This window comes from Euleptes europaea, chromosome 8, assembly GCF_029931775.1.
Source record: "Euleptes europaea isolate rEulEur1 chromosome 8, rEulEur1.hap1, whole genome shotgun sequence".
NCBI lineage: Eukaryota > Metazoa > Chordata > Lepidosauria > Squamata > Sphaerodactylidae > Euleptes > Euleptes europaea.
Window position 1 is genome coordinate 38,802,622 of NC_079319.1, and position 72,089 is coordinate 38,874,710.

Consider the following 72,089-nt stretch of genomic DNA (forward strand, 5'->3'; position numbering starts at 1 on the left):
AAGTTTTATTTTTGTATCTGTAATGCCTGACCCACTTCATATCAGAGACAATGAAATGACAAGCTAGAAAGTCCATTTAGCACACTGTTTTAGCAAGGTAAAAAATCTCCATTGATTGGATCTACTAATAAGTAAAAGCATGATGAGAACTTATCGGATTGTCCCCAGAAATAAGCACAAGAGATTTTAAAAAACAACAACTCTGAATAGTGGGGTTGCATTCATTATCACATCCTCATTTCTTCTGAGTTTTCCATCACCCCAGAATGGGCAACAAAGTAAACTTTAGAGGTTATTGAAAAATATTCAATATTTAAAGCTAATACAGTTTCATGGAAGCTTCAAACAAGGCAGATAATTCTTCTTCAGTTTGGGGACGAGGAGACAACTTAGTCACTCTTTCCTTAAAAAGAAAAGTAGAAGATTAATATAAATGTTTTGGCAAATACTAATAGCTAAGTTTCTTACACAATGGTAAGTAGTACTAAAAGGTTCTCTATTTGTTAGTAATTTACTAAGCTGCAATATGCTCCTCAGTGAGGCGGCCAGTAACCAGCCAGCCTTTTTGTAGTCATCAGTGGTTTAAAACAATTTATAGCTGTCCCTTTCAAGGCTATAGGACAAGGAAAGGAATTAGCTAGCTCTCGGACTTGAATACTTCCCACAGGGCAAACCTGTACAAACATAATTTCTTCTTCAGTCAGACTTCCTTGTGAGCTAACAGATATGACATAGATTTTAAAAGGTAAAGGTAGTCCCCCTGTGCAAGGACTGGGTCATTACTGACCCATGGGGTGACGTCACAACACAACATTTACTAGGCAGACTATGTTTATGAAGTGGTTTGCCATTGCCTTCTCCAGTTGTCTACACTTTACCCTCAACAAGCTGGGGAATGGATTAGAAGGGTAAAAATTTGTTTCACAATATTTCAAATCACCCAAAGCCTTTGAATTCATATATGCTCATTTTATCTCCTTTCCTGATGGTAGTACATTCCTGCAGTTAGAGTTGTGATCTTAAATTTGCACTGAGGTATTTTGTATTGATCCTTATAAGCTGATTCCATTCCAATGTCTCTCCCCTGCCCAATTCAAACCCAAGATAGCAGTAGGGAACCATTCCACAAGTAACCTTGCTTGAAGCCCTCCTATTTAGCTTATTTGTATATTTCATAGTGAAGGAGACTTTGAAATCAATAAACTCATATACTACTTAATGCTACAGTGAATTCTAAATATTAAAAAATCAATACTCATTAATTCAGCAAGATTTCCTTCACAGCCGCCCTAGAAAAATTCTTGGAATGTTGTGCTTCTAACAATCATCAACCAGTTTTGAATGTGTTGATGGACCACTTGTATGACTGGACTTGTCTATCCAATCACACAAGTGATAAAGCATGACAAATTAAACAAGAGAGCTGAATTCTGCCCTGTGATAATTGTGGAGTGACCTTGCTTTTTCCATTCTCCAAACTTCAACAAGAGATGTCACCTCTTTGTACACAAAGAGCCAGCATGATATAGTGGTTAGAGAGTTGGACTAGGATCGGGGAGACCCAGCTTTGAATTCCCACTCTGCCACGGAAACTCACTGGGTGACTGTAGATCAGCCTAATCTACCTCTCAGGATAAAAAGGAGAAGAGGATGATGTTCACCTCTTTGGGTCCCCATCGGGAAGAAACATGGAGTATAAAGTGAAATAAAAATAATAAAAACAATGGAGATAGTTATACTAGTATTTTTGAAATAGAGGTTTCAGAACCAAGAATTTATAAATCAGAGATAATATCTTGGCTTCAGCAAGATATTGCATATTTATCTCATAATTCTACTTTATAGGCAGTAAATTTTTTGTCTGACAAATGGAGTTGTATTAATCAACCTATATTGATGGATTTTTTTTTCTGGTTTCCGATTCAGATGTCAGACAGAATGAATCAATAAAGGTTGATTCACACAACTGGTTTTGACATGGGAGATTCACTTTGAAGTGATATTTCTCTTGAAATTTCTCTCAGTAAGATGTTCCTATGAAAGCTCCCTTATATGGTAAGATTGCAATGTACAGAATATATCTCCAATATGATATTTACAGGGTGTATTGAGTTGTCAATTTAACATGTAAATTCTTATCCTAAGGCCACTTTATAAAAGTAAACCAGATGGAAAATCCCACCTTGTACAGAGTCATCTACTTCAAAAACAGAATCACTCTTAACTTCTCACAGAAAAGTCATATTAACTTTCGCAATTCCTATTCTCTAGACTCAAATGTAATTAATAGCTCAGGTGTTTGAATTCCAAATTAGAATATGGAAAACTAAAGATATCCGAAGAAATATTGATATTCCAAAATAGGAGGCTTAAGCACAATGGGTTTCACCATTCCAAGGCAGCAAACATAAATAAAACCTGGATTCAAAGAACAAAGTGGTACAGATGCAAATTTCATGTTATGTTACTGATACATTACTGGTTAAGAAGCAGGCATGGGGCCCTGGTGTGGACCATTTTTCAGAGTGAAATTGCCTGCACTGCACTGGGTACACCCAAGCCTTTTGCAATATTTCAAGCTGCTATTAGAAGCTCGATATTATTTGTTATTAGCCATTCTTTCAGAACTAAACACATGATATGGGAGAAAGAAATTTCTTAATAGGAAATTTATTTTGCATAAAAAAAGATTACTGATTTTATCAAATATTTACTTTTACTTCTTGTTTGCTATCAACAGAACAACAAAGCTGACAAAGCAAAATATCTGAGTGAAAGTTTATTTAAAAGAAAATGTCTATGCCATCTGTCCTACCTGAGGCAGGGTACCTTTGACTAAGGATGGGATATCTGCTTTAGAATAACCCAGAGCAGCTAAGCCATTGTCAACATTCAGATCAAATAAGACTTTCCGGAGAGTATCTGCCAAAATAAGCCCAGCATCTTTCCTTCTGGCAGTGCTGATATTCGCTCCTAAAAGAAGAGAGAGGCTTTGAGCAAAATAAGAGGACATCTCTTCTCAATTATTGTAGCATCTACTGAATGTACCACTTATGCACACCAACCATTTCTGTAAAAATATCAAGTGAACTTATTTTATTTATGTACAAAATATTTAACTAACAGAAACATACCCATTATCTGGGCGGCCTCCAAGTGACGCTCAGGGCACATGGGTGCTGTGAAAGTGAACACTGCTGGAGATGTGAGCACTACAGAGAGACCGTGTGGCTAAAGGAAAGAAAAGGATAATGCATGTTAATCATAATAATGATACATCAGTAGGAGGATTTGGGGTGGTACCATGACTCAGTGGTCGAGCTCTCTAGACCCTGGAGAGCAGCTGCCAGTCAGAGTAGACAATACTGACTTGGACAGACCAATGGTCTGACTCCCAATAAGGTGGCTTTATGATGCACTTGAAGGTACCTTTAGCAATAAGTATACAAATAAATAACAGATGTATGTAAATTATTACCACTAGAGAATGGTCCACATGATAATCCTTTGCTTTATAATTCTTCACCAAGCCAGAAATGGGATAAGACATGCCATGGCTAGAGGAAAAAAACTATTTTATTATTAAAATATTAGAATTTTGTATAGATAAATTCAGTAAGCAACTAAAAAGTGTAACAATATAATAAATGATCAGAGAAGGTGCAGGCAGCTCTCAGAGGATCTATGAATATTTTGGCTCTGCTCTGCTTGTGTTTTGATTAGGTCAATGGTTAAATTGGTGCTCTGGCTATGATGAAATAATAGCAATGAATAATAATTTGAATACAAGTAAAATGGGGTGCCTCATCCAGAAATGTCTGTGTGCCATAAAATTGTCTGTATTTGAAGGGGAATGAGGCTGATAACCCTTTGAACCTGAATGTAGAAGGAAATGCCATTACTCATTCTGGGAGCAAACGGTTCAGCGGAATCGTGCCTCTTTCGCACACACGACGTCTTGCTCACTTTGAGGTAGAACACCTTCTCGAATCCATTTGGGAACTTTTGAATGTCCATATATAGTGGGGCAAGGTTATGTACATGGAAGGCAGATCTGTTAATCTGTCCTTTTTCTATGCACAAAGGTTTTGGTGTTTCTGTTTCACACGAATGCGCACACATTCACTAATGGCACACAGCCATGCATCATACGTGTAGCCATATCTCTGTTCCTCTCTCACTGACAGTGGGGCCCAAAGTGATAAACCACCAAAGTCCAGGGATACCTGAACAAATTTTTATTTTCACAGAATTATGGACTGGGAAATCAGTGGTGTTACAACTTATGTAAACACATTATATCTCAATGAAATTAGAAACAATAACATTAATTATTAAAATGTTTTCCCCTCCTTTAGCTGTACCAAGGTGTTACACAGATGCTGTTGGTACAGCATTGATCAGATTATGGAAGTATTCTATATAATACAACTCAGATAAGTATTTGATTGCATTCACAGCATCATGAGCAGGACCGTGGAGAGGCAGCATATAAATTCCTTAAATAATACAGGTTGAGTATGCCTTATCCAGACTGCTTGGGACCAGAAGTGGTCCGTATTTCGGATCTTTCCGTCTTTTGGAATATTTGCATATACATAATGAGATATCTTGGGGATGGTGCCCAAGTCTAAACACGAAATTCATTTATGTTTTATATATGTTTTATATACGCTTTATACACATAGCTTGAATGTAATTTTAAAGAATATTTTAAATAATTTTGTGTACATAGAACCATCAGAAAGCAAATTGGTGTGCTGCTAAGGTCCTGTGAGTAATGGCTGCATGCCAGCTCATAAAGTCTGGTTTTCTGGTAAATCTAGATAAGGGATACTCAACCTGTAATAATAATCAACATTCCCCAAATTTGTCCTTTAATATTCTTCTCAAGGGAGAAAATTCCTAACCATTCTTATTGTTGAAGTCAGGAACTACAAAAAAATTAATAATTTTTATTCAAAAATAGGATTTTATCATGCAATCAGATAGTTTTAATTAGGTTATTTTAAAGAATCTATGTGCCATTTTGGATTTCTTTTGGACTCAAAAACTGCTTCTTTCAAGGGATTAGGCATAAATGTTACATGGAGTTTAGTCAGAGATGGATTTATCAACAGTGCTTGACAGAAATCAAGGATCCTATTCACAATCCATCTGGGAAATGGAGAGCCAATATTGTATAGTGGTTAGAGAATAAGATTAGGATCTGGGAGACCCAGGTTGGAATCTCTGCTCTGCCATGGAAGCTTGCTGGGTGACCTTGGGCCAGTCACACACACTCAGCCTAATTTACCTTTTAGGATTGTTGAGAGAATAAAATGGAGGAGAGGAAAATGTAAGCCCTTTGGGTCCTTATTGGGGAGATACGTGGGGTATAAATAAAGTAAATCGATAAATAATATTTCCATCTCAAGACATGCACCAACTTGCTTCTTTGAAAAAGCCAGTTTTTACATCAGAAGTTGTCCTAGAGCACTGACCATATCTTAAACAGCCAGTGCCCATTTTTAAACACTCTGGTTTGCTGTCAAAAGGGTTCTGTTAATTGACAACTGTGATTGTTTATTTTTAAGATATTGCATTTTCACTGCGTAATCACACAGAACAAAATTAGAGCAATTGAACAGCAGCAAAGCTTGTGCCCAACTCACCAAAGATGTACACCAGCGTTGCCAAAGCCAATTCCAGCAAAAGCACTTGCAAGATGCATATTAGCCCTTGCTTCTCGATCTTCTGGGTCCTTGATGGCTCTGTGCATAATGGAAATATTTTACTCAAATAAGCAAGTGTGTGTACAGGGGGGAAAACCACTATGCTGTAGCCTGTTAGAAATGAACTGGTTTATCCTGGCATCAGCTTTTATGGGCAACAAGCCACTTTAGCACATGCTTATAGAAAACAAGCTTTATTTGGGACCTTGTGTGGGATGTAATTCTTGCTTACCTGCTTACATGATGTTACAGAAACCATAGCAGAACAATGTCCAGCAACCATGCTAAGAATGCATCCAGTTTCTTTGAAAGCAGCAAAGGCCATGGTTTTGCCTTTATCATTATTCAAAATCCACTAGTGCAGGAGAAGCTGGCTCTTTGAAAATCACTGGAATTCAGTCTGTGCCAATAATGGTCACAGGAGATGGGGAGGGGCTGTGGCTCAGTGGTAGAGCATCTGCTTGGCATGCAGAAGGTCCCAGGTTCAATCCCTGGCATCTCCAGTTAAAGGGACTAGGCAAGTAGGTGATGTGAAAGACCTCTGCCTGAGACCCTGGAGAGCCGCTGCCGGTCTGAGTAGACAATACTGACTTTGATGGACCAAGGGTCTGATTCAGGATAAGGCAGCTTCATGTGTTCATAATGGCATGATTTCTAGCAAGTGGTGCCCACTGCACTTGTACCCATGAAAGGTTTGCATGTTCCTTTTTATGACTGAGACCTCAATTATGCAACTTTTATGACCTACGCATTTGAGCTTCTTAGCAAGTTTTCGTGTTCTCCTCTTTAAACTTGCACCAGGAAGCAACATCCTCTAAGAGGCACCTCCTGTTTTCTGAATTCAGAAATCCATTGTACGGATTTAACCTATCCTAACAAAATAAGACTCGTTTGAGCTTAGAATGTTTTTCTGTTGGCATAGCATGGGAACAAGTTTTACAGAGGAGATGGAAGGTCATTAGATATTTTACCTTTTAAAATATTTGGCAACAATCCGCAGTGCATGGATGGCCCAGACATCGCTGATAGGGTTACTTCCTTGATAAGCTGGTCGGTTCAATGGATTTGAAGGACAGGGACTGCGTTCATGATAGGGAAGAGCAGTATAGGATTCGAGGGCGTGGCTGGCAGGAGAATGGACAGGGAGAATCAATAAAATGGAAGAATCAATAAAATGGAATTAATTTAGTCTATCCTAGTGGATTAGGAAAACCACTATAAAGAAGGGCTGAGTGAGCGCTCCCAACCGTTCCATGCCCCAACACAAAAATATCCCTCAGTTTAGGCAACTGTTTTCAAGCATCTCAAAAAACAAGTCGAGTTATTAATGTACTATATTAAGTTGATTGACTTAAACATAATCCTCTGTGCAGTTTGTGCCTGCACTGGCCTTGTTGGGGCCGTTTGCTGCTGGCTGTTGTTTCCTGATGTGTATTGCCCTGCTAGGACAAGTCTGAACTTGTTCTACCTTCCTGGATCATACAGTGCCCTGGGGCCAGTTCACAGTCAGGTTCTCCTGTACGACCCAGTCAAGTCTGTTGTTCAATTGCCTTGGAAAACACTTGCTTCCTTCTTTCCACACTGCACTTTCTGCCAAAGAGGCCAAGATAATTCATTTTTAATTTTTCTTTACTATGGGATCTCCTGTAACCAAGTAAATTACAAACTTCAGCACAAGTTACCTAAGGCAAGCACTAAGTTAGAAAACAGAGTTGGGAATGGGAACATGGGGTGGGGGGGCACGTGACGATGGCTGTGTCGCTACATCACTTCCAGAGAAAACCTGGAAGTGACATTTGGTGGCTCTCAGAATTGCCAGAAACTCTAAGGTTATGTTTCTTAGAGCTACCCTATGTAACTTTTAGGTTTTCCCCAGAAGCGATACAGTGCCACAGCTGATGTCACTGTTTTTTTAAAAAAAGGTTTTTCCACTGCTGTTCCTAGTGGTAGTTAACTAGGGCTGCTGGTAGGAGGCCTCCCTCCATAGCAGGAAGCCTGGCAGCCCTGTCAGAAAAGCAATTTGTTTTGTATTTCTTTTACTGCTACATTATTCTTTCTGTATATTCAAGAAAAGTCCTTTGAATAACAGAGAAGGCAGAGCAATGACTTCCCTCAGCCCTCCTGAGGAACAGTGGGTTTAAAAAACCACCTTGGGAGCCTGTTTCTGAGAACCCCTCATTGTGATTCTTCTGGGCCCAACGGTCTTTCAGTACTAATTCTCTTCAGGGTTAGCTTAGTAGGACATTTCTGTTTCAAAATGGGTACTTAGCTTTATCTTGCCATGGTGAGTAATATGCCTCCTGCCAATTTTGCAAAGGATTCAGAGGAACCTCCTGGCCTCCACTTTGAATGCTCCATGAAATGGTGTGTGTGTGTATTAAGCAGAGACCCAACCATCATTGAAGAAAGCAATAAGGCCAGAGCCCCATTTCTTCTCCCCTCCAATGATTCAGGGACAGCAAACCTGTTTGTTCAGCAGTTTTATGCAGCAGTGGATGACAGATTGGCAAAGGCACTTTCACTCATTCATACACCCAGTCATCTGTTTATAGTGATCCAGGCTGAATTCAAGTACAGAGAGGAGATGGAGAGAGAATGGGATAAAGCATAACACTTTTTCTCCAAGAATTTTTGAGGCACTTCTGGCCAAGATGGCAGAGACCTGTGGCATCCTTCTTAAGACCTTGCTGGCAAAAGCTGCAGCCACTTTTCCTTCTGCTACTTCACCTAAATCCAATTTTTCCAGCATACTTTGAAGATTGTCTAAAAGGAAAGTGGGCAAATGTGTCTCATATGCAGGGATCTACAAATTGAGCCATTATCTGTGGTCACCACCAACACCTCTATATTTCTCAGGTGCAAATAAATGAGGGAAGGGTTTATGCTGTTGTTGAGTTAACTTTGTGATGTAAGAAAGTAGTGTGATGTAAGAAAATAATGTGAGACATTGTAGCAATATCTAGTAATATGGGAAAACAAATGGGGAGCATATATCTATACTACAAACTTATGCAAGTTTGATAGTATATGGGGGTTACCACACTTTGTATTCCCAGCGATGTATTAAGAGTTTGAAAATGTTGTAAAAAACATAGCTTTAAAAGGGCTTTTGGATACCACAGCTTATAAATGGTTGGAAGACATCTTCACAGCTAAAGGGGCCAAACAAAGTGCGAACAGTATTTTTTATAACGTTTTCAAACTCTTAATACATTGCTGGGAATACAAGTGCGGTAACCTCCTATAACTGCCATTACTTACACCAACAACTCCTCAGAATTTTAGATGAGGCTGTTGAGAATCCTTTGTTTCACCCCATTCCCCTCAGGTTTCCTTGGGAAGAAGGACTGACTGTTAAACCAATTTAAGTTTGTAGTGTGGATATGTTCAGACAGCAAGAACAAGGAAACTAGTGATAAATGCACAAGAATTACATCAACAAAAAACTCAAACGGTAAGTCAGATTGTCATTCTCTCTCGAAATGGTTTAATGCAAAGCCCTCATCAACATACACGTCCAAAACATTTTAAAATATTAAAAAGATAGGTTCCAATAAGTATCAAAGATACTTACCAAAGCACATCAAAGCCACTGTTGGCCATCACCCGCTCAGGCATATGCATAGTATGCGAGGGATCAATAAGGCCCAAAGAGGGCTTAATGGCTCTAGATGCAATGCCTAAACATGGACATTACATAAATGAATAATTAGAAATAGGGAAAGGATTTTGCAGCACTATAAAAAAAATGCTTAGTAAATGTTAAGCTTGTAATAGAGCTTCAAACACCTGCTCCTGAAAATAAAGGGAGAGAATGGATGAAGTGTATATGATCCCAGTAATGATTATCTAACTTTATAGAAAACAATCTTCCAAAGACCTGTTAAAGGAAAGATATTTACTCTGTAGATATACTCTGGTTATATTGTGCATGAAAAGTTTATGGCCATTTATGCAGGGCTGTTTCCCCTGGGTCACCCACGCCTACTGCTCTCGTGCTTTGTTTTGATTATGCATGCCTTTCCCGACTGTCAGAGGAGCCTTGCTCTCCCCACGCGTTCCTGCACGTTTTGCCCATATTTTCTGGATTCTCACTAAAACAGCATCCAGAAAACATGGGCAAAACACACGGAAGTGTGTGGGGAGAGCGAGGCGACCTCTGACGGTGGGGAAAGGCATGATCAAAACGAAACACCAGAGCAGTCGGCGAGTTGACCACGAGGGAAACATTCCTGCATAAATGGCCTATGAGAAACAATATATCACGGACAAGACTTTTTATTCTTCGACAAAAATGCATAGTTTTTTACAATATTCTGCTTAAACTCGTACGACACATTTTACCGTGTCTCATATATTAAAAATGCATGCAAGTCTGCTTTGTTGTATTTACAGAGATTTATCCACCCTCCCACCAAAAAAAAAATCTCATTGGCCTTATTGAAACTCTTTTGGCTTCCTTTGAAATTCTTCAGGTACCTTGTCCAAGGAAAAAAAAACCCAGCCACTCTGAATTGTATCTGGCATCCTTCTCAGAAATTTCACTAGCCTCATTAGTGATAAGCCTGTCTTATTGTATCAATATTCAATCATAATAAAACAGTCGGAAGTTGATGATTCAAAGCAGTTTGTTTTTATTGGCCAATACACAAAAAGCTTGGTGAAAATTGCCTAAAGTGCAGAGCAATTTCCACACATCAAAGGGTTGCAAGCATGGATATAGACTTCGATAATGAGTGGTTACAGAGGCGTAATACACACGTAAGACCCAACTGCCCAATACTTGGGACCTCTAAATTAGAATAGCCTATAACAGCATTGAAGGCGTTGCAGAGAAAGTTATGATCTCATGTCCACTAATGAGCAAGAAGAGTTTTCAGTGTCAGGTGCTGCTATGTTTTGATCCTAAGCTACTGAAGTTCTTATCTTGGATCCTCGCACTTGCCAAGGCTAACTAAGGGAGTGTTCCTAGCTGGCCCGAAGAGGGAAGGGGGGGCCCAGCTTATGAGAGCATACTAAGATCTTCTATAGCTTCTTTAATTAACTTCTAACAAGCAAAGCTGGGCCTCTTATACTCAAGGCCTTTAACATATGTGTGCTTGGTGTGACTTTATAATGGATGCCAACTTTTATATGCTGAGTCTGGCATATTCCAATGAGGAAATTGAAATTGTTCAAGACTTTCTATTCCTTGGCTCCACCATCAACCAAAAGGGAGACTGCAGCCAAGAAATTAGAAGGAGATTGAGACTGGGAAGGGCAGCCATGAAGGAGCTAGAAAAGATTTTGAAGTGTAAGGATGTGACTCTGGCCACCAAGACTAGATTAATTCATGCCATCATATTTCCTATTACTATATATGGGTGTGAAAGCTGGACAGTGAAGAAAGCTGATAGGAAGAAAATAGATTCCTTTGAAATGTGGTGTTGGAGGAGAGTGTTACGGATTCCGTGGACTGCCAAAAAAACAAATCAGTGGGTTATAGATCAAATCAAGCCTGAACTGACCCTAGAAGCTAAAATGACTAAACTGAGGCTGTCGTATTTTGGTCACGTCATGAGACGACAAGAGTCACTGGAAAAGACCGTCATGATAGGAAAAGTTGAGGGCAGCAGGAAAAGAGGAAGACCCAACAAGAGATGGATTGACTCAATAAAGGAAGCCACAGCCTTCAATTTGCAAGATCTGAGCAAGGCTGTCAAAGATAGGACATTTTGGAGGACTTTCATTCATAGGGTCGCCATGAGTCGGAAGCGACTTGACGGCACTTAACACACACACACTGGCATATTCATAAGTGCAGATTATACTTTATTGATTACAAAGAATATATTTCAAATCAAAGAATCCATTTCTAATACATTTCCCATAGAATATAATGATTTCAGGCATTACATTAGGAATTTCAAGGAAGACCAAAATATTTTAATATTTTCCATCTAACGTGGGTGGTAGAAAGTGAAATCAAGTCACAACTGACTTATGGCAACCCCATAGGGTTTTTAAGGCAAGAGACATTCAGAGGTGGTTTGCCATTGCCTGCCTCCGTGTCACGGCCTTGGTATTCCTTGGAGGTCTCCCTTCCAAATATTAGCCAGGGCCAACCCATGAAAGGAGAAACCTTCAAATTCACTTAGAATGTCACTTTTGGCAACAGTGTGGTGGCAACTTGTTGAAAGCTGGGAAGCCCCAACTGGTGGGATACTCCTGTATCACGTACACACAGCAACCCAGACACGTGCATATTCATAGTACATGTTACATGGTACACATGTGTTGCATGAAATTTGCTACATGGAAGTGGAATTCAAGTAGCAAATGAGTCATGTGTGAAGAAATCCTGAGTTTATCCTAAACACAAGCAAAAGACTAGGACATGCAAAGTTTTTGACAACTCAGTTTCTATTTTTGTTCTCTTTTCAACTGTAGTTTCTAACTCTCATGTGTATTTTACTGTTATAAAACATGTGGGAAGACACTTTTTTTAAAGAGAATTATTGTTGAATATGGTAGAATGGGAGAACTGAACATAAGAGAAAATAATATGCCACAACATTAAAAAAAGAAAAGAAAAAAAGAAAAAAACATCTGGGAATAGAACCAAGGTACAATAGAAAATCCTTACCAGTTTTTACTTTTAGTTCTTTGTAATCAAAAATAGCAACTCCAGTGGTTTCACTTCCAGTTCCAGCTGTTGTAGGAACTTCAAAAAAGAACGGATGGTTATAACATTGTAATAGCATAAATCAGCCTTAACATGTAGACCACATGTTTGGGCTTAATGGACTCTCTAATGGTTAGATCCTATGAATCTGGTCCACTAGAAATGGTGCTTTCTTTAGTACAAGAAACCTTTTCCAATGCAAGGCCCATTGATAGAACAGCCTCTTTTATCAGGGGAAAGCTTTTTGAATTGAGGAAAAGCACCACCACTAGTGGAATAGTTTTTTGGGATCTAACCCATAATCTCTATGCTTGAGGGCAATTTGTGTGAAACTGTTGGATTACTAAACCCACTGATGGCTCATTGAAAGCATTATGCAGAAAGCTCCACCAGTCTCCCAACTGGGCAAATTACAGGGATATACCTGCCTATGACATGACATTTGAAAATTCAAAACTACCACACAAATGTTGCCATTTTATAATCAAAATTTTAAAATGTACTTCTTTACCTGCAATCAATGGCTTGAGAGTGACTGTAACAGGCTTTCCTTTTCCAATGGGAGCATTGACATAATCTAAGAACTCAGACTCAGGGCTGGATGCGTAGAGATTGGCACATTTACAGGTGTCTATTACAGAACCTCCTCCTACAGCAATGTAGGAATCAAACTCCCCCTTCTTAGCAAACTCGATGGCATCCAAGAAGCTTGGAAAGAAAAGAACTTTTGATTTATTTGAAGCTTTACCTTCCTCCACAACTCACAGTGTCATAACATTCTCAAAAACTAAAAAATAAAAATAAAGGGGTAGTAGTTCAGACGTTACAGGACCAGCTGGAGATCACTTACACTGTAGTTTCCTCAACCTTGATATCTGTGAAAATGTATGGTCACGTGGGGACCACACAGCTAACATGGTCAGGAAAAACTCACAAACTCTTGGGTGGTTCTATATCCCTTTCTTTAACTAAAAACAGAAAACTGTACAGATAGATTTGTTCTGCTTGGCTATGGCTAGTGGTCTTAATGACAACTTTAGTACTACAGCATTTTCAGAAGACAGACAAGGAAGTCAACAACAATTAAACGATAATAGATTCGAGTTCAGTAGAACATTAGAGACCAGCAAGATATTCAGAGTATGAGCTTTTGAGAATTAAAGCTCCCTTCATCAGATACCTTTGTCAGCTGACAAAGGGAAATCTGACTTTCGAAACTCATACCCCGAAAATCTTGTTGGGCTCTAAGGTGCTACTGGACTCGAATCCAGCTCTTCTACTGCAGACCAACATGACTACCCTCCTGAAACTACAATGATAGATTGTACAGTTGTAGAAAGGCCACAAAGCAAATAGTATAGTCAAAAGGTCAGAGTAACTGGCTTAGATTCAATGGCTAACTTCTGCTAAGTGAGAAGTCATCCCCCAACAAAGAAAATCTCCTTCCACTGGAAGGAGTCTTCTCATTGTGGGAAGGGAGTCATTGGACCCACTCCCATGCAGAGTTACACCCTTGTAAGTCCACTGAAGTCAGTGGGCTTAGAGGGGTATACTTCTGCTTAGGACAGCACTGTAGAAAGGAGGAGATGGTTTGTTTCTTATAGTGGACCTCAGCTGTTTAGAATGTGTGCTAGGAAGCTTACAATGCAACCTCAAAATGTCAGTGTAGTAAACTTACCACTGAAACAAAAAAGTAGATGAAACTTTGATTTCTGGCCAATGCAAACATCAGTAGCTCATCAGAAACTAATATGCAAAGTGATAGTGTAAATGGAGATCTATTTGGCTGATTGACACCAATGTTTCAGAGCACAAGTACCTCTGGTCTGTTGGTTCCACTCTTACTTTGTCATATATCTTGAAGGCTATCCCATTTTTTGTCAGAGAATCCAGGACTGCTTTCACGGGAGGGAGCTGACAGAGGTTCTTATCTGTCATCACACAGAGGTTTCTGGCACCCATATTCTGCATGTCCTAGTGAAATTAAAAAAAAAAAAAAAAAAAAAGATAAAAAGAAGTCAAAATCCGAAACCAATCTAAAAGACCCAACTACTTCCTTAATTAAACACTAAATATCAAACTTGTAAAATTTTATTGTCGAAGGCTTGTAAAATTTTAGTCAACTAACATTTTGAGAGGGGGTAGTGAGGGTCATCCCAAAATGGCTACCGCAGAAGGCTGAGCCAAATCTCAAATGGCTGCGGCAGGATGAGGCACCACACACAATACCTCTCTCCTTGCTTTGCAAAAGAATCACAGAAGGGGAATAAAAATTAAAGAGAGCCTAAGAGGGGGTGGAGAGAGGGCGAAAGTGAAAGGGGAAATAAAAGGTAAGCTTGAAGGGGGAATATCACCACACACTAAGGAAAGCCTAGGCGCTTACCTCCTGATCCTATAGTGGCTGTGGTTGCGATTGCAGCGGAAAACCATTTAATTTGAATGAGGGCAGCCAATAACAAGCCTTCCCTTACAGTAGCCATACCTACTTTCAGAAAAGCTTGGCAGGCATCAGGGGAAGTACTGGGAGGTGCCATGGCACTCATGGGCACTTTAGGGCACCCATGGGCACTCTGGGTAATCCTGAATTAGAAAACACAGCAATGCACAAAAAACCTGCAAAGTTAACTTGTGCACGATCTCCAGATGACAAAGATCAGATTACCAATCTCCAGACTATAGAGGTCAGTTCTCCTGGGAAAAAATGGCTGCTTAGGAGAGTGGACTCTATGGCATTAAACCTTGCTGAAGTCCCTTCCCTCCCCAAATCCCACCCTCCCTAGGCTCCACCACCAAATCTCTTGGAATTTCCCAACCCAGAGCAGGTAACCCTAAGAGAACTATGAACACAGTGAAATTGGTGAAAGCAGTAATAAACAGTAATATGCATGTACCAGTTTCACTGTGTTCATGTTCTACATCATTACAAAACAGTGATGGAACAAAGAAGCCTGCAGACAGATGTGATAAGTTGCATAAAAATGGCCTCTCCCTGGTGATGTGTTCCCCCTGTCTTCTGTGGCTGGCTTTTACACATTCAGGATCTGTAGAATTTTGAATGTATGGATTATTGTCCATGGTTTGAGAAACATCTATTTGGCCATTTTTGCATGGTCAGTTTTGATGCTCACTCACAGCTCTTTTTAAAAATGCCTATTCACAGTCCCGGAGCAAAAGGAGAAATTCCACCCCCACACTTGCCTGCTCCTTCGTTCCTGTTTGCATAGCCATTAGCATGTGCATAGCTAACGCACCACTATTGTTTTGCATGGTTCCTTCAGGGGATTCTTCTCAGCTTCAGCGGAGCAAACACAAAAGGTCGCTTTAAAGGGGCTCTTAAGTAATGCGAAACAGGTAAGCATCGGCTTTGCAGTAACTTCCAAAATGACAAATGTGAAACATTCAAAAAAATATGTGGGGCAATTCAGCCTGGAATGCGCTGCTAATTACCATGCAAAAATGGCCTTTGTTTTTAAAATGACACACATTAATTTGATATATCTCTACGAAAGATGTATTTTACATAGAAAACATCCACAGAGTCATTTGTCTGCAATGCAGAACATTTGGGTTGCTAAACAGCAGAAGCACATACGGTGCATACGGCCCCATCTTGAGCCCTAACAGCAAGTTTTAAGATTTTGCAGTACAATGTATTTAAAGGTAGGTAAAAGTACCAGGTCATGACTGACCCATAGGGTGACGTCACATCACGACAATGTATCTGTGCACAAATTCACTGAAATTATTCTTTAAAAAAAATGCAAGTAACAAAACTTACAAGAAAGATGTAAAATATCAGCTTACCATTCCCACTTCTTTAGTAACTCCCTCTCCATATCTGATATTGGAAACAGCCATCTGCAAATGTTACAAAATAATACATTTCAGAAAAGTAGCTAGATGAAGCTAGCCTTACAAAAGTAACCTTTCCAAATACCTAACGTGTTTTACACTCAATAAATATAATGGGTTTAAATTAACACAATACAGTTTGTCATATGTACTAAGGATCAAACTAAATGCTTTTTAATGAGTTGGGAACTCTTGCTTTCTCCGCAGCTTCACAACAGCTACAGGGAACTGCTTTTTAAAGCACCATACGGGCCTGATTTGCCTTGGGACCACAGTGCAAGGGGAGAAGGAGCTTCTGCTTTTCCCTGGTGGTGTTTTCCTGACCCCAAACTGCTTGGAGCTGTACATGCACAGAATACCCTTACCAGACTTGTTAAAAAACATACCATGTAGTTTGGCTCTAAGCTTACCTCAAAAGCATAGTCTGTTTTCCCTAAAGCTGCACTTTCTTTACCTGGAAAAGAAATTATATACTAAATTTTGTAAGAAAAGAAGAGATGAATCTGTGTTTAAGTTAAACTGGTAACAATTTAGTGTATTTCTAGGCTATCTTTTAACCCATAACTGGTCCGCACCATACAAGTTGAAACCAAATGGCATTAAATGAAAAACAATTGAAATCATTAAAACAAATAAACCCTCATTTGTTTATTATAAAATTTACTAATGAACTGTGTATTCATTCCTTTTTTAGATCCATATCTAGCTGTTTCACCTGTTTGTTTTGTTACTGTAAATGCCAATAAAGGTTCTGTATTCTGTAAAACAAATAAATAAGAAAAGCTATCCCACCTCCGCTCATGGTGCCAATAGGGTTGCCAACCTCCAGGTAGGATAGGAATGAAAATTGTGATACTTACCTTGTATACCTGTTGGGATATGCTATAAGATTTCATTAGTTGGTCTACTATTTTTATATAGCTGCACAGTTGTTGTAAGTGATTTTGTAAGATGTTGTTGTTTAAAGTCTCTGATATTGCAATTTTGCATTCAATTGAATATGTCTGTTGTTTTTTGGTTGTAACTTACTAGTACACAGAAGTGTCTATTTTTGCTAACCTCCAGGTACTAGCTGGAGATCTCCTGCTATTACAACTTATCTCCAGCCAATAGAGACCAGTTCTCCTGGAGAAAATGGCCACTTTGGCAATTGGACCCTATGGCATTGAAGCCCCATCCCTCCCCAAACCCTGCCCTCCTCAGGCTCCATCACAACTCAGAGCTGGCAGCCCTAGGTGTGAACCATAGCAACCCCTCAGTAGGAGGTAATCTCAGTTTAAAAGGCCCTCAGGGAAGTAAATGGTTACTGCGGACTATTGAGGTTTTTAATGCCAAAATAATCCCCCAGATCTTATTTGGAGCAGGCATTTGGATAAATGGAGTCGCTGAGTCCCTGGACTATATACTTCTTCAGTTCCTGCTTAGCATGGCAGGAGTGCCTAGTTGTGAAGCAGAAACTGCTCTTAGAGCAGAGTTTGCACAGCACTCATTGGAGTCCAGGGATCTCTGCCTTTAACATGAGATTAAAGATTCTTTTTTTCAGAACCTAATGTCCAGGCAGGGCTTTTATATCTTGTGAAGGAAGACAAATTTAGAAGTTCTTGGGAGAGGTGTGTAATTAATAGAGTTGAGTCGCTTGGACTTTCTCTTGTTATGCTTAGGGATATGGATTACTAGGAAGCATTGAAGATGATCAGGATGAAGGTGATTGATCTTGATTGTGCCAGTACATTAAGCTGGGTTAGGTGTGTATCCTCCTTTTCTGCATTTTTCCTCAATTTGATCCTTCCCAGATATTTGAAATTCCTTACAACCCCCAGCCACAGACTGAATGTTTTCTTGACTGCAAATGTTTTGCTGACTGCAGAGATAAGAGGACGATTAGCTAAAATTCCATTTTTAGAACGCTTCTGTGCATGTATATCTGGTGCACTAGAGACTGTAGATCATGTCTTTGAACACACAAACACATGAAGCTTCCTTCTACTGAATCAGACCCTTGGTCCATCAAGGTCAGTATTGTCTATTCTGACTGGCAGCGGCTCTCCAGAGTCTCAGGTAGAGGTCTTTCACATCACCTATTACCTGATCCTTTTAGCTGGCGATGCTGGGGATTGAACATGGGACCTTCTGCATGCCAAGTAGATGCTCTCCAACTGAACCATGGCCTTTCCCTTCTGCACATAAGGCTGAGGTGCCCACTACTCAGCCAGAGCCCTTCCCTGCTTTGTATTTTGTTTGAAAGCAGAACACGCAAAACCCTTAAGAGCTGGGATGATTTGAATCCTGCATCAGATTTGGGCTGGGGGAAAAATAACAACTGCATCTTGCTATTTTGTGAACAATGGTCTGCCCCCAGAGCTTTCTGGATGATTTCTATTTTGTCTAGATACCAGTTCCTCTTGAGCCCTGGGTTGTATCGTTATTATTAGCAGATCTTGATACAGAAACAATCCAAGCTATTGCTAAGTATCTATTAGCTATTGCTAAGATCACCATAGTGATCTCCCTAAAACATTGCTAAAATGAGTACTATTTTGTTGATTTATGAGAAATTGCATAGGCCCATTGTTACATATTATTCTAATGTGTTGCAGATTTTATGAGACATATGTATTTTATTTATTTGGTATTTTGTTTTCCATGTTTTGTTATGTTACATTGGTTTGTCTGATGGACCTGTTGTGATGTATTGGTTTTATGCTTAAGACCTTTGGTCATACAAGCTTAATAATAAAAGGAAAGATTACTGTGGCTGCTTATCTCTGAAGCATAAACCTCAGGGTGTTGATATGGTTTTACTTTCTTCTTTCTTTTAGTATTTCACATTTTGATAGCTCAAAAATATATCACTACCAGCACAGAATTCTGACACATTTTTCCCTTAAGGAAACTTAGGGTGGAGTCCATGGTTCTCCCCTTTTCCAGTTTAGGTACAAAACACTCCTGTAGTTAGGCTGAGAGAGACTGATTAGTCCAGAAACATCCAGTGAACTTTATGGCTGAGTGCAGGTTGGACTCTAGTCTCCCCAGTCCTAAATCAAAACTAACCACTATACTGCATTGTCTCTGTAGTATGTTGGAGGATGTCCCTATGGAGCTTTAGTTCATAGAAGAAATATTTCTTCTTGAGCTTAGCTCTGAGACTGGCAGCAGTTCTACATGCTCTTGAGAGGCTCTCAAGAATAAAGGAGTAAAACTAGGCAAAAATAGTATCTAGGCCTTGTCTCTAGGCGACTGTGTAATATAAAACCTCAATTAAGACCAGAATATCTGTAATTCAGTTAATACATCTATTTTCAAAACCTTCCTGCTTTTCTTTGTTTAAAATAACACACACCTGATAATTAAACTTCTAAAAAATTTTACTTCGAAGACTTCCAAAGTTTCATTCAAAAGTTTCATGCTGGGACTACACACGCACATTTCTCTGTGTTTCTCATTCTGTGTGACTAATATTACTTTGAGGAAATGCACAGACGTTCTTTGGAATTCTTCCCAAGAAACTGGTAAAAATAAATAGTATCATCCTCTAGAGTAGAACACTTTGGATAAGAGAGACAGAAATAATCCCCACAGAAATCAAATGTTGCCCTTTTTACCCCTAGCCATAGACCACACTGCTCCTTCTGTCTGGTAGCTGAATTAAATATTTGCTGTTTGAATTCATGGCCAATGAGTGAAGCCATGCTGAATAGTCTACATATAGTTTAGGGTGCACAGGAGTGGTGACCCAAATAATTAAACACATAAATATATTTTTAAAATCCTTTTTTTGTGTTCTCTATTCAGACTCAGGCCTGCTACCCTTAGCTATTTTTTCCACTGTCTCTCACCAGCCCTGTTCATGGTTGACTTCCCCTAATGGCTAAGCCTGTTGTACTTTCCGTAATTAATCTGACATCCCAAAGACCCTCCAAGCCACTTACACTATTTTCTTTTGATAGCCAATAGATGTCCTGCTGTTGTATTATTTGGCAGAGCTAAGCTTTTGTTAAAGACTTTATTGAGCTTGGAAAATTTTATTATTTCCCTTGGAATATACATGCTCATCAAACATAAGTTGTTTTTTAAAGAGGAGTCACAGTAAAGTCACCCTTTTAGGATCTCATCATTGTGCAGTTTGATTCCCCCACAGCCTACAATTTCTGTCTGCAAGCGCCCAAGTCCACTGCATTTAATGACACAAATATAAAACATGTGTTAATAGTACCGTTCCTTTTATAAAGCAGCTTAACACAGGACTCTTGTTATTTGTGCACTAATTAGGTCATAGCTACACTTTATGATAAAGTATTCTCATGGTAGATATAGGGCAACAACCTGGTCCAGCTAAAACCACACTAACCAGGTTTGATTCCATATTTTCTTCCTGGAACACTACAAGTGACTTCCTACTAGATGACTGCAGTGTATACAGTCCCCAGACCACACAGTCTCCCTTGTCTGTCTACTTTCTTTCTACCAAAAGCACACAGACTTTTAATCTACATAAGCCAGGAGGCAGGAGCTGTAATAATGGGAGGGAATGGGTGAGATTCAGTGAAACAAGCTATCCAGGTCCAACCATAGATCACAAATTTTGGGTTGCCAAGACCAAGCTGGAAAATTAATGGAGATTTTGGAGGTGGAGCCTGTGGAGGGTTTGGGGAAGGGAAGGATCTCAGCAGGCCATAGTACCATAAAGTCCACCCTCTAAAGCAGCCAGTTTCTCCAGGGAAAGTGATCTCTTTTGCCTGGAGATGAGTTGTAATTCCAGGAAATGCCCAGGTTCCTAGAGAGAAACAGTCTCAGAGTCATTATAAGGCTAGTAGCATATCTGAATATCAAGATAAACTTTACAATATTTAAAAAGTGGGGACTTGCAAGATACTTGCGGGAGCAGTTACCCCACCCACCCTACCTTTGCTTCCTCTCCCCTCATACTTTTCTCCCTGTCTCTCCCTCTTTCTACCCCTTTTCTTACTCTCTTTCCTCCATGTCTGTCACTTTCTCTCTCTTTCTGCCCTACACCCCATCATTCTTTCTCTCTCTTTCTGCCCTACACCCCATCAATCTCTCTTTCTGCCTCCATCACTCTCCCACCTGCTTCCTCTCCCCTTCTCACAGCAGCAGTGGTGGCGGCATTCCCGGCAGCCCACCTGCTTCCTCTCCCCTCCAAAGCAGCAGCTCTCCTGTAATCACAATGGATTTTCCGACTTCAGAGATCAGTTCCTCTTAGGCTTGCCAGCTCCAGACTGGGAACTTCCTGGAGATTGGAGGCGGAGCCTTTGGAGGGTGAGGTTTGGGAAGGGAAGCAACCTCAGCAGAGTATATTGCCATAGAGTCCACCCTCCAAAGCAGCCATTTTCTCCAGGGAAACTGATCCCTGTCATCTGGAGATCAGTTGTAATCCTGGGTGATCTCCAGCCCTCACCTGGAGGTTGGCAACCCTAGTTCCCCTGGAGAAAATGGCTCCTTTGGAGGGTAGTCCTTCTGAAGTCCTTCCCCTCCTCAAGTCCTTCCCTCCTCAGGCTCCACCCCTCAAATCTCCAGGATTTTCCCAACCTGGAGCTGGCAACCCTAGGAGGGCTTGGCCCCAAGGCATGCTCCCTCAAAGGCCAAAATAGGCCTGGGAAAGGGTTCTGCCCCCTCCCTCTTGCTTTTACTGACAGAGCCAAGCCTTGGCGCTATGTAGTTGCCTAGCAACAGCCACTGAGGGAATCCATTGCTTAAAGCTACAGGTGCTCCTTTGATCATTTTGGGTTTTTTTAAAACCCCCCCAATGTTTTCTTTTAAGATTTCAGATTTTCCTGCAAACCTGGGCCCTTTTCCCAGTTTGTAGAAAGATCTGTTTTGCCTGTTCACTGCCGCAGCCTCTGGATTTAAGTATCCAAAGATACTTAAGTATCCAAAGATACTTCGCTATTAGAATATAAGATCACACACATTACCTCATATTCATTATGGACAACATTAGTCATATTTAATCAATGCTTATTTGCTTGAAAATACATTGCATATATCTACATCAGACAGAAGTATTTTTTCCTAACCCCCCCCCCCAATGTCAAAAACTAAGATGCATGTGCTAGGGTAGCATAGAGTACAGAAATTAGCAGCCCTCTCTTGGCATTTATACTTATACATTTCATAATTATACCATATATTTCAATTGTAGATACTAAATCACAATAGGGATGCCATCCTCCTGGTGGGGATGGACTGAGCATCCCCAGCTCAGCTTTCCCACCTCCACTTGAAGTGGCGGTAAGAGAAAACAAAATGGCTGATAGGCCTGTGACATCACTTTTGGGAAAACCTGGAAGTTACATCATGCTTCTCTAGGAATCGCCAGAAACCTACTGTACCATTTCCAGCAGTTCCCAGAGGGGCATGGCATCACTTCTGGGAAAACCAGGAAATTACATCAAGCCATTGCTGCCAACTGTCCATGTCCCCCTCAGGTCTCCCACTGGCTGGCCTGGCAACTCTAGTCATGAATTATTCATTGTATGTTTTAAAGCAGTACAGTAAGTTTAGGTCTGAAAAGAAAATCAATATTCTATATATTCTAGCCCCCCCATCTGTTTTTTTTTTTTTAAAAAACACATCACAGGGTTTTCCAAAGGCCTTAAAATTTCCAGCATTCTTCATCTCTTATCTGGATAATTTTTGAATACACACAAAGAAAGATAGCCTTACCTTGTGAATAAGTGTGAGAGTGAGCAGGGCACAGGCACCTAATGAAAAGAAAGAGGAACATGTCCTGTATTGCAATTTTTCACTACAGTATCCTGCCATCTAGTGTCTTAAAGTGGCAATAATCTTCCCTTACTGAAATAATCATTAAGTCTTTTTACGTATTTTTGGATAACTGTTGAATTTGGTTTGAGTGCAATTTAAATAGGACTTCTATGGCCGCAGGCTAGCCTCTTTGGGAGCATCAAAGAGTACTGGGAAAGAAAAATTCCACCCAGCAGCCATTATCTTTGTCCAGAAGCCACTGCTCATAGCTTGGAGACTGCTTCAGCCAGATTGCAAACCATAACTGGGAACCTGGTGATCACTAATCACTAATGTCTGAAGTCTCCTTTACGGGGCAATTTTGCAGATAAGATTAAGGCTACAATCTATGCTGGAGGCCCCATGGTGCTTGTCAGGCTTTCGGAAAGTGATGGGACCAGATGGGGCTTCTGATTGGCTATGAATTTTTTTAAATTGCTTTGGCAGCCACTGCCACCACAGCACAAGGATCTTCACTGTGAGACTGAAAGTAAGCTGCGTCTATGCAATTTTTAAAAAAACAATACGTTAATTTTAAAAAGCATCTTGTTAAACAGAGGTTCTGTGTGAAATGTTGAAGATTTATTACTGGAGTTATGCATAACCTCGCTCCCTGACATTTTCTGGATGGCTCTGCCTCAAATGGCAACCATTCTGTGGTTGTGCCCATCAATATTTATTTATTTTTTCAATTTATAACCCGCCCTCCCCGGCCAAGACCAGGCTCAGGGCGGGGAACATCAAACATATCAATATTAATAAAAGTAATAATTCTAAAATCAAACAGTAAAATCCAATTAAAAACCCTTAAAAACTCTAGATGGCGCTTAATTTGGCCCATAGTGCCCAGAATAAGCAGTAGGTTGCCCCCCCCCCCCCAATAAAGAGAGTAACATAGAACGGGGTGGGGGGTAGGGGATAGGGAGGCCAGCAGAGGATGATACCCGCAGCTGTCTTCAACTGCAGGCCTGGCGGAAAAGCTCTGTCTTGCAGGCCCTGCGGAAATCTTTAAGGTTCTGAGTTAGAGTTCCAAAGGCTGAAAAAATCTGGGGACCCCTGGTTGATGCTGCACATTAAGTGCATTGTTTTCAGAAGGACTTGGGCATAAGTGCCCACATGGAAGCAGATCCTATGATTTTAATGACATTTACTCGCACACAGGGAATGCTTTGGACTGTCGTCTGAACAGTTGGTTGATTCCTTTGTGTTCATTTGTCAAATATGACAGTGACACATAGGGTCACCAACTCAGGGTTGCAAAATTCCTGCAGAATTGAGGGTGGAGGCTGGGGAGGGTAGGGCTTGGGGAGGGTAGGGACAGGAACCTCAGCGGGATATAAAGCCAGAGTCCACCCTCCAAAGAAGCCATTTTCTCCAGGGGAACTATAGTCTGGAAATCACTTGCAATTCCTGAACTTTAGCTCCTCCCCCCGAGGCTGGTAACCTTATTCATATACTACAGAGAACCCAGATATCGAAAGGAAGGCTTAGAGCCAAAGTACAAACGACAGCAACCATGGGTTCATCCTATGGCCGCCAATGCCATTTCAGAAGCATTTATAGTTCTTCAGAAATTACACCAAGGCCCAGATTGAATGTGCAGCAGCTCCAGGCGCTCGTTTCTCCCTTGCACCTTTTCAGAAACAGCCCCCTATAGCTGTTTTGGCACCTGAAAAGGTGGCGGCAGCGGGGGGGACAAGAGCTCCTGAAGCTGCCGTGCCACACAGCTGATCTGGATCAGGGCCTCACGAAAATTTTTTTAACTACAAACGCTTCTAAAATGGTGCCATAGGAGGGCCCCACGGCTGTTGTAACTTGTAGTCTGGCCCTTAGTGTTCCGAGGTAACAACTGAAAAAGGCAGAGTGGGATTTTGCATCCCCAGCTCTCTCTGTTGTATCAGTTAATTACACAAGTTTTCATTCCCAAAAAGCCTTGAAAACATTCCAAAGAAAACTGAGAGCTAGAAACAGACAAAATCAAACAAAGCTATAGTTCAGATGGTTCTTTGGGAGCAGTTCCACAAATTTGCAACAGAAATTCTGTGTATACTTTGATAAAATCCATTATAGTTTTCAAAGTAATTTTGCAGTATCTCTGTTAAAGCACACAGAACAGTATTTTACAATATGAAACATTTCACATGGCACAAAGCCATATTTATTCTGAAAACACTAGTAGGCCTGCAGTTGCGTTTTGCACCCATGAAAGCCTGCCATAGGCCTACATTGAATCTTCTGTGACCAAACTCCTTGCAAACACCAAAGTCCATTTCTATGCCCTCTGAATACGCTTTTGAAACAGATATTTGCTGGCTGTTTCTCAAAGCAACAAGGAAAATGGAAATGGACAGGCTCTTTGAACACCTAGTTAAGATAGCATGTTTTCCAAACCACATCTAGTTCCTGGACATTAGGACCTACAGATTTATCAAGGCCTCTTGCAACAATTATTGCTGTGATTTTTGATGTCTTAAAAGTTTCTCAACCTGGCAAAACTCTATGGGAACAAGACAGCTTTGCTGGAGCCTACCCTGCTGATTCATGATCACCCAATAACGGAGCAAATTCCCATGGAAGGAGCAAACTCACGATGCTCGATGCAGCTGTTTCAGCAAATAAGCGACCCTCTCTCTTCCTCCTGCCATTGCAGCAGCTGCTTGAGACAGCAGAGCATGATGGGAAAGCAAATTCAGGGCCAGCAGCTGCAAACTGTAAACAAAGAGGAGGAACCAGGAGAGCAGTTGCTCTTTCCATCTTCCCGCCTTGTTTGGCAGTTAGATCACTGCAACTTTTCACTGCTCAGGTTGAGCTGCCGAATAGAGTAAGTTCTCAAGACCAGGAAATTGGTTCATTCAGACTGCTTATCCCATTGGTCATTCAATAATTGTAATCAGGTCAAGTTTTAAAACATTCCTCAACTGCTGATATGGAAACACTAAAAGATATAAAATATTGTCGAAGGCTTTCACGGTCAGAGTTCATTGGTTCTTGTAGGTTATCCGGGCTGTGTAACCGTGGTCTTGGAATTTTCTTTCCTGACGTTTCGCCAGCAACTGTGGCAGGCATCTTCAGAGTAGTAACACTGAAGGACAGTGTCTCTCAGTGTCAAGGGTGTAGGAAGAGTAATATATAGTCAGAAAGGCTTCCTGCCCTGAAAAACCTCCAGACAAAGACGACATTCAACAATAGCCATACAGATTAGCTTTGGATTACACACATTAACAGATCACTTCAGGATACAATGGTTCCATATTAACATACCATACCCTCATTAGCACATTATCTTGATACTTACAGGACAATACTTTTGCAGGACAATACTCAGCTCAAACCCAACCCCTTTCTGACTATATATTACTCTTCCTACACCCTTGACACTGAGAGACACTGTCCTTCAGTGTTACTACTCTGAAGATGCCTGCCACAGTTGCTGGCGAAACGTCAGGAAAGAAAATTCCAAGACCACGGTTACACAGCCCGGATAACCTACAAGAACTAAAAGATATAATCCTCAAAATGGCCTGTCTGCTGAACAGATGTCAGAAACTAATTGTTAAGATTTTACTATGCACAAAAAGCTCAACTAATTCTGATGCGCAAAACGAAAAGCTCCTTTAACATTCTTGAACAGCATTTACACAAACTTTGCATTTGTTGCACACAAAGCAATTAGCTGGCATATTTAAGAAACATCAATCCTTTGAGCCATCTTTTATTGCTGTGGTCACACTTGAGTTAATGAGCGCTCTTACCGGTACTTTGAGGAAGGGCTGAAAGTCGAGCTGAACTTGTTTCTGCCCACAGATTTGCTTATGGAAGAGCTGAACCCTGGGCGAAAGGGCTCTCTCCCACCTAGTGAGCAGCATTTTTCAATGCAAGTGGAAACACAGGTGCTGGGGACAAAGTGACTGAAATCTGGTGCACAAGGAAATAATTTTGGCAAAGCCTCTGACAGTGTCCACGTGGTATGTGTAGGGAAAACCAAAGACTTTGGGCTTTGTCTTAAGTTCCTGCGCACAAAAGCTGTTCATGCACATTAGTGGCAATAACTTTGGGTCTGGATATATAATAGGGGCAGACTGTGGCTCTGGTGTGCCCCACCATATATCGAATTTCCACGAGTGGTCCACCCCACTGTGCAGAGGAAACAGCAAGTAGGAGTAGCTGAGGAAAGGGCAGACAATTGTGCAGGAGGCTGGAGAGAATGAAATTCCCCCTCCCTTAATTATTTTAGAGACATTTAACTAAATATTTGCATTATATTACCCACAATTACCTGGAACAGATTTGGCTTGTTACAACTGTTCTGAGCAAGGTTTCTACTCTTAAAAAAGTTGCCCAACTGTTAGGCCTTGTGAGAAATTAGTGGAAGAGTCCAGTAGCACCTTAAAGACTAACAAAAATATTTTCTGGCAGGGTATGAGCTTTCGTGAGCCACAGCTCACTTCTTCAGAAACAGCTATAGAAGAAAATATAGTGCCTCCTAATTTCTAAAAAAGTGGTGGAAAGGGCTGTCAAGTCATGGCCGACGTATGGCAACCCCATAGGGTTTTTTAGGCAAGAGGTGAACAGAAGTGGCCAGAGTCGACCCTGCTTGCCCTCCAAAATCTGACAATATGGATGACTGACCTGGGCCATCCAAGTCAATGCAATGTACAGAATGCATGGCTTAACGTCAAACTCTTTTCATCTCAATTTAATGGAAATAGTCTTGATAGTTATTTACAAAATTTCAGTAACTAAACATCTAAAAACAGTGCCATTTTCCTTGCCTCTCCCCCATTCTGTCCTTCCACCAGTGGCCTTTTGAAAAAAAATAACAGCAATAACTAGAAAGGTGGTGGCGAAACAGGGTGGTTGCCATAGTCTGCCTTTGCATAACAACCCTACTTAGCTTCTAGTCTGATGTGATTGGACTAGCTTGGGCCAACTAGAAAGGCACACATCTGATAACTTCACAACCAAATGAGCTAGAGGTTTCCTTTGTTAAAAAAAAAGGAACACTACAGATTCGGGAGTTAGATTGTGACAACATTATCCTTATAGTACTATTGCACTATAGCAATCTAACATTATCATTAGAGTACTATTGCATTATAGCAATCTATCAATCACAGATTTAAAAAACTTACTGGCAGTGCAGAGTAAAATAGTGGCAGGGGCTGCAGCTGAGCTAAAAGTACAGGCAAAACTGTGTGGCTATGCTGCTGCGACTGACTGTTTTCACAGCACCAATGAGAGCCTTATTGCTGCGTTGAAGCAGCCCAAATTGAACAGGACATTTTTTTTACCATCTCCTTCCACGTGACCCCCATGCACCAACTGTGGCCTACAGGCAGCCATCTGTCAGCCATTCCACCACTTAGGATGGCTTGTCTGGTACCGACCAGGACCTGGGCCTTTTTCATTGTGGCTCCGGCTCTGTGGAATGGGTTCTCTGAATAAGTGAAGAAGCCCCCTACTTGGAGATCTTCAAGAGGCACCGCAAGCTTGCTTGTTTGCCAGGGCTTCTGAGGGAAGTTTGAATGGCAGACATCTTTTAAAGGGGGACAGAAAGATTTGTGTTGGGTTTTTTAATTCTGGTTTTAACTGAATTTTTAAAAACTATTATTGTAAGCTGCCTCAAATCATGAGGAACGGTAGGGTACGTTTAAATAAATGTCACATGAGTAGAAAGCAAATACCCTTTCAGGTAAAAAAATATGGCTGACTAAGGAGTTCACATTACATTTATTTCAGCTTGAAATACTGGAGTTGTAGCATTTTTAAGGATCAACATGGAACTCAGAGGCAGAACCTTCTGCAGAAGGTGTTCTCGACAAGGTTATGCGACCACTAATTACCTTTTCGCAGATGTTTTTTCAAAAGATGTTCAAGTAGACGGGTTTATATCTAATAAAAACCTCAAAAAGAAAATAACAGAACCATGAAAAAATGCTTTTCAGAAAGCATGGGATCAGAACAAAACTGCTCTATAACCAAGCTACACAGCAGACATAGTTTCATCAAGCTTCCCCTTGCCTCAAACTTCAAGATATCAAGTAAATTTCAAGATGGTTGCGTATTATGCACCTGAGCACCTAAACAATCAATACTAAACATGTGTAGAACTTGCAGGCAGTGCAGGTTAGGTTTTGCACAGGGAGCTACTTCATGTGCATGGATAGACTTGGCTTTTTAATTGGGTTCAGAGAAAACATTACCCAAGATTTAGTGCCCAGTCTGTATAACAGAAAAGCAGTCTTCTTCTCGCATAATTTAAATGTACCAGGGTCCCTTAGCAAAATCTGTCATTGGAACAATTCCTTGTGATCAGAAAAAGGTGCAGCAATACAGAATGTTTCTTTGCAGAACACTGACCAAATGGCAAGGGTCACTCCCTATTTCCATCCACACTTCAAAAGAGGAAATTAAAGTCCTCTCAAACTGAGGATTTCTCTAGAACAAACAGGGCTGGATCTAGTGACCCACTTGCTTGTGGTTTCTGTGCAGAGTAACAGCCATAATAATCAGGCTGTGGCAAGAAGGGGGCAAAATCATTCCCTCATCCACCAAAGGAAGAAAGGGTGATCTTGCTTGCTTCCCACTGCTCCCTGCAGCAACCCACCAACACCCCCCCCCCCCGTACCTGTTACTCCCAGGATCCTAGAAATCGACTTTCCCAGGGCTGGAAATGGCTGCTGGGGGGCGGAGCAGGGAAGATCTGTGACTATCAGTACTTTCCACTGACGCTAGACCCAACTCCTAGGTTACAGTTTGTCTTGGGTTTCTTAACAAAATCAACTTTCAAATTAAGAAACGATTTTAGTGAACCCTTTGAATTTAAAATACACTTCTTTTTTTGTGATAAGATCTCATGGTTCAAGCATATGAAATGCTAGCCTTTACCCAAAACGCTGATTAATGCATCTCATAAAAGTTGCACGTGTCTTTGGAGCAACAGCTGTGGCTGAAGAGTCATATTATATCTAACATCAGTTTGCACTAATTATGAATATAAGCTGCAGTTGCTCCTGCATCTTCTTGCAGTCTATAGGCTGTACAAATATTACATACCTTCAAGGGACGCTTTTACCTCAGGTCTCATTAAAACCAAACACATATTAAGATATTATTTTTGTTCCTTTTTATTCTGTATGAAATAGAAACGTTCAAATATTTCAGAGTCACTGAGTTGGAAGGGACCGCTCTACACCCCATTCAACTCTACACCCCTGGCAGTGGCTTCACTTCTTTGGACACAAGGTCAACATCAATCCAAATTACAATCAAATATAGAAAATTTTAGACTGGTGCTGGTATCCGAGCACTGTGTCATTGTTTGTGTCCCAGGAAAGCACCCCGCTCCTCATCAGTTGAAGCACGCCCCTTCTAAGCCGCTCCTTTTGATCAAGGCCACTGCAGTCAGGGAAATCACTGCAGCTGAGGTTTTTGAGGGGCAAGATCCTCACCCCTTTTTCCACTTTTTGAACCCCAGAAAGGCGGCTCTCCGAGGGTGGGAGAGGCCACAGTCCCACTAGAGAAGAAAGTCGCCACAGGCTAAGGCCAGGTTCTCATTTAGGGCTACATCAAGAATTAGCAGCCTCTCCCCCGTGGGAGGAGGCCCTGAGCGGGGCCCGCCCAGTCTCCCCCAGCCCAACCACGGGCTCATTTCTTTCTCCTCTTGCCGCCGAGGCTTGCGGGCCGCCCCTGGCTCCCTCTGCGAGCCGCCCCGCCGCCTTTCTTGCTCTTGGCGCCGGCGGGTCTCTGCTGCTGCCGGCGACCCCTCTTGCCCCGCTGCCCGCGCTTCTTGCCCTTGGCGGCGGCGGCCTCGGCGTCCTCGTGGCGGAGCTGCTTGTTGACGGCGCGGGGGAGGTCCAGAGGCGGCTTCTTGGCGGCCAGGCTCCGGAGCAGCTCCAGCTGGCGCCTCTTCTCGCCGTCCAGGTCTCCCAGCACCGGCCCGAAGCGGCGCTTCCTGCCTGCGGCGGCGCTGCCGGCGACGGGCGGCTCCTTGGGCAGGCGGGGCTGGAAGCGGCCGCGGGAGGCGGTGGCGAGGCGGGCGGCGGCGGCGACGCGGCCCAGCTCGGCGCGGTCCTGGTGGCCGGTGGGGTGCAGCTGGGGGGCGGCGGCGGCCCCGCGGTGGGCGCGCGCCAGGTTGCGCAGGCGGCTGAGCTCGTTGCGCGCCACCCGCTCGCGCTTCTCCCGGCGCCGCTGGGCGAACTGGTCCTGGAGCGGGTCGGCGCCGTCGGGCACCTCCAGCGCCCAGTCGCGCTTGGGGTCGGGCCCGGCGCGGCGGTAGCCCCAGCGGCGGCGCCACTCCTTGGCCGCCTCGTCCCAGACCAGCGTGCCGCGCTTCTTGCGCGTGGGGCGGATCCCTTTGAGGCGGGCGAACTGCTCCCAGCGGGTGGGGGGCCGGGGCTTGGGCGGCGGCTTCTCCCGCGGCAGGCGGGTGGACGGCTCGGGCAGCTGGGCCAGCACCGGCCCCGCGCCCCCTTCGGCCCGCTCCGAGGGCAGCGCCCACAGCCGGCCTACCAGCAGTTGCGTGTTGTCGCGGGCCAAGGCCCGCAGCAGGTCTTCGCGCGCCGCGCCGCCCCGCGCCACGCCGCGCGCCACCGGGTTCTTGTCCACCGCCAGCAGGTTGCCCGCGTCGAACTCCAGCTCCAGCTCCTTGCGCACTGTCACGCTTCGCAGCGTCTCGGCCTCGCGCTCCTCGGCGCGAGCCAGCAGCGCCTCCACCGACAGCGCGGCCATGTCCGGCGCCGCCTCGAACGGCAGACCGCTCTGCCCGCCACACGTGGCGAAAAGACGACCACGCCGGTTCGCGGACGGCTCCAAGAAACCTACTTCCGGTTTGGAAACGGCTGACTCTGGACTTCCGGCCTGTCTAGGCCCTCGTGGGCTTTCCAGGCACTTCCGGCGTGGCAGAGAATTCGTTTGCCGCTCTACCTTCCGGTTCAAAAGCTATAGAGTTCTCCCCACAGAGCGGTAGGGGGGGTTAGAGCGGCGCCACTCTATCGTTGCCGATGGTTGGTTTCCATTTTTAAGAACGGCGCTTTTGGGCTGTGTGGCGAAAACGCGTGGGGAGGTTTTGCCGTGGATTTGCCGCTCTCTAGAGGCACATTTTCCCCATCTGAATTCTCAAAACTCTGCATGGGGGGCTTATTTTTGAGTTTGGAGAATTTGGATGGGGAAAATGTGCACTTAGAGAGCGGCAAATCCAAGGCCAAACCTCCCATGCGTTTTCGTGCTACAGAAGAAATACGATTCTGTGCAGGGAGAAATAAAGCGGGAGTCTAATGGCTCCATAAGGACTAACGCAATTTCTTCCAACGTAAGCTTTCGTGAGTCAGCGCTCCCTTCAGTGCCTCCGATGAAGAACGCTCTGATTTACAAAAACTTATGCTAGGACAAATTACGTTGATCTTTCAGGTGCCACCTGGCTTTTATTTTATTATGCGGCTACTGACTGTATGGGGCTACCCATTTAGAATTACACAGGTAGACCGCAGCTCCTAATAAGTAATTATTATCCTGCGAACGGAGCAGTGGAAGTTGGGGGATGTAGTCAGTTGTGTATGTATTTAGTAGGGTAGTAAGCAAGGGGAGACTTAGGAGCTTGAGTTCCGCACGAAGGATCCTAAACCCTGTTTGTCCTGTATTGTCGAAGACACTGTCCTTCAATGTTACTCCTCTGAAGATGCCTGCCACAGCTGCTGGCAAAACGTCAGGAAAGAAAATACCAAGACCACGGTCACACAGCCTGGATAACCCACAAGAACCTGCTCGCCCTGTTGGCTAAGCAAATGGATCCTATTGGCCCTAAGCCAGCATGTTTCATCGGTCACTGAGAGGGTATTCCCCCCCTATCACGGATTGGGGGGGAGTGGCCGCAGGCGGCCAGGGGGGCATATAAGCAGGGCATGTTCAGTGTGTAAGTTAGTTCTGTGCTGAAATCAAATAAAGCTGTGTTGTTGAACTCTGTCTCTGATCTCGTGAATCCTTCCCAAGCGGACTTCGCATAGTCCTTGGAACTGCGACAGAGTGAAATGTTTTGCGACCTGCGTGCTGGGATTTTTTCCTATTTGGCCCCTCAACTGTGAAAGATAGGCGATAGGTGAAGCAATGGTGAAGTGCCGAGTGTATTCTGCGTTGCTAGGTTGTGCTGTGTTATACCGGTGAATTCACACGCGCATACTGCATGAAGGAGAGAAAGGAACTTCTAAATGCGCTTGAACCAGGTTTCTGAATCGGAGGTGTGCGCCCTCACAATCTTCACAGACTTCCACAATTTCCCATTTTTATCTAGTTGGAGAGTTATGCGGCAGCACTGATGCACGCTACCATTAGGCAATAATGCATAAATACATAATGTGGCTGTATTGTGGTATTCACAGCAAACGAAGACTCCGTTTCAATATGCTTTTCAGCTCAGTCCAGTTGTGGAATGCTGTCAATTACTACCAGATGGTATTACACTTAGACAACTACATTTTTTCTCTGGTATATTTCTTTTGAAAGTCTCAGCAACAACAAAGAAAAACTGTTGTCAAGTTGAATCAGGATAGTTTCACCCCCCCATTTAATTCTGATATCCTCTACAAATTCTGGAATAAGTTAAAATGTTGCAAGTTAAATTAAATGTGATTTTTAGAATACATAGTTGCAGCTCAGGACCAATTTTAAAACCGTTTTTGAACATGTTTCTCTGTTTTCAGGTAGGCTCCATTTGCGGAGCAATACTGTTAAATTACCACAAGATGGTATTGCACTTTGTCAACTAAATGTTTTATGCACACTTTGGGCAGCTGACAGTTTTGACCAGAATAGAAGGCTTTGAGGTTGTTGGTTCAAAGGAACTATGCTGGAGCCTCTGATTGAATAGGTCAGCAAAAAGGTCTTTTGTGTGTTACAGTGCAGTGCTAAACAGAGTTACAGTCTTCTAAATCCATTGAACTCAGTGGGCTTAGAAGGGTGTAACTCCATTTAGGATTTAATTACAGTGACGGGCAATCGTATAATACTATTGGCTTTTTGGCCCAAGATGTTCACATACAATCCAGTTTCCTTTCTCACTTTGGAAGCCTGGTCTGAAATAAATCACAATGCTGGTAGTATTTGTGTAGAGGCAGGATGCAGAAGCCCTGCATACTGAGGCTAGGAAATAGGGTATCCACATTATGCAAATTGTGAGTGAGGACTGTTCCTATGCTTTCCTATGCTCCTTATGGTGTACTGCCCAGCATATCAGTGAAAATAATGCCTGCTCATCATTAGGTCAAGAACTTCTGTTCTTCCTCCCAAATCACTAAAGCAATCACGGTCCCCATGAACATAGATATGTGTACCCCAAGCCTACGACATAGATTACTCCTGCTTCTGGCATGAGTACCCTATGGAAGAGGGCCTGGGATGTTGGACACCTAAAAGGCTTTAGGATGCTGCACTGTGACTTGATTTATTGCAGTCTACCTGGAAGAGGTCTTGACTTGGGTGGCCCATGCTACCCCGATCTCATCAGATCTCTGAAGCTAACTGGGTAGGTCATGGTTAGTACTTGAATGGAAAGTCCAGGGTTGCTACACAGAGGCAGACAATAGCAAACCACATCTCTTCATCTCTTGCCTTGAAAGCCCTATGGGGTCACCATAAGTTGCCTGTGTCTTGATGGCACTTTCCATTGCCACCTGAAGAGTACGGCAAAAGGTAGGGCAGTACACATGGTTGCTGTGATGAACTTCTGCCTCCTGCCTGTTGCCTGCAGTGATCAGGATACTGCCTAGCAAGGCCTTTGGTGATGAAATATTCATTAATATAGTGAACTACAGGTTTTCTTCTTGTGAGTTAATAATATCAGCTGTTCTGTATATCCAGGATCCATAGTAAAACTTAAAAATTAAGGGGGAGATGGAGCAGCCTTAGATATTTTGGACCATTGAAGGTAGGAAAGTCTTTATAGAGTCCTTACTCAAGAAGTTTGATAAGCTCATTCCTCAATGTCCCTCAAGATTCTGCTTAAAAACAACTTCATAAGTCTGTGGCTGATGATCTGAATGCTGATTTTACCATTTTTTAGATTGTAGTTTTTCTTCTGTAGCTTTATTGCTGTACCGTAGTTTTGCTATAGGCTCTAGGTTTCAAACTGATAACAGTAGTTATATTTTTTTTAAGTACTGAAAGAACATTAGAAGATCCCCTCTGGATCATACTGTAGGGTTCATTTGGTCCAGCATCATATTTTAGGGGAGGGGCTGTGGCTCAGTGGTAGAGCATCTGCTTGGCACGCAGAAGGTCCCAGGTTCAATCCCCAGCATCTCCAGTTAAAGGGACTAGGCAAGTAAGTGATGTGAAAGACCTCTGCCTGAGAACCTGGAGAGTCACTGCCGGTTTGAGTGGACAATACTGACTTTCATGGACCGAGGGTCTGATTCAGTATAAGGCAGCTTCATGTGTTCATGTGTTGTTTCACTTTGTTGGATGAATTCAGAGTTGGAGACACATGAATCTCTTTTGGCAAGGAACTGCATAGAAATGGGGCTAAACAGTGAATGCCATCCTCTGAATTCTAAGTAACTGTTTCTTTAATAGAGGAGCAGGGAAAATACCCGTGCCAGCCAATCTGAAAAGGCAGCTAAGGGAAGATCATAAAGGAGAAGGAATTTCCTCAGGTACTTGATAGAGGTAATTAATGATTTCCCTTTGGTTACCCAGTAAGCCCATTTCCAAAAGAGCCATGGTGGCATAAGTATGCTAGCCTGTGGAAAGAAGAGGGAAGCCGAATGGAAAAGTACTTTAAATGAGAATTTGATGGGGCGGGGAACGAGAAGAAGAATAACATCTCCTAGAATGAACGATTTAAATGATTGCATTTCCTTCACTCCAATTTACTCAAGGTGTGAAAAACAGCCTTGGCTAGAACACATTCTTTTTATGTTTTTGCTGATTAGTGAAATTGGTATGGGAGCAAATTGTGGATATTCAGAAGTTCTGGGAGAGAGTGTTACACTACAGGGTATTACAATGGGAAAAATCACATAACACGATGCCGGGTAAATCTTCTAAATTGAGCTTCTACACTAGCATCTGTCTAAAAAGAAAATAATAATGGATACACTCATGCCTCTTATTCTCACAATAAGCCTCAGAAAGATACATTATTAATCTGTGTTTGTATTCCATTTAAACCCGTTTAATTTTTTCAGTGCCATGCAGCACAACTGCAAGTGCCCCCATGGAACTGAAACTTCTGAGTTCCCATTCTTGACTCTTCTAGTTAAGGAGATCTCAGGTAACAGAACTGGGAAAGACCTCCACCTGAGGCATTGAAAAACCATGACCATAACATTACTGGACTAGGTAGGTCAGTGGACTGATTTGCCATAAAGCAGCTTCATGTGTCTGAATAATTCTGCAAGGGAGGTGGAGCCAGTTGTACCTGATGCGATGCCCGTTTCATGCATTTGACCCATGCAATTAGCTCTTGCCCACATGATTGCACTATTCAGATGCTGCATCCTTCCGCATCGCTTCAGCTCTCGTGTGGCTGGAGGTGTGTCTTAAGGGTGATGATGAGATGGCTGGAAGTTTTCTCAGATGGGTCCAATTTGGTGACAATTCAAGGTCTGTTTTTTGCAACATGTATTTCTTAATAATAGGGTTGGATCTCACCTAATTCCCAACTTTGTTCATCCAGGTCCCATCATCCCCAATATACAGTTTTTTTTCTTGGGTGGTCAGATGGCACCTCCTCCTCTATTTTATACCAGTTGAAAAGCTTGTTGGATCTAGTCCATTTTAAGTAGTATTTTTCTTTGGGTGTAGAAATGGGAAGCAAGCTGTGAAAAAAGTAATAGCAGTGCACAGGATATTTTCTCAAGAGGGCAAACAAATGTTTTGTTTTACTAAAAAGAAAACAGCTCAAGGGAAAGCAGATACCTTCTCAACGTCCTTTCTTTAGTTTGTTTAAATGAAATGAAAGTATCTCATTTTCACACATTGAGCATTCTGTTCCCAAATTAAACTAAGCATTTTAAGTATTTCCGGAATGATTTCATTGCCTATTACATATTTATGTACATGATTCAGCTGGTAGTATGGCTGAAGAGCTAAAATACCAGATGAACAGGGTTGCCAGGTCCCTCTTCGCCACCGGCGGGAGATTTTTGGGGCAGAGCCTGAGGAAGGCGGGGTTTGGGGAGGGGAGGGACTTCAATGCCATAGAGTTCAATTGGCAAAGCGGCCATTTTTCTCCAGGTGATCTGATCTCTATCGGCTGGAGATCAGTTGAATTAGCAGGAGATCTCCTGCTACTACTTGGCAGTTGGCAACCCTACAGATGAAGGCTGCTGTTTTGCTAGCTACGGGTTCAATCCCACTGCTGCCAAATTGTTTAACTGAAAGAGGGGTTGCTTTAATGTATTTTCAAGATAGTTAGTGTTTCTGTTGCAAATGTTTGACAGAAGCCTTACTATATGTTTCCTATAGTGCCCAGAAACAATATGTGCATCATTCAAAAAATTAAGAAAATATACTATAAAACAGAATTTGTTATCCCAACCTAAGTGGAGAGACAAAAGTAGGAAATAAGTAACGAGCCCTTAATTTTGTGGACAGTTTTCCTTACTTTCAACTGGCATCGTGTTTTTTTTTTACTAGATCAGATATACATTAGGATATGGTGAGATAAAACATCCTTTTGCAGAATACAGAGATAAAGTCTAGAGGCAGTATAATTGCCACTTTTATTAAAATTAAACATAACTCACTTTTAAACATTGGTATGCTTATATTGAGTGACAGAACTAAATGTACAGTGTTTGCAATTTAGTTTTTACATTATGGTCTGAATTTTATAAAACAGTACTTATTTATGTCATTTTTGTCCACCTTTCTCATTGAGATTTAAGGTGGATTACAGAATTATAAAGACCAGCATTATATAGCCAATAACCAATGCAATAAAATTACAGTTAGAGAAGAATTAAAAACTGTATAATACATTCAATAAATAATGCAATATGAGGAGAAGGAAGAAAAAGTTGAGAAACATTTAATCAGTGTGGGGAGAGCTCTGATCTGCACTTCCGGTACTCAAGTGGAGATCCATGTGAACTGAGGCTGCCTGGTAGTTTGAAAAAGCCTCTGTACATGCAATGTATGAGCTTCCTCCAGCAAGGAAGACAGTTATGCATGTACTGGAAAGAAGGGGAGGGGCTGTGGCTCAGTGGTAGAGCATCTGCTTGATATGCAGGAAGTTCCAGGTTCAATCCCCGTCATCTCCAGTTAAAGGAACCAGGCAAGTAGGTGATGTGAAAGACTGCTGAGACCCTGGAGAGCTGCTGCCCGTCTGAGTAGACAATACTGACTTCCATGGACCAAGGATCTGATTCAGTATAAGGCAGCTTCATGTATTCAAGATGATGATAGTCTTTTTGTTCCCTGAAAGGGTTGTCTTAATGAAAACATTAAACTAAAACATATTACAAAACTCTTGATAGTCAGTTTCAAAGATATCTTAATTTCTTCATCAGTTATTTCATTGCTAGTTATTTTAGCAATTCTACATATACAACATGCACATATAATAGTTACTTACAATCCCCTCTCCCCAGTTATCCAGAATAATATGAGACAATAAATGCTGTTTGCAGCTGTATTGACAAGTAACCAGTGGAACCATTGTAGGATAGTTGCTCCGGGGTCTTGCAGTGTTAGCCATCTGATGATCTGGCCCTTTGAAGTTGTGGTTCGTGATTACTGATGGCCGTTCTTCACATTCCAGAAACAGGTAGCTTCATGTCTGATTGTTGTTTGAGGCAGACGTTTCCAAGAGATGCCAAACCCATAGGTTATTTTCTCTTGTAGCGGCACATGGTCGTAACGCGCATATACCCTGTTGAGTGGCATATGTGACAAATCAATACATTTTCATAGGTTAATATAGATGAACTAGACAGACTAACCTGACTAGATACTGCTTGCAGGGCACCTCACAGTGTGTCATATGATGGCTTGAACTGCCTGGAGAACTGACCATTTGTAGCATATGGTCACATCCTGACCTCAGCTTTACCTTCACTTCCCTACCACCTGCATTCACAGAATTCCCAGATGATTGTGGAAGGTGGTACCAGGGTTCACTGTGTGGTGGAGGCTACAAATGGCCAGGTCTCAGCACTGTTGAAGTTGGCCCACAGAACGTTTTTAAGAGGCTACCACTTAGTAAGTAGTGTTGTGATTCCACCCACGCACAAATTGTTAGAAATATGTGGGTCTAATTAAAAAGCTATGATCTAGGGAAAAATATATATCCTTGTAGGGTCAATTTAAAACAAACAAAAAAGACATGTAGAACAAATACTACTTTATCCAATCTGCCAGCATACAATGAAGCCCTTAGTCATAACTAAAAGCAAGCTTGGCGGGCTTGTTCATGAGGGCTGGTACCTCTTTGTACTATATACACGTGTGTGTGATATCTTAGGAGACACACACTATCAGGCCAAAGAGCAGGCTGCTTCTGGTTCACTCCACTTAGTAGCTAGTATTGGTTTGTTGTCCTTCCCACTACAAAAAGTAGTATTTCATCTGTCTCCCTTCAAACATATTTTATGCTTACAAAGTATGGTGCTTGCAACTTTTCTTCTTATCTTTTTTTTTTTAGAAGTGGGGAAATAATGTTCTGTGTTTTCTGAAGATGTGAGAGAGCAAATCCTTCTAAGTTAACAGAAGCATAGGGGAGGGGATGCTGAACTTTTACCTGAAAGGGTAATAACCAGTAGCTCTATACAAAATTTCCTTTTGTTAAGGAAGGTATATATGGGTGGTGTGAGAAAAGTGAACTCACCTACATCTCAGAAATGAGACAACACAATACTGCTTGCACTTCCCAAAGTGTGGTAAATAAGGGCTAGCATAGAAGAAGAGCAGGTCACCATCTTTAAGTCACAGCATGCCCATGCTTTTAACAGCTGAATGACAGATTCAGCAGTCTTTCCTGTATCTCTCTGGGGAAGCTGTGTGTAAAGTACTGTCAAATCACAGCCAACCTATGGCAACCCAGTAGGGTTTTCAAAGAAAGAGACTAACAGAGGTGGTTTGCCATTGCCTTCCTCTGCATTACGACCCTAGTATCCCTTGGTGGTCTCCCATCCAAGTACTAAAGACAGCTGGCCCTGCTTAGTTTCTGAGATCTGACGAGATCAGGCTAGGGCTAGGGAAATCTACACCAGTTGAATTTCTGGGATATCAGGGAAAGCAGGTGTGCCTTTGTAAACATTAATGGTAGTCAGTGACAGACATATCCCTGCTGCTACTAATAGTTGTGATGCAAGTTTAAAGATAGACTGCAGTGGAGCAAAAGTGTTCCACAACAGAATGGAGTTCTGAATAAGAGGCATAGCTTGTGTTCTGTGGAACCTCGATGTTCTGGAACAAAGAATCAATATTATCTTCCATGGAGCTGTGTGCTTTTCTGGCGTGTGTATGTGTAAAACAGTCCATCATAATAAGGGCGTACAGTAATGGTAACAAAAAACAGGAACAGTTTGCCTTGGGGCAGCTAAGAGAATTTCTGTTGGCCTGCCCTTCTATCTGGAAAATCTGCTTGTCTTGAACTACCTATACTTCCACAGATAATAATCCTACAGCTGCCAGGTCATATTAAAGATTTGTGGTTACCATTCTTGCTGATCAGTTTCCTTCCGCAACCATTCTTTGTCTTCCTACTCTTTTTCTTCCTCCTGCTTTTGCTCCGACCCCGAGCCTTTCGACGCCCGCATCTGCAGACGCAGCGTCTTCTTTTTACCATCTTAACTAGGGTTGGGCCACATTAAATTCCCAAGCAAGAGGGTTCCATGGGTTGGTTGATTTGAGGTTACCTGTTTATTCTGATGGTCTCTGAGTGTGTGAGATGAAATATGGTGGGCTAATGCATTTTAAGGCTCACAGTTTTATGATGTAATAAAGATCTGGCTGCTATCCTACCTGCCAGCACCTGAGGGCACCAGCTGTTAAGTAAAACTTATCATTACAACGTTGAAAGTGATACTTGTTTTCTTCCTTGTGAGCTTCTAACATGCCTCAGATTTACATTTATTACTCAGCTAGTTTCAGGACAGTTGCTGTTGGTAATAACCATTCTCTTTTATGTTTTGCTTTCTCTTCTGTGAAAAGTGGTGGAAGAGTTCAAGACAGACCTTGTAGGGTCAGTTTATTTGCTTCCCGATACGTCTGAACCATCACTGTGTTGCTCTTGTAAACTATCTTCTGTATGTATTTTAGAACCCATTTTGGAATGGGTATTTATTATAGCTGATGTAAAAGGTTTCGAAAGGGCGTCTGGCATCTGCTGCCTGGCACCAGAGCCATTTTACCTAGAGTTTCCAGGTCCCTCTTCACAACTGGCGGGAGGTTTTTTGGGCAGAGCCTGAGGAGGGCGGGGTTTGGGGAGGGGAGGGACTTCAATGCCATAGGGTCCAATTGCCAAAGCGCCATTTTTCTCCAGGTGAAATGATCCCACCCTCCTCAGCCTCCACCCCATAAACCTCCCACCGGTGGTGAATAGGGACCTGGCAACCCTAGTAGGACCCCATCATTCATTTTGGGGGCATTCAAACACATTCAAACACACTTCCACTGAAGGTTTCTCACTCTGTTCAAGAAAAGGTCACAGTTAAGTTGTAATTAAACTTATAACGTGGTCTTTTGTTTGTCATGTCCTATTAAGTCATCTAGGCTGCTAGCAATTACACAAGTAATAGCAGTGCTTATGTTCTCAGGGCAAAATTATGTTAAGAAATGCAAAGAGTGTAGTTAGTAAGTTACATATAAGTGATCTGTGCATTTTAAATTATTTTCTGATTCCTCCCACTTGGTGTGGAATACATTTTCTGGGATGATCAACGGCTGCTCCTCAGAGGCATGTGTGTGTAAGTAGGCTACATTTTAATTTGATCAATGCATGGATTCACTCTTGGCCGTACTTGTAATAAATGTAATAATAATTACATGAAATCTACTACTTTATTTTACAATTTATTTCTGCTCTGGTTTATGTTACTGGTAAGGAAATAAGTACAGGAGAGGCTAGTATGTTACAGTATGCTGGTATGCTGGTTTATGTTACAGCAGAATTGACCTTGTTGATTCTTCGCTTATAAATCAAGATGTATTGCATTTAAGGTTATTTCAAAGCCCATTGGGAGGTAGGTTTGCCAACCTCCAGGTATTAGCTGGAGATCTGCTATTACAACTAATCTCCAGCAGGTAGAGATCAGTTCGCCTGGAGAAAATGGCTGCTTTGGCAATTGGACTCTATGACATTGAAGTCCCTCCCCTCCCCAAACCCCGCCCTCCTCAGGCTCCAGCCCAAAAACCTCCTGCTGGTAGCGAAGAGGGACCTGGTAACCCTAATGGGAGGTAGTGTTGGCCTTGTGTAGAAACAGCACCTCCCCTGGCCAGCCCTAGCTTGAAGGAGCTATTTGCTAGCAGCAATGGGCTACCCAATAGAAATACAAATTTTGGGACTAGCCCTTGCAACAAATCCCGGCACAACTCTATCTTCATATCTGCCCAAGTGACATTATCGCAGGACAAAGTGGAAGTAATGATGGCCATGACCATAGAGAGCTTTAAAAGTGGGTTAGACAGTTTCATGGAGGAGGGGTCCATCAGTGGCTCCATGGTGACTGTAGGGATCCTCCTTATACAGTGGCAGTAAACCTGTGAATATCAGTGCTGGGAGGCAGCAGCAGGGGAAGGACTCAGTCTATGTCCTGTTTGTTTGGCTGTCCAGGGCAACTGGTGGGTGGCTGTGTGAAAAGGTATACTGGACTAGATGGACCACTGGTCTGAATCAGTAGGCTCTTATGTTTTTATGACCCAATAACATTAGTCATACCATCAAAAGAACAGTCACCTTTGTATTTTCTTAATATAATATACAGTATACCATTGTGTGCCAGCAATGCAATTCTGCTATTGATATTTGCCACACTGGACAATCTCTAAAAAAGAGCCTAAACGGGCACAAACCAGACATTAGCAACAGGAATACTCCAAAACCAGTGGAGGTCCTTTTCAACCTCCTTGGACATACAATAATATGTGCTGTTGTAGACAGTACTTCAGTAGACAAGTTTTGAAAGAGGATTCCAGTGACAAGCTGCTGAGTTGGAATCCACATGGAGGTTTGATACCATCCAGTGCAATAGGTACTTGAGATGGCTGGCTCACTGCAAAAAGTAATGATTCCTTCTTACAGATTTATGTACATAATTCAGATTAATCCTCCTTTGCTCGCTCATTATGAGTAGGAAGTGGTTTGCACTCACTTTGCCTGAATCTAAAGTTGCCTCTATGGACTGGAGATCAATTGTAATTCCAGGAGATCTTCAGCCACTATCTAGAGCTTGGCAACCCTATTTGGGAGCGAGTTCTAGAGTGTCACCACAGCATGGTGCCAGTGCTTCTGGGTCATGCTGGAAGTGATGTCATCATGTGGGGAGAATGGTCACTGCCTCCCCGTTTGACTGACATGTTTCCACCCACTGATCAGCTGAGCATTGACTGGCAGTGGCCAAAACTGGCAAGAGGTTGACCGCAATAATCAAACACCTGGCAAGCCTAATTAGTAACCAGTGGACTCCATTTGTGGAGAGAATTTCTCTTTGCTCTCTTGAAGCTCCTCTGCGTAATAACCACACACCTCTCGTAGTCTCTGGGCTTTTCCGCATGAAGTTTTTTTATTGGTTCTGCTCCCATACTACTTTGGTTTATTCCCTGATTTCTGCAAGCATCTTTATGCTTTTAGTTTTTGAAAATGTGATTAAGTGCTGGAGCTAATAACAAAAGCGGCACCATCCACATGAACCACACTACCTGGTGCTCAGCTCTTGCCAGCCCCTCACAGTTCCATCTGGATTGTGTTCCAGAGGGCAGAGTGGCCACAAATAGCATGTTGGGTTTTAACTCTCACCTCCCCATCTTGCAGCCCTGACCTGGATGGCCCAGGTGAGCCTGATCTCGTCAGATCTCAGAAGCTAAGCAGGGTCAGCCCTGGTTAGTATTTGGATGGGAGACCACCAAGGAATACCAGGGTTGCTGTGCAGAGGAAGGCACTGGCAAACCACCTCTGTTAGTCTCTTGCCATGAAAACCCCCAAAAGGGGTCGCCATAAGTCGGCTGCGACTTGACGGCACTTTACACACACCCCATCTTGCAAGCTTGGAAACAACATTAATTCATCCTGAGAGATTGTGACCAAGTGTTGAAAACTCCTGATGTGAATGTAAATAGCAGAACCAGAAGGCGTTGGAGACCGGGGGTGGGGGGGAGACACCTCTGAAGATTTCACATGAAGAAGTGACCTGTAAGTAATATTTATATCCACCCACTCTGTACAACCCTAATTAAGTCTTGCAAGCTGAGACAGATTTCCATTTCACAGAATGAACAATGGGACATAAATTTGGTTACTTTTCTTTAACACACATGGATCAATCAATATCAGACTAAATAACAAGAACCACAATAGGGAAAGGCCCAGCAGATGAATTACAAAGCATTCAATTTTAATTGCACCTTAGGAATCTTGATCAGGGTGAAGACAGAGAGAATTCATGAAGAATTTGCAGCTGAAAAGAAGATGTAAAGATCAGTGAACCAAAATGTAATGTCGGTATTGGTCCTCTTTAACTTTTTACCAGGTTACTACATCCTTCTTCTCCAACATCTGGGGAAAGGGAACAAAGACTGGAATCCTAAACAGAGTTCCCTCATTCTAAATAAATTATAGTCAGTGGGGTTAGAAAGGTGTGACTCTACTTACCTCTATGGTAAAAATGGCTTCTGCCATAGAGTTTTTGCCCTAATACCTGCACATCCCCCCATTGTCAGAAACATGATGTCATTTCCAGTGAGCACTGGAAGTGACATTGATGCATTGCCGATGACATGGCAGGGGGGAGGGACTTATCTGTTGCAGATATGTTCCCCCCCCAGTTGACGGGTGGTACCTGGTAATCCTATGTGTGGTACCTGGCTACTTTTTCTTTTCTTTTTTTTTGAAATTTTTTTATTGGTTTTTATAATATAAATTTTCCATGTTAACAAACAACAATATACGTAGTATTAAAAACTAAATCATAGGTAATGTTGTTATAATTGTTTAAGTACTAAATAAAAATAAAAAATAAAGGAAAATTTATTGACTTCCCCATCACCTCCGTCCGCCTCTTAATAAAGTATTCTATCCCATCGTGATATGGTCTGATCTTAATTATTCTTATATCTCAATTAGGTTTCAATCACATTATACTATCAATATAATTGATTACGTTTCTTTATGTTAACAATGTCATCTAGATCAGATTAAAAGGTATTCTTCCATTTTCCCCAGTCCTAGTTCATATTCACAATATTTCATCCACGCCTCCCATTCCCCCATAAATTGAACATTGTCTTTTTGATTTAAAATAGCTGTAAGTTTTGCCATTTCCACCAGTTCAAACATTTTCATAGTCCAGTCTTTTTTCCCAGGAGTGTCTGCCCCTTTCCATTTTGCTGCACAAAGCAGTCTTGCAGCTGTAGTCGCGTAAATCAAAAAAGTCCTGTGTTTTAACAAATCATCAGGTATCATACTTAATAGCATCATTTCTGGTGTTTTGGGTATGTTTTTTTGTACTATTAGTCTTAATTCGTTATAAATCATATCCCAAAAATCCTTAGCTTTGTCACAAGTCCACCACATATGATAAAAAGAACCAACTTCTTTATTACATTTCCAACATTTAGGGGATGTCACCTTGTAGATCTTTGCAATCTTCTTAGGCGTTAAATGCCATCTATACATCATTTTATAGATATTTTCTCGAATTGACTGCGCATTTATTCCTTTCAGGTCTTTCGCCCATAGTCTTTCCCATTTGTTTAGGGCAATATCATGTCCCACAGTTTGGGCCCAATTAATCATTGTTGGTTTGATTATTTCCTGCTCACAATAAATTGTTAAAAGAAGATTATACATTTTAGAAATCAGTTGAGTATTATTATCTAATAGCATCCTGTGAAAAGATGATTTTTCTTTAGAGAATCCATTCTTCATATCTTGTGTAAATACTGATTTAATTTGATGATATTGAAGCCATTGTAAATCGTCTTTAAGTAACTGGAAGTCTTTTAGTGAGCTTTTCTTTCCTTCCCAGTTAATTAACTCTTGGTAGGTGATAAATTTGTCCAATCTAAGTGGGCGTAATGTCAACATTTCTTGAGGTGATATCCACATCGGTGTTACTGGTTCAAGAATATGTTTATATCTCATCCATATATGAAATCAGGAGGACCTGATTATATGGTTACGAAATGATGCTTGTATCTTAATTTTACCATACCATAAATAGCCATGCCATCCACTTATATTGTTAAAACCTTCAAGATCTAACAAACGCGAATTGGATAAGTTCATCCAGTCCTTTAGCCATACTAAAGCGGCCGCTTCAGCATAAAGTTGAAAGTTAGGTAGTGCTAAACCTCCTCTAACTTTAGAGTCCACCAGATGTTTATAAGCAATCCTCGGTTTTTTCCCTTGCCAGATGAAATTTGATACGTCTTTCCTCCAGGTATCAAAGTATTTAACGTGATATTATAGGCAAATTTTGGAATAAGAAAAGCATCCTTGGTAAAATGTTCATTTGGATTGTTGATATACGTCCCAAAAGTGACAATTTTTTATTTGACCAAATGATCATATCAGTTTTTATTTTGTCCCATAGTTTAAGATAGTTATTGGTTATCAAGTCTTTATTCTTTGCAGAGATCCAGATTCCCAAATATTTGATCTTATTAGCCTTCTCCCAACCTGTGTATGATATAAATTCCTGTTGTTCTGTTTCTGATAAATTCTTAAATATTGTCTTTGTTTTTTCTTGGTTAACTTTGAATCCCGATACATTTCCAAAATCGTCCAAAGTTTCCAACAGTATCTTCATTGATTGTGTTGGATTCTCCAAGATTAACAGAAGATCATCCGCGAATGCTCTCAATTTGAATTCATGTTTTTTAATTTTTAATCCGCGAATGTCCTCCATACTCCTTAGCTTACAGCATAGTGATTCCAACACCAACAAAAATAATAATGGAGACAGAGGACATCCTTGTCTGGTTCCTTTCTTGATTGCGCAGTTGTTGGACATCGATTCATTCACCAGAATTTTTGCCTGTTGGGATGTATATATGGCCGATATACCTCTCAAGAAACGGTCTCCAAAATTTAATTTTTCCAATATCTTTTTCATAAAGTCCCATGAGACCATATCAAAGGCTTTCTCTGCATCCAAAAATACAAAGGCCGCCGTTTGTTGAATATTCTGGTCATAATATTCCAATGAATCTAATAAAACTCTTATATTATCTTTAATTTGCCTTCCTGGAACAAAACCTGCTTGGTCTTCATGTACAAGGTCCTTAATAAAATGCTTTATCCTATTCGATAAGACCGAAGCATAAATCTTATAATCCACATTTAACAGCGAGATAGGGCTATAATTTGAAGTTTTTTCTGGATCTCTTCCTTCCTTAGGTATCAACGATATAAATGCATGTGACCAAGTCTCTGGGGATGCTCCCTTATCCAAAATTGTATTACAAAGTAATACAAAAAAGTTCACTAAATTGTCACTAAATGTTTTATAAAATAGTGCAGTAATTCCATCTGGTCCTGGTGTCTTGTCCGTTTTTTTGTTTCTTTATTGCTTCTTGTATTTCATCCTTTGTAATTGGTGCATCTATCCATTCTTGTTGGGGCTTTGAAAGGACATTCATCTGTATTGAATTTAAAAACTTGTCTATTTTCTTTTTTGAGATATTTTCTTTCTGATATAACTTAGTATAGAATGAAACAAATTCTTTTTGTATATCCGTAGTTGATATACAAAACTGGTCCTTTAGCGGATTGAATTTTTGTTATAATCTTCTTTTGAAATGAGTCTTTCAGTTGGGTCGCCAAAAATTTTCCAGGTTTATTAGCATGTTCAAAGTATTTTTGTTTAGCGGATTTTAAATTTTGTTCATTTCCTCCATTATTATCAAATTTAGTTGGTGTTTAGATACAGAAATCTTCATTTGTATGCCATTTTTCTCTTCTTCATGTAAGGCCATAACCAGTTTTTGCTCCAAATTTTGTAGCTCCCAAAGTATATTATTGGTAAATTGTAGTTGAGTTTTCTTCCAGGCCGTGTGTTTCTGTATCATAAATCCTCTTAGAACAGCTTTAAATGCATCCCAAACTGTATTCAGCGAAGTTTCCCCATTAAGGTTAATTTCAAAGAAATCTTTAATTAAGTCCTGTAGTTCTTTTTGAATCTTGTTATCCTTTAAAAGTTTATCATTTAGTCGCCATCTAAATGCTTGTTTATTGTTCCATTCAAATGTAACTGGATTATGATCAGAAAAAATTCATGGTACAATTTGGATTTTACATAGTTGCGTGAAAATAGATTTACTAGCCCATATCATGTCTATTCTGGAGTGTGAGTCGTGTCTTGCTGAATAAAAAGTATATTCTTTAGCCGTTGTATTCATTGTTCTCCAGATGTCTTGTATTTCCAATTCTGAAGCCATGGTGAAGAAAGTTTTAGGTAAACATCCTTCGTTTTCGTCTTTTGCTTTTGATTTTTTATCCAAAATTGGGAGAGTAACACCATTGAAATCGCCCATCAAAAGAATCTGATCCTTTGCATACTGAGAAATCAGTTCATGTAGTTGTCCATAAAATTTAGCTTTTCCTTCGTTAGGTGCATATATTCCTACTACAATCGTCTTTTGCCCCAATATTTTGGTCTTGATAATTACAATTCTGCCTTCATTGTCTTTGTACAGTAGTTCGGGACTAAGGCTAGAATGAGCATATATCACAACTCCCTTTGTTTTTGTTTTAGCCGATGCAACAAATGCTTGTCCAAGCATTTGCCTATCCAGGTATTTTTTGTGTTTTGTTGCTATATGAGTCTCTTGCAGACAAATTAGGGAGTATTTGTATTTCTGTAGATATTTAAAAATTCTAGCCCGTTTGGTTTTTTCATTCAAACCATTCCCATTCCAAGAAATTACTTTTGCCATGATGTAGTAATTATTGAAGCAAAATATTCAGTCTATAACACAGTGCCTCCTTCTGCTCCCTGTGGTTCTTCTTCTTCTTCCTCTTCCTTTTGTTTCAGGGTTAGTCCTTTAAGCTCTGTCTTGTATTTCCTCAGAAATTTTCCCACATCCGATGGAGATAAGATTGTCATTTTCATTTCTTTGTAGGTAAAAGCCAAGCCTTGTGGCATAATCCAACGATATTTGATACCATTAGCTTTCAAAACAGACACAAATTCTTTGTAATTATTCCTCTGTGAGAGTAAATGTCTTGGTATGTCCTTTAATAATATTAGAGGAATATCTCCTGCTGAAACCGGACTGTCATAGTGGATCTTCATGATCCTGTCCTTGATCCTAGTGTCATAAAAAACAATCATGAGATCTCTTGGTTTAGATCTTTTCATTCTAGCAGGTAATGGTATTCTGTAAACTCTGTTGATGGCTTGGTTCAATTCTTGTTCTTCTATTTGAAATAAATAAGCCAGATTTGGGACTACAGTTTCTTTGTTGTCTCCCATCATGTCTGGAAAATTGCGCAGACGAAGGTTGGTTTCTCTAACTCTCATCTCCATCATTGCTATCTGATCTTTAACAGCTGTCTGATTAGTTTGTATTGTTTCAATCTGCTTCTCTTGGCTTACTAATTTTTTCTTTGTATCCTTGTGTTCTTCCATCACTTTCTTAACTGATGAATCCATTGCTTGCATGTCCGTCTTCATAGTATTCATTTGGGTCTTTACAACTTTAAGGTCTTCTGTAACCACATCTAGCTTTTGGTTAATAGCTTGAGATGCTTGGCCAAGATTTGTCATCATAGCAGTCAGCTGTGTCATTTGTGTAGACATCTGTTCAAACTGTTTAGTTGTTGCCTCTGTTTGCTTGGCTAACATGTCTTGCAATTTCTTTTCCATGGTTAAGGTTTGTGTCGCTTCTTTCAGTTTTGTATAGGCAGGGCTATGTAATGAGCCAGAACGGGGTCGGGATGCAGACATTTACATTGAAGTAAGGCTGGTAAAATACATGTCCTCAATCAGGACCCTCTGATTAGTTGTTGATAGAAAATGTTTCAATGATCAGCTTAATAATTTTTTCGCTTTAAAAAGACCCCTATTTCACTTTAAAACAGCTTTTTAAAGTTTTGAAATACCAGTGAGTTTTGCCGGCCGCTCTAGGTCGGGTCAATCAGGAAGTATTCCGGAAGTTGATTTCACCGTGGACCTTCTACCGCCTCTTCTCGATGGTTATTCCCTTCAGGAACTATTTCTATGTTACTCGAGTGCGACGTGTATCCGGTCCTACGAGTTGCTTCCTGTTGTTGTAAGCCAGATGATAGAGAGGGTGATATAGAGGGTCTTCCGGATTAAGGAGTTCCTTGCTGCAAACGTGGCTGGAGGACCTTTTTTTTTCCCTTTTCTTCTTCCACCGGAAGAAAGAAGTTCACCCTCCCCTTCCCTCAAAAGTACTTCTCATTGGTGGAAATTTTAGTCCATCTTATAGGCGTCTTTCTAGCTCTTTGTTTTAGTTTAAGCTGATCAGCTTGATAAGGCTCCTGCCTCTAATCTTGATGGATTTTATAGGTCAAACTTATCCAGTTCGATTAAGGGAGGGACAAGGATGCTGGGAATGTCTTCATCTACCCCCCAGTTATTCAGTAACATCAGTAAAAGATGAAGGGTTCTTGCGTACTCACTTGAGTGTCTAGAGGTGAGGTTCTTATCTTAAAGTAGTCCTTATGGTGGTTATAAGGTGGTGGAGGGTAGAGTCTTAATGTCAGCCCTTGGCCCACAGAACCAGAAATCACCACAAAGTCATATAGAGTCCAAGCAAATGGCTTTTACTGGTCAATTAGGCATACAGTGCAAACGAATAAAATGACAGCTATGAGAGACTCACTAGCTGGGAGATAATATAAAGCAGAAAAGGCGGGAGATTACAAGCATAGGCTGAATACAGTTTCCCAGGAGCTGAGTTCCCAGGCCTAGGTATGCGACCTTGAGGGCCAGACAGTACAGCGCAGAGACAGAGGCAATAACGAAACCGAGATAGCAGCCTGACATTCTGCTCCCCTCAAGGCCCCCTCCCAGTTCGCAAGGGGGCTGGCTTATCTGGGTAAGCAATGTGAAAGGCGTTGACGAGGTCGGGGGCGGAGACATCCCGTGCGCGCACCCATTCGTCATAGGCAGGGGGAAAATGTTTCCAACGGACTAAATACTGCAGGTTGCCATGGTGAACACGGGAGTCAAGGATCTTGGAGACTTCGAAGTGTTCCTCCCCCCCCACCATGATGGGTTGCGCAGGAGGTGGATCTGGATGCCACTGTGGAGAAGCAACATGGGGTTTGAGGAGGCTAATGTGGAAGACAGGATGCACACGCCTCAAGGATTTGGGGAGAGCCAGTTCCACCGTGACAGGGTTTATGACCCGGGTGATGGGGAAAGGGCCAATGAATTTAGCACTGAGCTTATGGCACGGACGGGTGGAACGGAGATTTTTGGTGGAAAGGTAAACCAAAGCACCCACTTGCAGATCACCCCCGGGGGAGCGATGTTTGTCAGCTTGTGCTTTGTATTTACGCTTGGCCCGGTCGAGGTTGCTAACGAGCCAGGGCCAAGTGGTACGGAGGGCGTGTGCCCAGGAGGCAATGTCGGGGTTCCCCTCCCCCTCTACATCATCTGCAGGAGCAATAGGACTGAAATCTTGTCCATAAACGGCATAAAATGGGCTAAAACCTGTGGATTGATGCATGGCATTATTGTAGGCATATTCTGCTAAAGGTAACAGATCCACCCAGTCATCCTGGTGGTAGTTGACATAACAGCGTAAATAGCATTCAAGTACAGCATTAACACGTTCAGTTTGACCATCAGTTTGGGGATGGTATGCACTAGACAACCCTTGTTCCACTCCCACCAACTTGAGGAAAGCTTTCCAAAACTTAGAAACGAAACCACTTCCGCGGTCACAAATTATCTTACGCGGAAACGAATGTAAACGAAAGATATGCGTCACGAAGAGGCGGGCTAGTTTCTGAGCAGAGGGGATCCCTGCGCATGGAATCAAATGTATTTGTTTAGAAAACAAATCAGTAACAACCCACAACACAGTTTTTCCCCCACTGAGAGGGAGATCAGTCATAAAGTCCATAGCAATCACTTCCCAAGGTTTGCTGGGCGTTTCAAGAGGTTGAAGCAGTCCCGGGGGTTTTCCCTGCGATCGTTTCACAGCGGCACAAACGGGACAGCTGCGGATGAAAGAGTCAATGTCGGAACGCATTCCCCCCCACCAGAACTGTCTGCGCAATAAGTGAAGGGTTTTCAGAAACCCAAAGTGCCCAGCTGTTTTGGCTCCATGAGCTAAATGTAAAACGTCCTTCCGGAGAGCTTTGGGTACATACAATTTCGAGTCCTTGTACCAGGACCCTCCCTGTTCCAAAACACCAGGAGGTAGGGTATGAGCGGAGCGTTCTAAAAGGCACTGGTCCCGAAGGACATTTAAAAAGGACTTGGAGATGGGGATTTTGGAGGGGGGCCCCCGGTCGGTCATGGTGATCTTAGAAACAGTGATGGGGTTAGTGCTTACGTGCGGCGGCGCGCAGACTGCAGGCGGCTGGGCGGCCGGAGGGGTAGGAAGGGCGAGAACGCCGGTCTGTTGCGGTGGCGGCTGGGCAGCCGGTTGGGCTGGCGGAGCCTGTAAGTTGGGTACGGCGTGCTGGTGCTGGGATCGCGTTTGCACAGCCAGCACAGGTAGGGTCCCACGTTGCATAGGGGTGAACAGAGAGTTGGTGGGTCTCTCGAGTTTTACCGGATATTGTGGTAAACGGGAGAGGGCATCCGCGAGAACGTTCTGCTTCCCAGGGACGTGCTTCAGGGTGAAACGGAACTGAGCAAAGAACTCCGCCCACCGTTGTTGTTTCGCCGACAGCTTATGGGACCCCGTGAGGGCAGCTAGATTTTTGTGATCGGTCCAAACCTCAAAGGGGACTTTAGATCCTTCCAAGAATTGCCGCCATAGAGTCAGTGCATGATGAACTGCTGAGGCCTCTTTCTCCCAGATGGGCCAGTTTAATTGAGCGTGCGCAATTTTTTTTGAAAAGTAAGCGCAAGGGTGAAGAAGACCATCCGGTCCTTGTTGGAGGAGAGCCCCTCCCATGGCTACATCGGAAGCATCGACTTGCACAATGAACATTTGATTTGGGTCTGGGTGCCGTAGCACCGGTTCCGAAGTGAAGAGGCGTTTGAGGGCCAGAAAAGCGGTTTGGCATTGCTCAGTCCATAGGATTTTTGCGGAGGGCAAGGCAGCCGAGCTTACTTTTCCCTTAGTTTTCAGTAGGTCTGTAATGGGTAGAGCCACCTGGGCGAAGTTAGGGATGAATCCCCGGTAGAAGTTTGCAAATCCCAGAAATTGCTGTACTTGCTTACGGTTGGTGGGGGGAGTCCAATCGAGGACGGCTTGGACTTTGGCGGGGTCCATGCGAAGACCTTGGTGGGAGATGATGTATCCCAAAAACGTGAGTTTGCTTTGATGAAATTCGCATTTAGCTAGTTTTGCGAAAAGTTGATGGTCACGCAGGCGTTGCAGAACTTCCCGGACCAGAGCCACATGCTCGTTCATAGTTTTCGAATAAATGAGAATGTCATCTAAATAGACCACCACCCCACGATATAGAAGGTCATGTAGGATTTCATTGATGAGTTGCATGAAGACCCCCGGGGCCCCTTTTAATCCGAACGGCATCACAAGGAATTCATACATTCCGAAACAGCTAGAGAAGGCAGTGAGGTGCTCATCCCCTTCGCGGATACGGACTCGGTAGTAGGCTTCCACCAAGTCTAACTTAGAGAACACACGGCCTTCCTGTAATTGTCCCAAAATATCCGATATTAATGGGATAGGATAGGCGTTGGTCTGGGTAACCGCATTGAGCTTTCTGAAGTCAATGCACAGGCGAAGGTCGCCCTCTTTTTTCCGGACGAAAAACGTGGGGGCCGAGTTTGGGGCATTCGAAGGGCGAATGAACCCTCTGGCGAGGTTTTTGTCCAAAAAGTCCCGGAGGACAGTGCGCTCGGAAGCGCTCATAGGGTAAATCTTACTTTTGGTTAATGTGCAGTCCTTTACCACCTCAATCGCACAGTCTGAGGCTCGGTGGGGGGGCAAGGCATCACATTCCCTAAGGTCGAAGACATCTTCAAAGTCCCGGTATACAGTAGGTAGGACCGGAGGTGCTGGGGCAGTGGAGATTAATGCTGGAACGGGCGGATATAGCAGAGCAAAGTTCTGCCGATGCTGGTCGCAGGTGGGACTAGCGAAGGAGATAGTGTTTGTTTCCCAATCAATACTGGGACTATGTCCTTTAATCCAGTTAATTCCCAAGACCACTTCGAATCGTATAGGGGCTATAGTGAAGTCTATTTGTTCCCAGTGGGAACCAATTCCCATCGCTACCCCTACGGTTCGGTGATCCACTGGACCCCCCTGGAAATCGCTCCCGTCCATTTGGGCAAATTGGACAGGGTTTGGCAAAGCCTCAGATTCGGCTTTGAGAGCAGCAAAAGTGGCCTCACTTATGAGAGTGCGACAGCAACCGGAGTCAATGAGTGCTTTGACGGGCAATTGGGGGCCACCTTTATGGTGTTGTAGGACTGCGTCCACGTAGACAGTGGTGTCCACTTCCTTGATTTTAGTGGGAGCATTCGGTTTAGCAGGGGAATCTGCAGAGGTCTGTGGAGACGCTCCATTCACCACAGACCGAAGCCGTTTTTTGACAAGTCGAGGGGAGATTCTAGGTTTAAGGCTGGAGAATTCCATGGGTCTCCTTCATCCGAGGATGGAGAGTTGTCCCCCAATGGGGCACTTGTAATCCGAGACCCGGCAGGGTCATCAGTAGTAGGCAGGGAGGTCGGGTCTCCAACGTGAAGTGCAGAGGGTGTGGGTCTTCCCGGCGCTGCGCTGCGGGTGGCCGCGGTGCCTCTGCGTGGTGGACGACCTCTGGCTCGGGTTGTCGTGCTGGGGCGAGATGCTTCCGGGCGGTACGGGCAGACAGCTGCAAAGTGACCCATTCCTCCGCAAATAAGACAGGCCCCCCTCTGAAACCGGTCTTCCCGTTCCTGGGGCGGGCGTGCGGGATTCCGTGGAGTGGGCAGTGGCGCCTTGGGCTGAGGCTTTTGGGTGCCTTTTTCCCTGTGCTTTTGGCGGACATGGGAAACATAGCGTCGGCGGCTTTCCACTTCCTCGGCTAACAGGATCCATCCTTCAAGAGTATCAGGATCCCCTCGCATGTATGACCAGTTCAGAATATCAGGGTGTAGGGATTCCCTGAAATGATGAATTAAGGTGGCCTCGGGCCATCCCACAATTTTACTCGCCAGTCTCTGAAATTCGTCGGCAAACTCTCGAACTGGAGTGGAGCCTTGCCTGAGTTGTAATAGTTCTGATTTGGCTCGTTCCCCCAGGAAGGGGTCTTCAAACCTCCTCCGCAAAGCAGTCATAAAGTTGTTGAGGGTACGGATAGAGCGGGAACGGGTGTCGAACTGGAGGACCATCCATTCCGCTGCTTTACCCGTTAGAAGGGAAGCCACATAGCGCACCCTGCTATCCTCCGTGGGGAACAATTGCCCCTGTTCCCGCATATAGCTGTCCACTTGATGCAAAAAACAAGGTAGAGTCTCGAGGGACCCATCGTAAGTAGTTCTCAATTTGAGTTGCATCCAAGGTCCGGGTACAGGCTGAACTGGTTGAACAGGCGGACCGGGCGGCGGTACAACGGGAGCTCCGGGAGGCGGAGGCAGCACAGGCACGTTAGCGGGTGGCTGACCGGGGACTCCTGGACCCGGGGGTGGGACGGGCTGTACCTGAGCCAAGAGAGCTTGTTGTAACTGTCGATTGTCCTGAAGCATTCGCTCCATTAGTTCTTGGAGCTGATCGACACGGTCGGAGAGTTCCCGATTCTGGGCACGTAAGAGGTAAACGTCCTCACCTGGACCGCCAGTGCGCTGAGGTTTACTTGTCCGAAAACTCGTGGCCCATTGAGAGGTGTCTTCATAAAGGTTCTCTTCCTCAGACTCCTCTGGGTCCTGACGGCGGTCAGCAAGACGGCGTGCGCGTTGGGTTGCGCGCGATGGAGCAAAAATCGGGGAAAAAGAGAGACCTAACGGGCCCCCTGTTCTGTCTTTAGGACGGGTGTCCATTGGTGCCCGCTCTTTAACTTTGGCAGCGTGAGCCTCAGCCTCCGCCTTAGCTGCTGCAGCTTTCCTATCCGCAAGAACCTTGGCGTCCTCAAGTTTCTGGGCTATAACTGCCGTAACGCGCGGTAGCAGCTCCGTTTTCAGGAGTGCCAGTATGGGATCGGGTTCCCCGCCCAGTAGAGGCTGTAGCCGAACTGCAATTGCGGGCGCGTCGGCCTCAAATGTTGAGGTCAAAAGTTGAGCCAGGGTGGACACCGGGGTGTCCTTTGTACAATCCACAAGGAGGAGAGCTGTGTGAACGGCGAGCCGTTTGGCTTCAGCCTGACAATCGGCTGCATTAGGTACCAGGGAAAAACCTTCCGGTGCAGCTCCTGCCATCGTGGCTCTTTCCCGGGTAACAGCGCTCGACAGAGTTCTAGGTGGGAGAGACTCCCGAGAGATAAGATTGTCCAAAAGTCCGGTCAGTATTTGTAAATCCTCAGCTGCCAACTGGGCATCGTCCAGTAATTGATCAAAATCCTGCAGGTCTAAACGAGTATTAGTACCTTCCGGGGCTAGCATCCAGAGAGCCCCTTTTAGAAATTGCCACTGTGTCTGCACTAGTCCCCGCAAGCGGCAGACCTCTAGGGTAGTCCGAAAAAGTTCAGCGATTATGTCTTGTGACAGAGTAGGATCCTCAGAGAAGGGCTCCAGGGTAGTAGATCACCTGGAGAGCTCCACAGCTCCCATCCAAGTGGCAGGCGAACCCTCCTGGGCTCCAGCCCGGCTAGTAGAATGGTGAAGTTGGGATAGCTGTCATAATGTCAGCCCTTGGCCCACAGAACCAGAAATCACCACAAAGTCATATAGAGTCCAAGCAAATGGCTTTTACTGGTCAATTAGGCATACAGTGCAAACGAATAAAATGACAGCTATGAGAGACTCACTAGCTGGGAGATAATATAAAGCAGAAAAGGCGGGAGATTACAAGCATAGGCTGAATACAGTTTCCCAGGAGCTGAGTTCCCAGGCCTAGGTATGCGACCTTGAGGGCCAGACAGTACAGCGCAGAGACAGAGGCAATAACGAAACCGAGATAGCAGCCTGACACTTATGCCGAAGTTGCGTTTTGGCGATTTCTTCCCTAGGTGCCCTCGCAGGACCGGCGTCCAAAACTCCGAGGGACTTAAAGAAGCTCCCACAGAGTATTTGGGAGGTCAAACTGCTTTTGCGGGCTGCAGGGAGTTCCTGCTATCCGACCCACTTGCAAGGATCGGGTTGGGATGCATATAGCATCTCAGGATTAACGCAAACTTGGATTTCTCCCAGGACAGCCTGGGGAAACGTGGCACTCACCCCCAGCGGCACCACCGGAAGTCCGTACCTGGCTACTTTTTCTTGATACCCACTAATTGTTTTTTAGAAAGTGGGTGCGGCCATGTGGAATTCTTGTCCAGCAGCACTTTTGATTTGCCAGTGAAGATCTGGAGTTTTTAGGGTTATATTATGTTTATTTTAATTGATGTTAATTTTGATTTTATGTATTTATATATATATATATTGGATTTTAATAATATATGTTGTTAGGTGCCCCGAGCCCTGCTGCAGCGGGGGAGGGAGCAGGAAAGAAATACAATAAATTGGCTATGCAGATTAAAATAACATTTTTTCAGTGGCAGCTGCCACCGCAGTATTTGTTCTGTTCTCTTTCAGCCCTCTTTCCCATTGTATTGTAATTACCTCTCTTTTCCTCTGCACTTGGGCTTCCTCTGTGTGGTTGGCTCTGCCTCCTGTGGCAGCCATTTTGTGGTTGGCTCCACCTCCTGGGGCAGCCATTTTGTAGTTGTGCCCACCTCCCTGAATCAGAATTCCAAAGGTGTCTGCAAGAGACAGAACCCCCAGTCCTGCCTCTTAAAAAAACCCAAACCAAAACCGTCCCCTTTGGGTAGTAAGGCCACACACTTCTGCTTCCAGATTTTTGGTCCAGTTAGAGGCAGGTGATCATCAGTGAATGATGTCATGCGCCTGATCTGCAACTTCTTCGTAGAAACAGATGAATTAATATTTAGATTGGGAATCTCAGGAGTTCAGGCAGACAGAGAGACTATGTACAACCCTGGTGAAGCAACTTGCATTTCTGATTTCCAAAATGGGTTTGTGTTACTTTTAGGTTGGTACCAAGTGCATCAGTGAAGTAACAAACATACTACCTGTTTTATGGATGGATGATTCTAGGTACAGTGGTTATGGTTATTGCCCCTCTATCATTCTCTCTCTCAAACATACATTTACCCTATTGCAAATTTCAGCCTAAATATAGTTTTAAAAAATGTATTGTAATATTTGATGATTCACATTATCCAAATTTAATATCAAATTCAGCCAGCACTTTTGTTGACACCTCCTACACAACTATTGAGGCAATGGATAACCTACAATATCCTATCTGGTTATTTTAAGAGTGTCTTCCTATAAGAAAATGCTGCAGAATTCCACTAACAATGTAGCATGACACTATTATAAAAATTGGAGTTTTAATTTAATTTGATTTTGCTGGTTTTCATATTAGGGTCAAATCAGGTTTTCATGAAACAGAACTTGCAGTCTGTTGCTTCCACACTTTAATTCACATGTGAAATTCTTATGGATGCATATACAGAGGATCTTCAAAGAACAAAGGCATGCTTAAAATGATTTTAAACAGAAGTGTCACTCAAATTCTGCCAACTGGTTTCTTTTGCTATTTTGCTGTAGGACAGGTTAGAGAGTGAAATGTGATATAAAAATAGACTTTGAATTGTGTTGGTTGGAGACCAATTTATATTAAAGCATAGTAAAAGTAAGTTTTAATAACTACATACAATATCAAATGTTAATTAAATTTCATTCTTACATTCTTACATTGCAAGCAGATAATCATCATCTTTGTAATGTTAGCCATACGTATGATCTAATCTGGTAAGATGTTTTCAGAATCAACTATAGCAAAGAAAGGAATGTGTAGGAGTTTATAGAATCCACACTTACCTCCCACCCACCCAGAATAGCACGGTCTCTGAGTCTAGCTAGCAGTAACTCTTCTGTTCAAAGTTTGCCTGGACTTCACTGTTTCTCTCTGACACCTCCAGCCCTATTTCTTGAGACAGCATGCTCTAAGTAGATCCTTCTTGGGGCGAGCTGCAAGAGCAAATTGTAGGGGGAGGTCACCCCATCCTTGTTTAACTTGAACTGCCCCATCAGTACCATCTCAAGCAGAGCTGCAACCTTCAAAACTCATTAGCTTCGATGAGTTCAATACCTCTGCTTAGGATGCTTTCACACATGCTGCATAATGCACTTTCAATCCACTTTCAGCTGGATTTTACTGTGTGAAATGGCAAAATCCACTTGCAAACTATCATTAAAGTGCATTGAAAGTGTATTGGAAGTGCATTATTCAGCATGTGTGGAAGTTCTATGTTTCCTACAGTATGGAATATCTCCAAATTGCCTCCATCCTCCACAGAGCTGCTGATGGAATACGGAGTCAACCAGATTCTAATAGTGGATTCTGGGTTCCTCTAGACTCTTGTGGGCTGTTCTGAGTGGGTCTAGAAAGTTTCCCTTATGCATTAGATCTTGCAAGTCTGGCGGGGGCTGCAGGAAAGGTTGTCACATACTGGGAAACAGTTTGGATTTGACCAAATGTTAGTGAAGCTGATATATTGATACAGACCAATGATGATGTCAAATTGTATCCACATGTAAGGGTCTGGATCAGGCCTAACAGCCTTCTGTCCAGGACCAGAACTAATCCAGACCCACCAGCAAAAACAGTCTGGTTGAACTGGAGACCACGGCTATGTATAAATTGCATGGCATTATTAACTAAAGAAGTGGAAATTCTGCCTTCTTTTTGGAAATCTAATGGTAATTAAAACCTTGTTTATAGATAGGGTTGCCAGGTCCCTCTTCACCACTGGCGGGAGGTTTTTGGGGCAGAGCCTAAGGAGGGTGGAGTTTGGGGAGGGGAGGGACTTCAATGCCGGAGTCCAATGGCCAAAGTGGCCATTTTCTCCACGTGATCTGATCTCTATCGGCTGGAGATCAGTTGTAATAGCAGGAGATCTCCAGCTACTACCTGGAGGGTGGCAACCCTATTTATAGAACTAAAATTGTAGAAGGGACATAGGTATTCTAGATACAAAGTTTGATGAAATCTCACTGATTTCAGCAAAATCTACCTACATCAGCAAATTTATATGATTGTTCTATTAAATTACAATCTGCAGCAAGTAAAGTTGTAAAAATACTCTCATTAACAGCTCGAAAAGGTAACGACAATAAAATAATGTGCAGGGAGTGTGGCCAGAGTATCAGACTAGGATGTAGGAGACCAAGGTTGAAAATCCCCACTCCCCAATAAAACTTGCTGGGGGACCGTGGGCCACACATATTCTGTCTCAGCTTAAACTGCCACAGAAGCCGACGTGAAGATAGAATGGAGGAGTGTACACTGCCCTGATCTTCTTGGAGTAAGAGCTGGATAAAAACCTGTTAAAGAAATCATACATAAACCGCTATTTCTGAAAAGGTCTGTTGAAGTCAATGGCACCGCTTTCTTTATTCTTATTAAAATAGTCCATAAAGCATTTGGTTTTTTTCTGACCTGTTCACCCAGTACAAAGCCTGAATAAACCGCATCATAAAGGGCACAGCTCCAAAGAATTGTGGTTTTATAGTTCGGACACCATCTTTCCTCATCTATTCTTATTTTTAAAAACAGCCACATACATTCATCGTTTCAAAGTCATTCATTCAGTAATCTTTTTGTGCTAACTCTGTGCTAGCTGCTGGATAAAAGAGAATTTTTATCAAAACAGAGTTGTACAATCATGAGTAATGGCATATAGACTGATCACTGGTTCTTTCAGTGGGCATGGTAAAGTGCTGGTTCTCAGCAACATTTGAAATATGAGTCTCTCACTTCTGGCCATAAGGAGCTCCAAGGCCATCTTCTGTGAACTAATCAACAGCAGATCAATACTTTGGCCAAGAATGCAGCAAATCATGACAATAAAGAGATACTTGTAAAAAAAGGAAAACAGATCACTTACAAGCACAGCATATTTTCACTTGATAAGGTTATCTGAGAAAAGGATGATTGCTTTGGTGAGTTGATTTATATTAGATTGAGCAACAAAGGTAGAAGTGCAATTCTATGCAGACGTATTCTATTATGTAAGCACATGCCCTGATCTGGATGGCCCAGGCTAGCCCAATCTCATTAGATCTGGGAAACCAAGCAGGGTTGGTTTTGGTTAGTATTTGAAGACTGCCAAGTTAACCCACGGTTGCTCCGCAGAGGCAATGGCAACCCATCTCTGTTTGTCTCTTGACTTGAAAATCCTATGAGGTTGCTGTAAGTCGACTGTGACTTGATGGCATTTTCAACCACCATTGTAGAGTAACCGGACTAAAACAGTAAAGGTAAATCTTTTTTGTGAAGTCAAGAGTCCTGTTCGTAACCAGGAATAGAAAGTTTGGGAATGTGGAAAACCTTTCCCACTTTGAAAATTGGAAATTATCTGCAATATTGCTTGTGAATGACTGCAGATATCTTCCTTTTCAAGTAAAGGTCAGTATTTTTTCCTCTGCAACACATTGTTGAACAACATCAGGAGTTCCCAACCTTTCTCGACTTTCATGCACATTTAGACTTCTGATAGAGGGTGTGGGCAAAGGGACTGGGGTTGTGCATAACTCTGGGTGCCCAGAGAGAGACTGTTGCTATTGAGGCAGAGCTTTTACCACCTGCTTTGTTCCTTTCCTCTCCTCTATATATTAGTTTGTTGCTGCAAAGTTAGGGTTGCCAGGTAGGTGGTTTCGGTGGACAATTGCCTACCAAACTACCCAGCTGCTCCTGAGCAGTGATTGTGTGCGCATGCGGCTGCACGCACAAGATGATGTCACTTCTGGATTTACTTCCGGAAGCACCACATCACCACGGCTGCTTTAGTACTCAAACCCTTGGGTGCTAAAGCAGCTGCGGTGATGCAGCACATCTAGAAGTAAACCTTGAAGTGATATCATTGTGTGCCCGCAGCCGCGCACACACGTGGCTGTCCCAGCCCCACCCTCTAAAACCTCCCGCCAATCAAGAGGGGGGACCTGGCAACCCTATGCAAAGTAGATTTGCTGTATTTTTGTTTGTAAGTATTTATGTATGTAATTTATGGCCAGTTACTTTTTTATATTGTAAGCCACTTTGAGTCTACACTCTGAAGAAAAGCAGGGTAAAAGTATCCAAATAAAAATATACAAATTAATAAAACTCTGATAGTAGCTCTTCAGCATTTCAGACAGAAGTTTTGTTTAACAGGATGCCTTTTAAAATGAACATATTGTTTAAAAATATTTTCTTGCAAATCCACAACGTAAGTATACGTTTTGAACTAGCTAAGAGGCCCCATCTGGCAGTATCTGTCTTCATTTGGCAGGCATCTAACACACATGCAAAAGGGAAAGGAAAAAAAATGCTTCTTCCAGCTTCTTCTCCGCTTTAGACAACCCCTTCTGACATGAGTCCAGGCATTTTCAGCCTGCACTGTTTCTTGAAACAATGACAGTTGGTGCTGAAGGGCTGGCAATAGCTCCTTGCAAATGTGATGTGTATAATAAGAGAGAGACCCTTACCAGATTTTGATAGGAACATAAATTATTTTGGAAAAGTTACCAAAATTTGATGCAGGTGTGTGTTAAGTGCCATCAAGTCGCTTCCGACTTACAGCGACCCTATGAATTAACGACATCCAAAATGTCCTGTCATTAACAGCCTTGCTCAGGTCTTGCAAACTGATGTCGTGATGTTATTATCAACTTCCACCTGAATTATAAAAAATATGTTCAGATTGGAAAGATCTGATGACTTCAGCAGACGTTCCGGATAGGTGCCTTAAGCATTTTAGCCATGTTGACGTATAGTGTTTAGTCAAAAGGAAGTAAAAAGCCAATATAAGATTAAAAGCAATAGACAAGGTTTATAATGTTAGAAATCAGAGCTTTGGAATCTGAAATAATTAGAAGACTAGTAGTGTGACTAGTAAAGAATAGAATGCTTATATAGACATAGATGAAGAAATGTGTGATATATACTATTATTTAAAATTGTTAGTTTCCCTGGGAAAAGCCCAATCCTTATGAGAATGGGTATGTGTATGTTAAAATGTTAATAAAACGTATATAAAAAAGAAAGTCCCACTGTGTTTTTAGAATATCACTCTGCTATTTACATAGGCAAAGTACTTTACATAAAGCCACCATCATCATTACACCGTAAACAGCAGAAATTCAAAAAGCCCCACTTGGCCCCACCTACCCACTTTCTAAAAATGCTTGTTGGGTGCCAAGAAAGGTGTCAAAGGGTGCCACGGTGTCCATAGGCATGATGTTGGGGACCCCTGAGCTATATATTCAGCATATTCACATGGCAGAGTCCTTTTGCTCACTTGAGATTGTAGATAGGAGCTCTTTAAAAAAAACACACACATCTGCCTGTAGGCACATCAACATTAGCAACTTCTAAATTAACCTTGGTGGGTTTTAGCAAGCAAAATGCTTCACGGTTAACAGCAAAAAGCAGGTAGGTAAACAGGAAAGCTGTGTCCAGTAAGGGGTAGGAAATGATAACAGGGCTCATGGGCAAATGTTCGGCTAGGCATTTTGTTGCTGTCCTTTAAGTAGCTGGAATGCCTGGGTTCCAGGCTGTTCTTCTCAGGGCTTTCCTGCCTTGGTTGGTTTTAATTAAAGTCTCTACCTTTAATCTAGTAGTAGAGCTAGGAAACGTTGAGGGCAGCAGAGAAAGAGGAAGACCCAACAAGAGGTGGATTGACTCAATAAAGGAAGCCACAGCCTTCAGTTTGCAAGATCTGAGCAAGGCTGTCAAAGTTAGGACATTTTGGAGGACTTTCATTCATAGGGTCGCCATGAGTCGGAAGCAACTTGACGGCACTTAACACACACACACAGAGCATCCTTGCTCAAAATTCCACAATCCCCACTAATACGGTTGAAAACCACCAGGTGGTGACTGGAGATCTCCAGAGATCAGTTCACCTGGAGAAAATGGCTGCTTTGGCAATTTGAATCTCTGACATCGAAGTCCCACCCCTCCCCAAACTCTGCCCTCCTCAGGCTCCACCCCAAAAATCTCCAGGTATTTCCCAACTAGGAACTGGCAACCCTAGCAATGTCCCTCTGGCTCTCACAGACCTGCTCCTGTGCTGCTGTTCTCTTGCAGACCTCTTCTCTCTCTGTCTCTCTCTCTTTTAGCCCTGACGCTTTATGTAGCCTCTATCTCTCCCCTCAGCTAAAGTCAACTGTTCCTCAGGTCAAAGGCAGAAGCAGGACCTTCTGGAAAATGTAGTCCTTAAATTCAGAATTCATTACACCTCCCTTCCTGTGCTAGTTTTGTTCAAGGGCAATAATAAGCATTCGACAGCCCCCAACACACACACACTGGCAGAAATAAATTATGCACCTCAGGCCTACATGTGCAGCCGAATGAAGGAGTGATAAAATGGCAGACGGCTGAGCAGGATGAATGGACGGTTCTGCATCAAGTTGCAGGTAGATTACCTTTGTCATCCTGGGGTTAGTGGCCAGTTTTCAAACATGTAGCATTATTTTCTGATGAGCTATGCCTGCCATGAACAAAGACCCTTGTCTTCCATTGCAAATAGCACGGGGGGGGGGTTGTCTGGAAATTACTTGGGACAGGATATTCCCATGCCTTTCATTTTTGGCCCAGGAACTCCCACAACCACCCTGAAGCTGGTGGCCAATTTTGAGTCTCCTAGCTGTATTGCCTGTGACAGGTGGACAGGACAGACCGATTCTTTTATTACTATAGATTAATGGTAACAGCAAGCCAAGTGATTTGTTTTGTTATAATATTTGGTTTGGATTAGGATCATATGGGGGGCCTAGGTGGAATTTTTGTCAGGGGACCAATGGTAGCTCTTGGTAGCCCTGGGATTACTGTGTGCAGTTCTGGTCAAAATATCTCAAAAAAGACACTACAGAGCGGGACAAAGTACAGAAGAAGGCAAACAAGATGATTAGGGAATTGGAGTATATTTCCTATGAGGAAAGGCTGGAGTCTTGGCCTGTTCAGTTTAGAAAAGACATGACAAAGGGAGGACACCATAGAGGTTTATCAAATTATGTATGGCATAGAGAGGTGACAGAGAGAACTTCTTTTCCCTCTCCCAAAATACTAGAATTTAGGGCATCTAAGCAAGTTGATGGACAGTAGATTCAGGATGGACAAAAGGAAATATGTCTTTATACAATAAGTGATTAAAATGTGGAATTTGCTGCCAGAGGATGTAGTGATAGGCACAGACAGCTTTAAAAAGGGATTAGACAGATTAATTGGGGATAGATCTATCAGTGGCTATTAGCCATGGTGACTAAAGGTGACTTTAGTCGTGACTTTAGACTTTAGACATGGTGACTCAACACTCAGAAGCAGTAAATCTCTGAATACCAGTGCTAGGAGGCAACATCAGGGGAAGGCATAGACTTCTATGCCCTGTTGTTGGCCCTCCAGAAGAACTGGTTGGCCACAGTTTGAGGCAGGATGCTGGACTAGATGGACCACAGGTCGGATCCAGCAGGACTCTTCTTATGTTCTTATAATGCATCCCTTGGGTTAACTTAATTCAGAAGATATAGCTCTGAGGAAAATTCAGGCCTATTGTTGATGAAAGATATAATCTAAAACTATTTTTGGATGAGAATAACAAAAAAATGACACTGCTATCACAGATATGCTTGTATGCTGGGGAAAAAGAAGACATTGGAGGCAAGTCCTTGAGGACAGGACTTTTTCAAATCCTCTGAACTGTCTGATGGATTTTCCCTGCTCTCTGATTAAATATCTGTGTATATATGATGCATCAGGTATTCTGAGTCTAGGCCTTTTGCATGAAGAAGTTTTGATCTAAAAAATGAGACAAATGGCTTCAATGTAGGAAATGAGATAATAAAAGTGAGCACATTCAAATGACTCCTAAATATTCATAATTAGATCTGTCATTTTGCTAAACCATTTCCTTTGACTTCTGTGGCTCTCCTTAAGCATTCTGTCAGGAACAATGAAAATAACAAAACCTAGAGTGTGACAGAATTAGAAATCCTTTCAGAATCAACATAGAAAAATGAGCTAGCTGATGCTGTATTCTAACTGCCTGAGCAAGAAGCCTATGCAAGTCTCATTGAAAAAGAAGAAGAGGAAGAGTTATTTTTTATATGCCAACTTTCTCTACCACTTAAGGAAGAATCAAACCAGCTCACAATTGCCTTCCCTTCCTCTCCCCACAACAGAAACCCTGTGAGATAGGTGGGGCTAAGAGAGTGTGACTAGCCCAAGGTCACCCAGCTGGCTTCATGTGTAGGAGTGGGGAAACAAATCCAGTTCACCAGATTAGCCTCGGCCGCTCATGTGGAGGAGTGGGGAATCAAACCTGGTTCTCCAGATTAGAGTCCACCGCTCCAAACCATCACTGTTAACCACTACACTACGCTGGCTCTCAGCATGGTGGATGCAAAATTGTGTTTAACTCCTCAAGACTGGGGAGCTGCCTTGTTAGGAAAGGTAGTTTAAAGACTCAATTACTGAAACAGCAGGACTGACTATTAGGCAGCAAATGTGGTGTACCAACACCTTCCTGGCAGCAAATAAGAAGTTGTAAAGCAGACCTGGCAGCCCAACCCTTCCTGGTGCAGGTGCATCGATGAAGGCCCTGATCCTGCCAATACTTGTCTTCTGGACCAAAGCTTAAGGAAGGGAGGTGCCATGGTGCTAGTGTTCTGATATTTGGAGGTAGTCTCTATCCAGAATCCATCCTCATTGTCCCTGAGATCCAGGGACTGTTTTAGGGGATCCTGTAGTAGGGGAGGAGACCTGGAATGGGGAACAGGGGTACATCTTGGAGTCCCTTGATTCAGCAGAGTCCAAGACCAGGGTGATCTCCATGCAGTAGTTCTGTAGTCTTGTCTAGGGCTGCTCTCCTAACCACAGGAAGTAATGGAGTCTAAGGGATTCCCCCTTTTCTTCCGAGGAACTTGTCTGTGCCTACATTGGGACGACCTGATAGCTAAGCAATATCAACCAACCACTGCAATTAATGTGAGCAGCAGGAGTTCCAGTGTGTCAGACTAGAACCTGGGAGACCCCTCTACTCAGCCATACACCCCACTGGTTGGCTTACGACTAGTCATTCTCTTTCAGCCTAGCCTACTTCATAGAGTTGGTGTGAGAAGTAAGAACCATGTATGCCACTGTGAGCTCCTTAGAGGAGGGGCAGGATGAAAACATGACCGAAGAACAGATAAACAGAGAAAGAAAATCCAATCTGAGCAAGTAGCAGAAAATCCTCAGGCAGTGGAGTTGAGACAGGAAAGCGAAATGCCAAGAATGGCAACCTTAACCCACCCATTTGCTTCTCATTGGTAAAGAAAAAGAAGTCAAGCATTTGCTAGTAGAATGCAGAAGTCTTCCTTGAGGCAGATCTCTGATTTTTAAAACAGCAGGTGACTCTAGGAAGTCAGCAAGATGAATTGTTCAAACAGGAATTAAATGGCTCATTACTCTCAATAAATTGTGAAAGAGTCAGTAGAGCTCAATCCCTAGCTGACAGAGAAAGCATCTTTACCAGAGTCCAGTGGAATATGAGGACATCAGGATTTACTTTAGGGGGAAAACAATTTTTAGTTGTGATCTCTCTTGGCATGACTTGAAGTAATGTCCAACTAATTAAATTCAGTGTATTTAGTCATGCTGTCTACAGGTTCACATTAAAAAGTGGTTCACAGCATTTAAGATGTATTTAGAGTTTCATTTTAAATTGTAGAATATGAGTGAATCCAATGCTACTATGTGCTATACCCACTGGTTGGTCTGTTGCTGCCATGTCCTCCTTCTCCTCCACTCCTCAAGTAGACCTGCAGCTGGTTACCTGAGACATGCTGCTTCCATCTTGGGCACCTAGCTGGAAGATGCTTTCATTCTCAACATCAGGAAGAAAGGGGAGGCAAGCAAGCAGGGACAGAAAATACAATAAAAGCTTTGTCATGATGATGGCGGCACTCAGGGGGAATTAGGGCTGCTGGTTAATCAAATGTGCCGGATACTCAAGCTTATTGTTCTGCCTTATACTCTACCTTGAAGAATCTGCAGCGACCAAACCCCACCCCATTGGGAATACCATGGCTACACTCCCACCCCTGGTGAGACACTTCTCATTCCCCCAGAGCTATAGAGCCATCCTATGCAACAGATAGTCAAGCAAGCCCAGGAGTCCTCCAGTATAGCTGGTTCTGACATCTCAAGGCAGGCTGAGGGGGAAGGCGGCCACCAGCTGACATCAGCTCTGCAGTGACCAGAGGCATCAAGGTGGTTGGCTGGAGAGGCAAGAGTAGAGTGCGTACAGTTTATGATGGCTAACTCAGAGGAGCTTGCCTTCTGGGGGATGCCATTTAAGCGTTCTGGATAATAAGGTACAGAGGAACAAAGTCTTTCCTTTAGTGTGCTGCAGGAAGAATGCTTTTTTTCATTGCTTGAACACCTACAGCCACCACCTACGCCTTCCTCCTGATGCTGTTTGGGATGAAAATGTCCTGCAACTGAATCAGCACAGTTTGAATTACTGGCTGTGAGGGGCCTTGCTCCCAAACAGAGGAATAGAGAGGGACGAGGAGGAGGAGAAGGAGACGGTGAAAGCAACAGGGTGATTGTAGAGTACAGGATTGACACAAAAGCTACAGTCAGATGTATATTAAAAACAGGACTCAAAACACTTTCACAGCACTGACCTTCGTTTTGAAGTAAGTCTGTACACATCCTCAATAAACTACTCCATTGCCCCCATGGGATCTTAATGTGGGTGTTTCACATATAAAATGACAGAGCATAGACTGGATCCACATGCTGTTGGATATTGCACTATTGTTGTTCTATCATAGGCCACGATCCTAAAACACTCTCCTGGGAGTAAGCCCTATTGAATAACATGGGATGTACTTCTGAGTAGACCTGGTTAGGATTGCTCTGTGTGGACAAGACATTATTATGTTGTATCCAATAATGTTTGGATCTACCCTTAATATATCATTTGATTACTTCACTGTCCATATATAACTATGGATCAAACAAAATTTAGACATAAGAAGAGACTTTCAGATAATGTGAGGAAACTTGAGTGTGTTAGATGAGGACAGAACAGTATTTTAGGTGTTCTTAAACTATTTGAAATGGTGGAATGGCCTTTTTGTAATGACTGATGCCAGTGATGACTTCATTCATTGGATAATGTTAATTTTTGATAAGTTGTCATTATGCTCCCTCACTTGAACACCACACATTTGGCAGTGTTAAATAGAAGATATGATAACTTACCTTATTCAAATAGACTCTGTCCATGTGATCTGAAGAGAGTTGACACACTATTTCGTATGATGTTGGAATGTCCCCGATACAATTTTTATTGCAATCAATGGATTAGGTAAAGGTAAAGGTAAAGGTCCCCTGTGCAAGCACCAGGTCATTCCTGACCCATGGGGTGACGTCACATCCTGACATTTCCAAGGCAGACTTTGTTTGCGGGGTGGTTTGCCAGTGCCTTCCCCAGTCATCTTCCCTTTACCCCCAGCAAGCTGGGTACTCATTTCACTGACCTCGGAAGGATGGAAGGCTGAGTCAACATTGAGCCGGCTACCTGAAACCGACTTTCGTCGGGATCGAACTCAGGTCATGAGCAGAGCTTTTGACTGCAGTACTGCAGCTTAACACTCTGCGCCACGGGGCTCCTCAATCAATGGATTACCCCTATTTTAATTAAATTACTTGTCATCGTAACAAAAGATAAAATAGTCCCCTTTTTGCTGGTGGATAGAGATCCAAGAACAATACTGGTGGTGGCCAAGTATCTCTTCACCATATTTTACTTAAAGAAATAAAGGCTCCCTATTTACTGCTCAAGACCTTTGGGTCATGGGAGCTTGAAAAGGAAAGAAAGACAAGTTGTCATTTAAAATTCTGATTATATAGAGGGAGAGGAGAAGAGAGTATATTTTTCAACAAGGGGCTAGGAAAATGACCGCTTTCCCTGCATTATTTGCATCATGTATGTATGGAATTTTCAGCATCACGAATTACAAATAGCTGTGAGACAGAAGGTGTAGGAAACACATTATAAGATACAGGATGGTAACAAAATCTTCTAAAAATTATTATGTAAGTAGATGATGTAGCTAGCATGCTAATGAACCTAGCAGCTTGTCTGAAGAAGTCTCTCAAGAAAAAAAAGTCTATAGTAAAGTTTCTGGATATAAGTTAAATTCCAACATGACAGACATAAATGTGGATGAAGAGAAACAAAGATGGATTGGTGATTTTTGTAATATTTTCCAGCAACAAGCAGCATGTAAAATATTTTGGGATACAGGTGAATATGGATTTGGAAGATTGGTTTCAACTAAACCATCTGCCAGTAATCGAGGAAGAACATGGAAGAATTTTTAGAATGGTAAAAAATGATAGATGGGCAGGATCACAATAGTAAAGATTAATGTTCTCCCAAGGCTTTTGTATATATATTTTAAATTTTTGATAATGTTTTGAGGTAGTGGGACAGTTTGTTTGCAACATTAATTAGTGGGGAAAAAACTAGGGTAGCTAAAACGCTACCACAATGAAGAATAAAAAAAGGATGGGATGCTAAATTCATAATCATACTATAACAGTTCCCAACTGACAGGCAAGGCATATTTGTTTATGGATAATCTTAAAGTATCTCAGAGGTACTTAGGAGAAAAAGATATCAATATTTCTTTAGGACCCCTACTGTAGATAAAGAAGGCTGCTTAGGATACATCCTGGGAGCAAGCCCCATTGACTAACGTGGGACTTACTTTTAAGTAGACCTGTTTAGGGTTGCTTCCAAAGAGGAATAGCTCTTAGGAAACTGGCCACACCCCAATAATTAATGCATTACTGAGATCATGGGCTAGAATAAGAACTATGTTGCCATTATCATGTACTTTTCACAATTCAGTTTTGGAAAACCTTGACATTTTGGCAAGTCTGAAGGAAAAGCTGGAGGTGTGGAGATTTATAGATATAATAAAAGAAGGCCTTTAAAAAAGAATATGACGACATTTGTATAAAGATGAGAAGCTGAGATTCCCTTTATTCCAGTTCTTACAGAGAAGTCACTTTGCAATGGCGTATAAGGAAGTGTCATATGAATAGAAAGCTTGCTACTTTTGAACAGCTGAGTGGTAATATAAAAGATACAGAAAAACTTTTATTGCAGTTTTCTAATATTTTCTTAGCTTCAGAATATCAAGCAGAACTTAAATTTAATCCAGAATGGGGATGAGATCTGAATTGTAATATTTCAGAAGAAGTATGGAAATACATCATTGCTCAGGAAACAAAGTGTTCTCTTGCTTCCAACTTAAAAAAAAATCACTATGAGGGCACTATATATATGGTAAAGAACCCAGCAAAACTGGGAAGATATATTTAACTTTAAACAAGAACGGCTGAAAATTTGATTAAGGTGGTATGGATGAAGTTTGTACTTGTTGGAATTGTCCTCAATCTTCCATTTTTGGAAATACGTAACAATTAAAGGTATATTGATCAGGAAATTTAATTAAACCCCCTTTTGGTATGTATTAAAAGATATGTAAGTAAAAAAGATAATTAATGCAAATTTATAAAGAACGTTGAAAGAGCTTCTAAATGTAAGATTGATATAACTTCTGTAGAAG

At 42.5% G+C, this 72,089-nt stretch overlaps 2 protein-coding genes across 3 annotated transcripts; both read right to left on the minus strand.

Moving 5' to 3' along the window:
- Window positions 1-272: 272 nt before the first annotated feature.
- Window positions 273-25,634, minus strand: ADHFE1 (alcohol dehydrogenase iron containing 1). 2 transcript variants are annotated; one of them, XM_056854374.1, is made up of 14 exons: window positions 25,585-25,634; window positions 22,915-22,952; window positions 16,641-16,684; window positions 16,183-16,236; window positions 14,198-14,352; window positions 12,890-13,086; window positions 12,340-12,417; window positions 9,289-9,394; window positions 6,686-6,838; window positions 5,655-5,753; window positions 3,479-3,557; window positions 3,135-3,231; window positions 2,816-2,973; window positions 273-403 (listed from the first exon to the last, which is right to left on the minus strand). In XM_056854374.1, exons 4-14 carry the CDS (start codon window positions 16,234-16,236, stop codon window positions 320-322), a joined length of 1,260 nt encoding a protein of 419 aa, XP_056710352.1. In that variant the 5' UTR covers window positions 16,641-16,684; window positions 22,915-22,952; window positions 25,585-25,634; the 3' UTR covers window positions 273-319. The 2 variants fall into 2 exon arrangements, with proteins under 2 accessions (XP_056710352.1, XP_056710351.1); XM_056854373.1 differs by lacking the exons at window positions 16,183-16,236; window positions 16,641-16,684; window positions 22,915-22,952; window positions 25,585-25,634 and having other exon boundaries at window positions 14,224-14,312.
- A 5,008-nt stretch (window positions 25,635-30,642) lies between these two features.
- Window positions 30,643-31,725, minus strand: RRS1 (ribosome biogenesis regulator 1 homolog). Its single transcript, XM_056854768.1, has one exon. The coding sequence runs from the start codon at window positions 31,723-31,725 to the stop codon at window positions 30,643-30,645; it is 1,083 nt and encodes a 360-aa protein (XP_056710746.1).
- Between the last annotated feature and the right edge of the window lie 40,364 nt (window positions 31,726-72,089).

Excerpts from the sequence above, each read along its gene's own strand:
- RRS1 (XM_056854768.1), bottom strand. The coding sequence starts at position 31,725 with ATGGCCGCGCTGTCGGTGGAGGCGCTGCTGGCTCGCGCCGAGGAGCGC.
- ADHFE1 (XM_056854374.1), bottom strand. The coding sequence starts at position 16,236 with ATGGCTGTTTCCAATATCAGATATGGAGAGGGAGTTACTAAAGAAGTG. Across the intron at positions 14,353-16,182 it reads TTACTAAAGAAGTGGGAATG|GACATGCAGAATATGGGTGC; the intron begins GTAAGCTGATAT and ends TAATTTCACTAG. Across the intron at positions 404-2,815 it reads TCAAAGGTACCCTGCCTCAG|GAAAGAGTGACTAAGTTGTC; the intron begins GTAGGACAGATG and ends TTTCTTTTTAAG.